The 63,015-nt window shown below is 31.6% G+C and overlaps 2 protein-coding genes and 2 long non-coding RNA genes across 4 annotated transcripts; 2 read left to right on the top strand and 2 right to left on the bottom strand.

The window, feature by feature from the left end:
• Positions 1-7,234: 7,234 nt before the first annotated feature.
• On the bottom strand, positions 7,235-11,941 carry LOC105319461 (uromodulin). Its single transcript, XM_011417011.3, has 9 exons — positions 11,798-11,941; positions 11,457-11,693; positions 10,006-10,170; positions 9,189-9,215; positions 8,874-9,077; positions 7,939-8,112; positions 7,777-7,809; positions 7,462-7,570; positions 7,235-7,377 (listed from the first exon to the last, which is right to left on the bottom strand). Exons 1-9 carry the CDS (start codon positions 11,850-11,852, stop codon positions 7,284-7,286), a joined length of 1,098 nt encoding a protein of 365 aa, XP_011415313.3. The 5' UTR covers positions 11,853-11,941; the 3' UTR covers positions 7,235-7,283.
• Positions 11,942-12,114: 173 nt separating this feature from the next.
• LOC105319471 (von Willebrand factor D and EGF domain-containing protein) lies at positions 12,115-44,110 on the top strand. Its single transcript, XM_066081656.1, has 19 exons — positions 12,115-12,197; positions 12,280-12,501; positions 12,924-13,079; positions 13,184-13,198; positions 13,376-13,656; positions 13,949-14,038; positions 14,323-14,679; positions 14,913-14,998; positions 15,191-15,263; positions 34,611-34,823; positions 37,697-37,902; positions 38,267-38,567; positions 39,602-39,757; positions 39,858-40,038; positions 40,791-40,981; positions 41,144-41,404; positions 42,718-42,832; positions 43,248-43,359; positions 43,780-44,110. Exons 1-19 carry the CDS (start codon positions 12,137-12,139, stop codon positions 43,841-43,843), a joined length of 3,141 nt encoding a protein of 1,046 aa, XP_065937728.1. The 5' UTR covers positions 12,115-12,136; the 3' UTR covers positions 43,844-44,110.
• A 1,586-nt stretch (positions 44,111-45,696) lies between these two features.
• Positions 45,697-57,312, top strand: LOC109617396 (uncharacterized). Its single transcript, XR_010712984.1, has 5 exons — positions 45,697-46,025; positions 52,227-52,475; positions 52,931-55,255; positions 55,587-55,814; positions 56,894-57,312. It is a non-coding gene; the product is annotated as an uncharacterized lncRNA (long non-coding RNA).
• LOC136274564 (uncharacterized) lies at positions 47,708-52,083 on the bottom strand. The gene is made up of 3 exons (XR_010712985.1): positions 50,649-52,083; positions 48,947-48,986; positions 47,708-47,836 (listed from the first exon to the last, which is right to left on the bottom strand). It is a non-coding gene; the product is annotated as an uncharacterized lncRNA (long non-coding RNA).
• Positions 57,313-63,015: the final 5,703 nt, after the last annotated feature.

The following is a 63,015-nucleotide window of genomic DNA, read 5'->3' as shown; positions in this document are numbered from 1 at the left end:
GGCAACGCCAACATCATCTACCAAACCCTTCAAGTAAAACGGTTAAAGTGACTCAATACAGATATTTTAATTTTTGACATAGAATTGGAATTAAGAAAAAAATACGAAATTTCATCATACGGAAGGCTTCACGCTTCACACGTCATCACCTATTAGTTTACAAACACTCATGCAGAAATTGTACATGAAAACAAACCGAGTTGTTTTGAACATTGAATTTAGTGTCCTGTGATTGCTATTACTATATTAAAATAGTTACTGTGGAATTGACACACATAGAAAAAAAATTGAGTTTGAAGCTATTTGGTGTTTGTGATTAAATGCATTTATAGAGAGTGCGTCTTAAAAAATTTCTAAAATACATCAGGGTACAATGAGCGGCCAATAGCTTATGATATATCTCAATTTGCAGTATTTACATCCCTCTGCACTTGCGTGGCTATGAAGCGGAAGGGAAACTCAATTTTTTGTGTTGGCCCAATATTTCTCTTTTAAATTTACTTTTGAACACCGAGATTTTTTTAAGTTCATCTTTTTATATGCTAAAAAAATGTGGAAATCATGTAAAAGTTTAATATTTTTGCTAGATCATTGGTTTGTGTGTATGTGTCTCTTCAAGGTAAAGACATCTGACCTGTTGAAAAGTCTTTCAAAAAGAATTAGGATAGAAAGGATATTGCTAAAAAAGACTGTTTACAATCAAAGGACAAGAAGAAATGCAAAAGAATTGTCAGTAGCCTTTACCCCATAGCTGCGCGATAATGGATTAAATTAAGTAAGTCAAGTGAGTTGTCTATCTTTGACATTTATTGATTATGCATTTTTTCGTAAAGAAAGAAAATTAAGTGCATTATGAAGATGGACAAGTATGTGATATCAGATAATAAAATCAAAACTCGTTATTCATTGCTGACACAGTTTGATCCTAGCTGATGAGTTTTTAAGACCAATATTTACCTAGACCCCCACCTTTCAAGGTACAAAAGTATAATGATTTAAAATTTAAAACTTCCGGGTATCAAGATATATTAGATTCGCTTGATAGAAAAATAAGATAACGCAACTAGTTCTCTAGGAACAAAATCTTTAAAAAGCAACTTTTTACTGGTCATGTGTTCCTTTTATTAAATGTTGTAAATTAGTTTATGTCTATGTGCTTAGATTTTAGTTGGAAACAATAAATAATTAAAACAAGGAACATCTCAGTTTATCTCTTTGAAACGCTGGAATGAATGTGCTTTTAAATAAAGATGATTGATAAGACACAATACATGAAATGGGTTTATAAAGTTAACTCAAATTCCCCAAAAGCACGAATCTTTAATCTGTTATCCAAAGATAAATGAGACGTTAACCTCTCCTTTCAATTGAAAAAAAAAAACAAACTCTTCCTTTCATTTTAAAGTTATGATTGGATTGTAAATACTAAAATGGACTTATTCAATTTTGCTTTTAAGACCCTACAAAAATGCCTTATATTTAATTCAATCATTAAACACATTGTCAGTACAATTTGGAAATGATGTAGTTAAAAAAACTATCTGTGCAAAATTGTTAAAAGACAAATTTTAAATGAATAATGTTTCACTAATTAATCAAATAATTTTATGTAAAAGGTATTAATTTTAAATTTTGCAAAACAAAAGGTGTTATCTATTGTAAGAGACTTTTCGTGAGTTACATATCAAACCCTTTCTTACGAGCTGTTGGTACATTGCGGAACAAACAGAACGGAATGGAACCAGTTAAGAGGCACCAAAGGGGGAACATAATTTTTTTTTAATAATCATGTGAATTGAACCTATCGTAAAAGGAATGTTTTTTTCATGATAGCATCTTTTGTTAAATGACTATTGAATATGATTATTTTCATATGATTAAATAAATGGTTTTGAAACAGCTTGCTATGTAAAAGAAAGAAAAGTTACTGTAAAATGACTTGAAAACTTCAGCAATATCAAATTTATACCCCAACTGCTGATATTTTAACTGTTACAATGTAAATCAAACCCATATTAAGAAAAACGGTTTATATGTAGGATTATGACCTATATATTACAAACATGATTGGGGTTTTTGTGTTTTTAAAGAACAACTTCAAGGTAATAAACTTTAATCAACATGTTTTGCTTCAAACAATTCAAACCTTTACAGGTATCGTTCATTTGAAGAAAAAATCAGCCATAATTGAAATGAAGGAATAATTATTTATCAGTGATATAAAATTCAATTATTAAATCCTGTAAGCTTCCTATCAATGACTGTAAACCAAATGTTATTGACAACAATAGATTTAAACTATGGAATATTCGTATTGCTTTTCTGCTGTTAATATTTATTTCAAATTGTTTTAGTAATTGATTTAATTATTGTATCTTACCTAAACAACAAAAACCTTTTTAATAATGTTCTAAAGATTTTCGACACATAGTCTCACAGAAGACACTTTGAAAATTGAAATTGACAGACAGTCTTGTACAACCTTGACAAGCATATTTCTTTATGACCGTCTGCTTATCTTTGTATAAATACATTTGGACATCTGTAGCAAGGCGATATAATTTGAGTAAATAGAAATGATCATTTTTCAAGTAAAGACAGAATTCATATTACAAAGAAGATATCAAATCTAAAATATTTTTCTTTGAATTAAGCGTCCATAGGTCGAGTGGGTTCCTATACACAAAATATGGACACAAACTTTTTAAATGACACGGAAAACAAAATCAGACATAATTTCTTTCAGATAAATGATGTAGTATTTGAGATTTTAATTATGTACTACACACAGTAATATCGCAAACTTTCTAAATATTTTTATACGTATTCAAAGCATGTGTATGTACAGTTTGTCATACTTATAAAATCTCTACAACAAAGTTTCTTGTAGCCCCATGAAAGCAAATAAGTGAATCATTCAGATTAAGAAGATTACTCATAAATGGAAATTAGTATAATGTATAATTTTTATGTGAAGTTTTTTACTATTTAAGCATTTCTTTTATTGGCATAAGTTCTAATCAGATGTTGCTTTCTTCTATTCATTATTTATATGAACATATTGAATCGGTTGAATTTATTTCCCACGAATTATTTTGTCAAAGAAATGTAAATTACTTAATTGCATTACTACAGTTTATGAATATTTGTAATCAAATTTAAACCCAAGCTTTCTTTACTTAAAATTGAATGCTTTCGTTTAATGACTTTTAACAATAATATTTTTTTTTTCAAAATGCACAGGTAAATCATTCTATACATAAAAACAAAAATTCCATGGCAACCTCAAAATGCGTCTGAGTTCCTTTAAAAGACATATCACAAATTGTTAGACATTTTACATTTGTTTCATAATTTTCAAATTATTTTATTTTCAGGTTGAACACTTAAAAGTTTTGTTGACTGTATATTAAGTGGAGCTTGTAAAATCTTGGAAGTTATGATTGTCCTCTACTTTCAGAGTGTTGCTTTACTGATTATGCAAGGGAAATACATATTTTAATTAATACCATTACCTTGAATGAATTATTGTCAAAAGAATATAACTTAATCATTGAAAAATGGTGTTTAGTTTGTAAAAAAAAATATTTGTCATATTACTGCTTACCACTTTATTTTTCACTTCTTTTGACCATTTTCGTGACTAGTATTTAGATATTAAATTATATTTGTGTATTTCTTTATGACAATTAACTTTACATTTTCATTTTGCATTTAAGCAACATGGTAATCAACAAATATTATGATGTTTATTAGTTTGCTTTTCTATGAATAATCTATTAATAATAAATTAACATGATATTAAACATGGATGTCCATTGAATCCCTGGATTTTAAAATCAAGAGGAAGTTAAAAAAATCTATATACGTTTATCTTAATGAAGCATAACCAATATTCTTTTGTTATTAATTCTTTATGTCAAAGAATAATCTACAATATTTAGTAATCTGACAGATTATTTGCAAAATTGTCTGTCCTAAATTTCAGTTAAGCATCAATTATTTACAATGGACGGTTTTTGCAAGGAGGTATTTGTAACGAGCTGATATAATACCAGGCTTCTGCGTGATGCGTTGTGTATTTTTGTTTTATTGTCCAGGAAGTTCTTTACGCGGGATTAAAGCTGTCAAACGTGGATTCAACCCCTCAAAAATTTTCATTAAACATTCAATATCGATTAAATGAGTAAATATTGAGATCATGACATTTGATATTTTTATCATCCTATGACATTAGGCTTAAAATCAAAATTTGTGGCAAGAAAGAGAAAAATGCGGACGATATTTCTGATATCGACCTCTCCCGCACCCCCCCCCCCAAAAAAAAAAAAACCAGAAGAAAGAACACAATTATCAAAGTCAAAAAGAATGTCTGCTCAGTTAATGTAATTTTGCAGATTTTTGCATATTTTTATCTTACTTTTTCTTTCAAGTAATTGTATAAAACGTCATTATAATAATTGCTTATAATTAATATAATAGACAGTATATGTGTAACAGTTTGATCACCTCTGTCAATCATTTTCTTACATATAAAATGATTATTATTATGACCAGTATTAATACTAGTAGTTCTTAATAAAGGTGCTTTAAGTTAATCATTCAAACCTTTTTGTAAAATTGAATGATAAATAAACATAGTTAGGAATATTAGAATTAGGACTGAAATAATTATTTAATATAAAACAAATTTCGCCCAAATCTCGAATCCATCTAGAACGCCTTTCTTAAATTGTTTTTCAGTTTTCAAAGATTTTATTTATCATTTACATGTGTTAATAGCCAATTAAGATAAAAATCTTATCACAGTATAAAAGTAATGAGGAGTGAATGTTAACTATTAAATCTTTGACCACTTATTTGAAAAGAATGCCATTTATCCAGTTTTTTTTAAAGTGAAAAATATAACTACACTCACAACTCTACGCCTTTTAATAGATGGATTTTCGTCGTCATTAGTAGAATATTTTATCATTTTGAAAAAAAATGTCTTCATAACACATTTTTTCGGTGTTGAAAATGTTCATTATGTGTTAAAAGAGCAGTTTTTTTATTACAAGTATTTGATGATTGTTGTTTCATGATGAGAAATGTATATTTACCAATTTTTAAAGAAGAAAGAAATTATTGTTTAACTATACATCAAAAACATCAATTTTATACTTATTAATAACATTTTTTTTCTTGGAGCTTTACAAGGTGAAACATGAAATAGCATGCATTATTTCTGATATAAAAAAGGATAAACTATGTCTAGTTATCTAAGATATATAAATCACCACGTCAATCAGCCGTTTCAGCTAATTTCATTTTAATATATAGTTTGTCTATAGTTTTCAAATAACTGTTTATTTTTTGAGAATTTCTTTATGCATCTGCATCGTGGAGTGAAATACTTTAATAGGGACAACGTTTTTAAACCAACGGACAGACTTATCTTTTATTGACAAAGATTTATATTAGATTAAATTCACAGAGTAAACAAACGTACACTATTTACAAATACGTGGCCAGGATTAACGTATCAACCTATTTTGGTTTTAGGAAGACCTTATTTTTACGGCGCTTATGTTCACAAATATTTATCAGAAGAATCAAGGTAACAAAAAAGTGTATTTTAATAACGTACTGCATTCAAAGTTTAACCTTTAGAATTCTGATCACCGTTGAACTTATCTTTTGTCATTTTTTAGAAATTTCAACAGTACTATTTTGAATAATGGACTCTTTGTCATCAAAAGAAAGAATGCTCCGTAATTTTTCTGAATATATATGTGTGACAATTTAAGCGTCTTCAACTTCATTATGACTATACTTACTATTTAAATATTTCTAAATTCAGAACTCAATCGCTGACTTTAAATGCTTTTATGTTCATGAATATCTAAATAGTTTACACTCTTTGGATTTTACATAATACAATTATATGTTCAACACTCTATTATGTTCTAAAATCTTGAAATTCAATTGAATGTACATTTATGAAATGGTTGTATAAAATATCAATTAAAACATGCAGACAGAAATTAAACTAACAATTGGCAGGCAATGTAACAAAACCTATTTCCTTAAGGTAAAAAGAAATATACGTAGGATTGTTTCAATGCATGTTACATACTTGATGGTGTTCTATGAACATTTTGTTACGCTTTTATTATATTAAATCAACGGAAAAACAAATGTTAGTGGTTAATTTCTAAACTTAATTCTTTTATTACAATTGTGTTTAGAAATATAATTCTAACAAATCAGCAAATCAGTATTAAATGTTGTTTACACAACTATCAAACAAATGTTTGTTTCACAACTATCAAATTACATGTATATTAAATACAAAAAGAAATAATTTAATATACAATATATTCTCTTTCCAAGCCATATTAACACAGAGGTGGCTATCTATGGTCGGTTAAAAAAAGTTATCTATAGGCCTCAGAAACAATGAAGGGAAGATGGAAGGGTGGACATGTTCGAGATTCGACAAGCCAAATTTAAAAAAGTAGGAAAACCAATTTCGCCAATCCTCAAAATCCTTTTTCGTGTGGTGAGTAAACGATCTTTTTAGAATGCAGATACGTAGGTTTATTTTTTTTTCAGACTCGCTCAGGTTTTTTTCATAGGAATATAACGCTTGTGGTGCCCTTTTAGATAATTGATTGATCAATGCCTATACGATCAAAAAACTTGTTTGTTCTTTTTTTATTATTTTTTTTTGGGGGGGGGGGGGGCTTCCCGGTTCCGACGCATATCCTATGTTATATCAATAGTTTTATATATCTATCAATCCATGACATTAAAGGTCCCGTATTCTCAGTGTACTTAACAAAACTCCACCATGAAGTACGTTAAGTCAATTTGAAAAAGGTTTCAGATTTTAAAACATATTGCAATAGTTGTCATAAAACATTACTCAATACATTTACAATAATGTCAGATAAACTATTTCACAGTGAACAATATCAAGAGAAAAAAGTTTATTTCCTAAACATTTACAAAGTAAAGACATGCAGAAGCATACTAAATGTTAACATATGAAATATCAAATTTTGCACAAACAACTTATTAACAAAATCAAAATTTGAAATATTTATTCAAATAACAAACATTTGCTTAACTAGATATGTAAGAGCTTATTTCATAAAAATAGATGATTGAATATATATATATATATATATATATATATATATATTTATATATTTATATATATATATATATATATATATATATATATATATATATATATATAAGAAAATGGTGTTTTTACTGTGTTTTACTGTGTTTATTTATTTCGGTTTTATTATATCGTCCAAATTGGCATCACTGTTGTCTTTCTCTTTAATGCTTGGCTGTACATTTACTTTAAGCACTGGTCTGAAACTTAAATATATACAGTTATCATTAATTAGTTCATTATCAATAATATATCTTTTTAATATTCAAATTGGGATATAAATTACTTACATATTTTTATGTATCATGAACCCAAGAATGACAAGTAAAGCGAGTACTATCACCATGGCCAGAGATATAAGCACGATCTTTGACGGTTCCTTCCACATGGAATTGGAATCTAAGTACAACAAAGTAACAGTGTAAGGTCCACTTAGGGTATCTTTACGACTTTTTTTATTTACTGATATATTATTCATATTATATAAATGAAAAAAAGTATTAAGGTAATGACAACTACCGATGATTTAAAGAATCTTAGATTTGTAAATAAATAAACAAAACATGCATTTTCATTTAACTAAAAATGTGATTTAGTTTACTCACCATATACATTCTCATGACATTGTCCCGTGTGTCCTGTTTAAAAAAAAGGTTTTGAGTACGTATTGAAAACTGCGTGTATGGTGGTGTGTGTGTGGGGGAGAGAGAGAGAGAGAGAAAGAGAGAGGAGAGAGAAATAGAGAGAGATTGTTGAAATTTAAATACCAAAACAATATCTTTGCGGGCAACTGGGAGTTGAAGATAAATTGTATACAAGGTATGATGAACAATTTCGAACTTGAATGTCGATTTCCATGTCACAAGAACAGGCTCCTGATTTCCCTACTGTTACACAGGCTTTCATATCAACTGTTTTATCAGCTAGAGTTGGTTCCGCTCCTGAGGAATAAGCAAGAATCAAAATATGGATGATTATTTTTGTAAAAGGATGGCTTCTATTATCACCCACAGATTTAGTTTTTTTTTATACAATAGATTTATTCAAAAGAAAATTAACCTAATTGTTGTGACTGTTGTAATGAATTTCTGTCATACACATAGAAGTTCAGCTTTTATCTTCGCTCGATTCAGGTAAACTCTCTTGTCCCCATTCGGTTACACGAGGGCTATTTCTATTTCTTACCACTTTTCAGTCGATACATCAAATTCTAGCTGTAGATTTGATAAAACGATCAACCTGTGTACATATAGGCCACGACTCATGTTCTATCGGAAAGTATATGATAGGACAGTTTCTGAGTTCAAATAACCCATAGTGTGAAACCTTTATACTTTATTTTTCTGTTTGCGTAAATCGTGTACCGTTTGTATCAAAACTCAACGTACACAAAATTGTTTACTTTAGTAAAATGATCTGTGAAGTAAAGACTATAACAATACACTTAACAAATGTCGGTCACTTTAATACAAATATATCTTTAAAAATATAATTCAAGCTGTATTCGAAAAGTAATAACTATAATTCCACTCATGGTTTGTACAGGTATGTTTTGTATGATTCTCAGATTTCTGAGATATAATTATATGCCGGTAAAAACATAAATGTGTGGTGATTACATTTTAGATTTTTTATTTTTTGAAACCATTCTTAAATTGTACCAGCTCTCCATTTTTGAAAGAATTCATCTATCATATAATACCTTTTAGCCAGATCGGTTCCTCAGTTCCACAGCTATGTCTTTCAACACAAGAGCTCGCCATTTTGACGTCAATAGAATTCTTCATCGGTCTATACCAACTGCTCCGCAAGACAGAATCACAGAGTTTTAACGACTGGTCTTTGCAGCTAGTTGATCGATCTCCCGACACAAGGAGGGTCAATCGATTTTTTTCTTCGCATGGATCTGAATTGCACGTTTGGAAAAAAAAGTCAATGTTAAATAAATGAAGAGAAAAGTTATTTGTCTATAGAAAAGAACATTAAAACGAACTGGAGTATAAATTATTAAACTTACCAGGTTTTGAACAAGTTTCATTTTCCCCTGTTCAAATTATAAAATTGAAATGATATGTGATAACAAATGTTTTTTCTGATTACAATGAAACTACATGGTCATGATTTCAATTTTAAAATTTCTCTTTCATTATCTTAATATATAAATTGCCCAACTAAGATATTTCAAACTTTCAGCCAAAAATATCAGGTTATGTTATAAGCAAAATATAGATCCCACAACTTTTTGTAATGCAAGTTGAGAGCTAGTGTCATTTTTTTTACATGTAGATTGCTAAGTTTAAACCAAAAAAAGAGAAGTGTCAAATCAAGACACTGTGAAATTATGGCCATAGTAGACGTCCGGATAGTTACATAATTCAAAATAGGAAAACGAAGTGTTAATCAGTGAAAACAATTTATACAAACACGAACATATGCCATTTGCTTTGTTTACATAATAGAGACTGGGAACTGATAGTAAACGTTTGGCTGGTTATTCGAAATGTCTGAGTAAACGCACGAGGCATCGGGGATGCCCGATTTACTATGGAGATGACCTTTCAACTTGTGGAAATGTAAAAAATCGAAGTAAAGATAAGAGAATTAACAGTGAAAATGAAGTTACATGTATAGGCATACTTAAAACTTTTCTTCCCCCACATGTATTTTGCTTGCTTCTAAGAATATTTTGGATGCGTCTTCCCCCCTTCAATTTCAAAATCGATGCTAGGTGCCTATATACGTAATATGTATTGTACGTAAAAAATGGACAGTTAAAATACATATATTAACACTGCCCATTTCAAAATTCAAGATTAAACAAATGTATTACTTACCAAAGCAGTATGCTATGTCGCAACTGTTTGGTCGAGATAAATTATATAAGAAAAACGTTCCACATTTCAGAATCTGTACAGCGTATAGCTCTTTGCATTTGTCAGCACCAACATGCAGGCAGGCATTCCTCGTTACAATTATTCCGTCCGACGTTGGGTGGGAACCTACAATATGTTCTGAAATCTCTAGATTCTTTTTTCATATGTTCAATCAGTTTTTACCATCTATTCAAGATAGTCAGGTACAAGTCACACAGTTGCTCTGAAATTATATTGTTCAATACATGATCGATCAGTTGATACAACATTATAACAAATGTGTAGAATATCGATGTACATGTATGATTGCGTAATACGTGGATGAAAACAAAATTAACGTACGATGATATTAAAATTTATAACCCCTCCTCCGAAATGTAAACATAAAGTGTTCATGCCACAGTCTTTTTCACGAAAATATACATTGTAGGTCCTTCAGCAATTAACATTTTTTTTTAGCAAATTAATAATTTTTTTAAATATTTTATATTTTTATATTTATCTAATGATTATTGTCTGTTGGTTATATCACACAATTTCATCTTAGAAAGAATGTTAATTATTAGATGTGTATAAATGTGTTTTTTCTTCTTTTTCAATGACAAAATAGTTATGTAAGATTGAAATTCTGGCCGTTCTAATGTAAATAGACCTAGGCTGTTTGTTGCAGATGCAAAAGTAGAGTCGCGACAAAATATACGTCTGCAGGGTGTGCAAAACATTTGCACAATGTAAATAGGATCTTTTTAAATGTTAAAGTATATAAAAATGTTGTTTTTATCAGTCATTCAATAGTAACAAGTACAAGGTATTTTATGTATGTTAAATTATATTTCAGCAGATTCTAGATGTGTCTGCATGTAGTACAGCTTCATTTTCCCGCCTTCGGGGAAAGAAGAAACCTAACTGAAAAGGCTAGTACAATTTTTAAAGATATGGACACATAAAAAATCATAATTTATGATATTGAAATCTTACTATCATATACAATGACGTTACAATCTTATTATCAACTCATAGCATTTCTATAAACTAGAAGTATTCCTATTTCGTTAAAAATGTGGGCTTTTGTGTAATGATGATAGCTCTTAAACTATAGATAATAAAGTGTCAATTTTATGATACTTTTTTTCTGTATAGAATTATTGAATTAGAATTTTGTCATTAAAGATCTTTGTAACGTATTTCTGCTATCAAGGCAGAGTTTTGATTGAATCGCTAGCACAGGTTAGTGAACTAGTGAACATCGGTTTCTTAAATGTTTTAGTGTTTAACTTAGAGATTAGCTGCGCACTGTAAAAATTCAGGTAATTTAAAAGTCGAATATCTTAAATAGATAACCCACATCTATTCCTATTGGAAAAAATCGTTTTAACATTATAAGTATTTCACTAAATGCAAGTGGATATTACCATTGGGAAGATATAAAGGATAATCCGTTCCACAATGAAACATCTCAGCTATTTCCTCTGCCATTTTTCGTGGACTTTTGTCGTCATGACCCAAGACTTTGTACCATTTGTTAGCACCTGTTTCAACATATCTGTCACAAATACTGGTATCTCTGGTGCGTTTGCATGCTGTCCCTCTCCATCCTGCGTTTGGAAGTAGAAAATGGTTTCCATCGTCACAAGGATTAAACGCAGCCCCTGTAAAGACAAAATATTAAATATTTAAATATGTAAGTGTATACATTAAAATAAAGCAAAAGAACAAAAATGTTAATGCTGAAATGAATACTAATAAAATATACCTTTCCTAAGAATTAGAAGAAAATTCAAAGTTGCGAACAGATGGGTTCTCCACATTCTGCAAACATATGCGTTTGAAAGCGTAAGCGCATAATACAACCAGCCTTAATTCGAAGTATAACACGCCTCCTTCTGATAACAAAAATCAATACACCGAAATGCGAAATATTGACAGGCAAGAAATGCAATGTTAACTTTCTTGATTTGTGAAAAACATAACATTTAATAGGTCATCGTCAACTTTTGATAAAATTACCAACCAATCGGAATATATGTACGTAGTACGCAATATATGTATAAATAAGGAAAACACTTTTAGAATCATTGCTTCGAATTTAAAAATGGAGAGAAAAAGGATAATTCAGTCCTTATTATTTTTGCTGCAACTTAATGTCTTGATCGGTATCTCAATGCAGATTAGTCTGAATTTTGTTAGCATAAGAGAATCAAGATGTTTTTTTTTAATGTTTGATTTATATTTTAGCTTTGAAAGATGATCCATGCACAACAGCAAAAAATCTTCCTAATTTTGAACTTCGACTGAAGGCGTTTAAAATTGACCTTGCTAGAGGAGACAGACCAATTTGTGACAGATATTTCATTAAAGAACCCGGAGAATGGTTTCGGACAGTTGACGGAAATGAAATGGTTAACAAGAGAACAACTTTTTTCGAATGCGGTACACAATATAGCATCTACATGCAAGGTAGGCATTCCGTAGAATATGGAGGTTCTCCAAATATTTTTGAAGCAGTTTGAAATACTCCAATTTTCTTAAACATCTTGATATAATTATTGTAATATATCTTTATTTGTGCTGAATCTTCTTTTGATCAATTGAGTCTAAATAATATGTTGAGATATTTAATACATTCATGTTATTTCTTTACACAAAATCACAATGTGATAATATTGCATTTTTGGGTGGTAACTTTAGCTAAAACGCTTACACGTTAAAATATTTTGAAACACGGAGTAACATCGACATAAAATGTTTGTAAAACGACTTATATTTCAAAATGTTTATTATTCATGGATAACATTGTCTTAACATTCACTGTACTGCAAATTTATTTGTACAAGTAATTTTGTCACAATTTGTCACTGTGTTTCTATATTTAATGACAGGAAATGTTCCATCATCCCTGAATAGGGTTGTAAATCGTACAGCTTGTGTCATTCCAAGCTGCACAACAAAATACAACATACAGTTGAAAAAATGCAGCAACTTTACTGTGTACTATCTACCAAGACCTTCCTCGTGTGACCAAGCGTACTGTTTTGGTTAGTACAACATTACCCTTACAAGTGTTTAAATTGGGTTTTAAAAATAACTTGAAAAAATTCTTAAGTACGTCAATAAGCATCTTTTTGTGTTTCTTGTTTAGGTTTTGGAGAAAATGGTATGTTTTTAGCTGTTCCTTCATTAAAACTAAAATAAAAAAATGTAGAAAAATTTGATTAAAATAAGGTTATCCAATCTTTGAATAAGAGCTAAGATATTCTCTCTCTCTCTCTATCTCTCTCTCTCTCTGAAATGATATTATTTATTAAATGAAACATCCTTCAATTCATTTAAGGTATAGCCCCAAATATAACCACAGACAAACCGACGGTTAAGTATGAACTTGTGAAATCTGCAGGAAAAACAGCCGCTGACCTAAGTGAACAGAAACTTGCGTTCAAGTGTCAATTTACACCTGTTGTCGATGGCACAAATATTATCTACTATAAGGTATTTTGGTATGTAAATGACCATACTTCGACAATATTTGCAAGTCAAGCGGTACCAAAAGAGAGACTACCTGAAACATATCTTCGAGGTGAAACTGGACTTGATTCAATAAAATTAAATATTGAGGTAACGATTGTTTTCCTCCATCTTTTTGATAATCATCTCCTTTGATAAATCATGCTTGATTTCATCTTAAATAGAGATATGACATCATGCTTCTTAAATATACCTATAAACAACTTATTGACAATATACTAAGAATACATATTTTAAAAAGGTATTGGTTAATCTGTCATTGAGAATATATATTAGAAGACATAAAATGCCTATACAACAAGATTAGTCAAAATTGTCAGTACATGTACTTAAGCTGATTTTTGTACATTTGTACATATGTGGTTTAATAATTGTTTTAAAGATATCTTGCAAAGTTCGCCTGTACTATCATCCAAAAGGCCCACCTGGTCCCTCCTCTGAAATAAGCGAAAAATTCTTCGCTGGAATAAAGGTATGATCTGAAACTTTAATATCCATATTTAAAAATTTAGAAATTTTGCCAACAAACTACGCAGTGTCAAATCAGATTTCAGTATTTAACATGAAATTATAATCAATCATATTTTTGTACATCTAATTTCATTCACATCAATATAAGTCGATGATTTAAAGTGCCCTGTCTAACATGTTCAGTTAAAATTTGTGTAAGAAATTATTGTCCTTGTTAAATTAATACCTGTACATGTATTGTTTATGTCTGCAATTTAAAAAAAATAATTATGAATTGTCTTATAGCCTCTGAAAAGAACATACGAAATCTCAAGAGGCAACACCACTTCTATTGAGTTTAAAATGACCGTACCGTTTGGATGCATGTATGCAAATCATAATGATCCCGACCCATTGCCCTGCAAGCATACAATATCTCTTACTACTCCTGATTATCTAAAATGCAGTCAAGGAATATATGCTGTCGATATGTGTGGGAAGCTCATTGAGAGTCGAAAGTGGAATGAAACTCAAATAATTTCTATCAAGCATAAGAATGACAACAATTATCGAACAATTCAAACGTTTGAGGTACACACAGAAACGAAAGTGAGGATCTACGGAGAACCATTTTGGGATGGAGTGGAGTTACCAACAGTATTTGTGAGCTCCATCAATCAATATATCTAGAAATGTATCAATCTAACTATTTTCAATGTATTAATCTATCTATCCATCGATCAAACAATTAATTGATAAATCTGATTTTATATTTAAGAACTCCAGGTTTCTTAACCTTTGCGACGTGTTGCAACGTTTAAAAATGGATCAAATCGCAACGGTAAACATGAAAGACGAAATGTTGTAGCTTGACTACATTCCAGGTTTATTTTTAGATAAATGTTATTGAGGGTGATAACAAATGGAAGAACGCAATATGTGAAGCAGTAAGTGATCCTCACATGGCAAGTTTTACTAATAGGTGGGATATTTTTTTTTTGTACTTTTTAAGTGATTGTTTACATTTTATTTACAATATTATATATTTGGAAAAAATTATCATAATGTAATTGAAGACGAAAATTCAAAATAAAATAGTGATGGTTATATTATTATTTATATATATATATATATTTATTAATTTGTATGCATTTATAATATGCTTACTTTTCAGACATTACGATAGTCAAGAACCAGGTACATATACGTTGTACAAAAACAAAGATCCCTCGGGAAATATAAATGAGGTAAATGTAAACATTTATAATGATTTGTATTCAAGGTTAAACTACTCTTACATCTATCTATCGTAAGAATACTTTGTCTGTTCAATTGTCAAAGACAATTTTTCAAACAAAACATAAGCAAATAAAATTAAATTAAAAATAGATTTACCTTCTGGGTCAACTCTGCGTCAATTTCCTTTCCGTTTTTTTTATTGAGGTCTGACAACGTAGCGCTGTGCGTTAAAGCGCCAGCTTCCGAACTATCATTTTTACTTTAAAACTTTCTTCTAGATTTCTTTTTCATACTCTTTTAAAATGATTTTTAAAGAAACAAATATTTAATTATTGCACGAGAAGTAACTATTTTAGCTCGTTCTTATAGTGTATGCATGCAAGTTGCCTGTTATCAGGCAAGATGATCTTAAGATTTAAAAAAAAAAGAAATAATAAATGCATATAAAATATATGACCACTGAAATCCCCTTTACGAAAATAATATAACGAGGGGTTTTGAATATCAACATTTTTCTATAAGCATCAATGTCTATCATTGTAGTTATTTTGTCTGTTTGATATGAAACATTAAAGAAGACCTCTGAATTATTGCACATTCAAATTATGACAAGTTATATCCCAAACCTTTCTATACATGTAATACAAGATCAACTGACCCAGGTTATTTATTCTAAATCTTTGTCTTTTAAAGCTATGCATGTATTTCTCTTAAACCATTACTTAGTTTGCCTGCCAGTTTTTTAGCTCACCTGAGCTGAAAGTTCAAGTGAGCTTTTCTGATCACATTTTGTCCGTCGTCCGTCCGTCCGTCTGTCTGTCTGTCCGTCTGTAAACTTTTCACATTTTTAACTTCTTCTTTAAAACCACTTGGCCAATTTCAACCAAATTTGGCACAAAGCATTTCTATAGAAAGGGTATTAAAAATTGCAAAAATGAAAGACCGATCTCTATTTAAAACGGAGAAAACCTCAAAACTGTAGAAAAAGAGGGGGTGCATTTTAAAAAATCTTCTGCTCAAGAACTACTGAGTCAGATTCAACGTAATTTTGCATAAATAATCCTTATGGAAAGGAAAATATAAATTGCCAAAATTATCGGCAAATTCTGTTTCAAATTTGAGTAATTTACGAAAATAAAAATAAAGAGATAATCGCTGTCAATCAGTTTATTACTTCGGGTTCGGTATTCCATATCGAAAAAGAAAGTTCATTCTATAAGGCAGCCATGTTTGAATGTTGACGCATGACAAACTGGTCAACCTGACAAAGATGATTTTGCTTGTTGTGCAACAGTTTACGTGCGAAGGGATACTCGAAACATGCTAAATATATTTGTGCCGATTTCGTGAAGTGAATTGAGGTTAAATCTTTCAATGCGTTGACATATATTTTCACTCGTGAACGGGGATTTAGTTCATTTATGTTGTTTTGAATTTCGTTTATGCCTTTTTAACTTAAGGGGAAATTTCGCCTGTATTTTGGAATTTTAACATATCGAATCAAATATAGACTTCGTTAAACCAGACAGTTAATTGTTTACCTGCGCAAAAACGCGGCTATGTTAAGGCTGTCCGAAGCTAAATATATATCGAAAAATGATACTATTTTATTGATCGAAAAATACTTTAACCGAGCGAGTTTCTTTAAACTTTTACTTTTGTTACATAAATTAACAGTGACATCCAACACTATATTTGATATATTTTTGTGACGTCATATATTTCTCTTAAGCACGAGTCGTGTGTATTCTAACACAGTAAATAATCTGTAAAAATCGCATCGGCGCAAGTGAATAATGACATTAAATCAAAAATATTTTTATGAAAGATCATTCGATACGTAATGTAGTTTGCAGTTCTTGCTGGGGGTTCATATAAATATTTCGTTTACTTGAAATTTTGTCAAAGCATTCGCACAGCCATCAAAATAAGGCACATTTTTAGCTTTTAGGCTCGATTTACACAAAATCGGGTCAATCAGTAGGTTTCCCCCAGCAAGATTCACATTGGTACTTATTTTCTCTCCTGATTTCACGTAAAATATACTAAGATTGTTTTTATCTTTCACTTGCGCCAAGCCGTTTTTTATATACATATACATTTCACCATTCATTAGATTACACGTAGCAGGGGGAGTCTCAAAACTATTAGTTTATGAATAGTTATTAACCTATTACAAAGCTTTAAAACTGTTGATTTTTTTTATACTCCAGATCGGTGATATTGAATTTAGTATCACTAGTATTACAACAGTGTCTATGTATAGGAACGAAGCGGTTTTATTATGTACAATGAATATCACTTATTACGTTACGATACATTCCCTAAGAAAGATCGAAAGGAATGCAGATCGTGACGTCAACGTTACTATGACGTCATATCTTATGAATTACAGACAAGTGACTTTCTACATATCGCTGTGAACATAATCGGGCAGCCTTAACATAGCCGCGAAGAGCAAAATCTGATGCACTAACAACATATTATATTATAAATACTATACATTCTATTGGTAATTCGGTACGATCTCTACGTTATGGTTGATTATAATGCAACGTGTTTTGTTAAGATGCTCTGCATTTTCAGTCTAAACGGAGATTGTTTTTTCTGCCAGAAATATAGGTATATATATTATGAAAAATAAATTGGGCTCTTTCTTTGTTTTAGTGCATGTTTATTCTGTTTTAATTGTTTACAATTTTTTCTTTACTAACCATATTCAGCTTTGTCAAGTTTCGAATTATAAGCAAGATACAGAGCCTTGCTCACAGAACTGAGGCCATGCTTTTGTTCATTCTGAATAGAAATAACAAGTTTAAAAATCTAAAGTTGAAAGTAATTAACTCTTGTGAGCAAAAAATTGACTCAAACCAAGCAGATCTGTGAGTTCTGTATCTTGCTTGTAATTCTACGATTGACACTGACATTTTGATTTATCACTAGAAATGTCTCTCTAAACGTTAAATAATTGTACAGAAAAATTGAAAGGATGATATGCTCTAACAACTTTTTGGGGCCCCCTCCTAATACGATGAATCTACACCAACTTTGTTGGTTTTTCAGACACAATTAAATTAAAACGACCTCTTTAAAACAGTTTAAAACATTACTGTTACGGGGATAAATGTATTATCGCTATTGTTAAGAAAAAATTACAGCGTAAAATCATCTTGATTTGTAGCCATTTGTTAACGTTGATTTTGAATAAAAATGAAAATAAAGGGTTGACCTTAGTAAAATAGAGCGATATGCCTGTCAATGCATTGCAGTCTAAGGCTCGTGGGGGGGGGGGGGCTAGACTTTATATGAAATCTTGACAAGCAAAAAAAAGAAAGATTTTGAGTACGGCTATGTCTAACTTTGCAAAAAAAGTGGGGGGGGGCGACCCCCCTCTCCTCCACCCAGTTCCGACGCCTATGCATTGATTATTCATCGATCAAGTGAGTAAGGTTATAAAACGTAGCACGAGTTCACGCCTGGTAAACAACAATCGTTTATAATGCAGAAGACCAATGAAATTTTTTAATGTTTTTAATTTGAGCGTCTTGAGGTACAATATTCCTCTTTCACACAGAGGAATTTTTTTTAATAAAATCAATAACTAGCTAGTACAATGTAGTTAAAGATGAATATGTACCAATATGCATATTCTCATATATAATTTGATTGTTTTATAAAGTGAGGGGGCAGAACTAAAATAAAGGGAATTGGGAGTTACGAGTGTACCCCTACCAAAAATTTAGTTTTATATCTTGCATTGGATCTTATTTTTGGTAAAAATGGTATTTCATAAGGGTACAATATCAAAGATTAAGTGTAGGAAAATAAGTGTTAAATTTGGACACAGTTTATTTTCTGGTATTCTTTTTTTGTTTTTCTACCGAGGGGCCCTTGGCACAATATCCTTTGAACACCCATATAAGCCATTGTTGCTCAGGTGAGCGATGTGGCCCCATGGGCCTCTAGTTACGTTATGACGTCATCTATGGTGATAACCTTTGCAAAATTATTTTCATCATGATTTAAAAACTTTTATTTTGGAAGTAAACTATACATAATACCGCATTTAGCATTTAGAAGGAAACAAATGAAATATCGAATTTGTCATCAGTCTTGACGGTTAAATTTAGGCACCGAGGGATGTTTAAAGAAAAAAAAATGTATAAGAAAGCGAGTAGCTTTTGGCTCAAAGAAAGCATGCAGTGGTCTTAAATTCATTAACACTTTTTTCTTTTGTGTCAGAGAGTGGAGCTTTATTTCGATGGGGATGGGGTATTTTATAGTGGAATACACTCTCTATACCTAATCTGTCGGGACCAATAATTGTGATTGACAAAGAATTATTTATGATTTTGGTCAAATTTGGCCCCCATAATTTTTAAAATGATTCAGGTACATTTATTTGTTGTGTCATTTTATTAAAGAGTTGACATGAAATATGTTTTTCGCCTATTTATTTGATTTATATGCACTCACTGGCAGTATATGACGTCAGAAGTGACGCAATTTTTATAATTCAATCAAAGTCAGTCAAAAATGGACATTTTTCTTATTTTTTTCGAATCGGAAATGTAGAGCGACTCTTTGAACAAGAACGAACTTTTTGTCACTTATAAGTATCGGAGACATACATCTTTGATGAAAATATTTTGTTTGTTCAAGCAGTCGCTCAATGTTTCCTTAAAGAAAAACTGCTTCAAAACAAGCCGTTTTATGCTAAAAATGAGAAAATGGCGGGAAAAGGTTAATTTATGATGTCATATTTTTAAATTGTCGGCACTTACATCAAAATGAAAATTATTAAAAAACTTCAAATGTATATTTGTACAAATAAAACAAAGAATTACAGTAAAATGACAATGTTCATTTAAGGGGACCATTTTAGGCTCAAACCATATATAATCCTTTATTATTATGGAACTAAAAGTTGTTTATATTTTGTCAATGTGTTATATTCAAAATTTTTTATATAAAATGCACGTTTTGCAAAGCCGATTTAAATCATTTTTCATGGTTCTCTAAATGCTTATAGGTGCATACATACGAAAGGCCAATTATACTTGTATCATTGTTTATTGCGATCCATTACCAACTTCTTAACAGAGTCCAACCCGTAAATGTAATAAAATCATTTTTGGGAGTTGATTTTATTCAACTCTCCGATGCAGTTACTCTGGCAAACCGAAAGTGAAACAGTGTTTGGACCTAAGCACAAATCATCACCGCTGACATGACTTAGTTCTTGAAAATAAGAGAAAATTTCGATGTAATGTACGCTGAAGCATTGTTTTTCAAGGAAACTTATCTATAAACACTTTGAAAATAGTCAGATTTTATATAATACGAACAATTTAGATATTTTTGTAGTCTCATGTGTTCCTACGCCAGAGTTTAATAAAGTTTCGTTCAATCAGACGCTCGGCTGTCTCCGTAAATCTCCGACAAGCAGAGAGGCTCTCTTGCTTGTCGGATGTTAACGGAGACAGCCGAGCGTCTGGTTGATCGAGACTAAAGTTCGATATCAATAGTGCCTGGATCCATACGATTCTTAGAATTGTTTCGATTACTAATACATAGTTTGAAATCTATCTTTAAATATTACACAACATGATTCATTAAGAATTTCTTGTCGGAAAAATTCATATAAAAATTCATATAATAAAAAAGTGTAATTCAAATGCAGAGTAGAAACTAATTGCCATGCAAGATAAGTTAATTTTGAAATAAATGATAATCGATAAAATCAACTCCCGTCAGTACTTCAGTACTTTGATTATCATTTAATTGTGTGTATTTATAATTTTAAAAAAAACAGTTTGTAACGAAGTAGATTAAAAAAAAATTTAAAACAATCTAAATCCTCATAAAACTATCAAGTTACTTAAGTCTGTAAAGCATGTTTCAAAAATTAAAGCATACAACATTATGTCTTTAAAGCACTGAATATTAGCAAATGTATAAGGTCTCTGTTATCTTTTAAATAAGCAATTGCACGTTATTCAACAGCTTCTAAAATAAACTATTTTCCAAAATTAAGACAACTGCTTTCATATGAAAGTGTGCAATTATTGTATTCAATGCATGTAACTAACTTTGTTTCTTTTAATTTTTAATGACATTTATTCATTTTAATATCCCCTTAATGCTACTGCAAATGGTATTCAAAGTCCAACTTTTATATTTGGAAATGTTGCCTTATATAAACCTGTTGGATATTCTTTTCTCTGTAAACTTTTTAATGACGTCATGATTGCTCTATTACCGCATGCACTTAACGTTTGAAAGTGGCATTATTGTAAACACAAAGCACGCTTAATATACTTATAATACGATTTGTCTTTTCTTAAGCGTAAATATTGGTGAAAAACATCAATATTAAAATATTATATATATATATATATATATATATATATATATATATATATATATATATATATATATATATATATATATATATATATATATATTTATATATATATATATATATCAAATTTAGTAATCAAATCTTCTGAGAAACCGTTCGGGGCAAGGTCATATCACTGTTAACATTTAAACATGCAATTTATTTCTCAATTTGTCAGTTTATTTCATTTAAAGAGACAGTACGGCGCATCTTATAAAAAAAAAATGACTTGAAAAAATTTTCCGATCGGGTTCGGTATTTTTGTACTACTCATGAATGTATAAACTTTCAGAAAATTACAAAGTTCTCAATGAAATAAATCTAATTATTTCATTAAAATTTATAATTACCTATAACCCATCACATATTTATATCGCAACATCTTACGGGGTCAGCTTCTATACTATTACGCATGCGTATTTACTGTAAACAAAACATACGAAGGGCTCGCAAAGATTCTCCTGTACACTTTTGTTGATAAAAATATGTCTTTTCTACTTCTCCTAGGTAATAGTTGTTCAAAGTTTTTAAAATAACCACAATTATTATTTTGTAAGCATGTTTTTTTTTCGTGTTTATCATAGGAGTTGCTACAACCTAAATTCATTTTTGCAAATGAGGCCCCTTCAAGGGTTATTTGACATATTTCTGTTCATTTTAAAATGAACCGAAATTGATAAACCATTTATAAATTATCGAGTGAAGATTTGTTCCGTTTAGAAAGTCCCTTTAACCTCGTCTACCATGGTGACCGTAGTCGGACGAAGATCTTGTATACTAGCGGAAAAAAGAAACTGTGCATTATTTAATATATGAAAAAAAACATTAAAAAATTACAATGAACAATTTTTTTTGTAATACTGTTAACACGTGTATTCGTAACAACGTCTCATAACACAATAATGTCAACGTCGAATAACGTCAATTTCAACACACTCGAAAGTCACTGTTATTTGAAATTGAATTAACAAAATTAATAACGCGTGTGACCACCATTTGCGTTCACGCATGTTTGACAGCGACGCCTCATTGATGCCACTAAAGTGTTCAGAAATGCTTGAAGGATGTTGTTCCAGATGTTGGTTAAAGCCTGGCCTAAGTCAGCCAATGTCACTGGCTGATTTGGTAAACGGCGTAAACGTCTTTCCATTTCATCCCAGACGTGCTCGATCGGCGACAAATCGGGGGAAACAGCTGGCCAACGTAGATCTTTGAGACTCTGCCAGTCATCATTAAAGCTAAACCCATCTGACAAAACGGGTCGTTATAATTTACTAAAAGCTGAGTAATTCAAAACCGAATGAGAATTTTTCATCAAGGAAAATATGAAACGACAACTTCGCGCGGCTCGTTATCAGACCCGAAAAATCGATAAACAAACGAGCGAGATATTAAGAATCAAAGTTGTCGTCTTGAAGAATTGTTTTTCCAGAATAATAGTAAGGTCTTCCTTTCGGAAATGGAAGATCAAAATTCAATGTAATCATCGTTGTGTAATGATTTAAACCGCCCGTATTCAAACATAGTATATGTCATGAAAATCTGTTGAACACGTCTATTTCACGCCATCGATGTGTCAATTATTGATTTATTGCGAAATGAAACAAAACATATTTTACATTGTTTATTTACACAGTTGTTTATTTACATAATTTATTTAAAGAATTAAACTAAAATGGCATTTTTAATATCTATTTAATATGTACATTTTACGAGCTCGTGCGTACAAATTCTTCACTAAACATCATGTGCTCACCAACCATGAAAATGTCCATGCACCCGGACGGTTACAATCCGATTTTGTCAAAAACATTACCATTATCGATGGTTTAAATTTTATAAATACAAACAATAGATAAAGAAAAATTATACTTAATTTCTTTTTCCGCTAGTATAGTTTTCAGCACGTGTCAATTACTGTCAATCAAAGTCCACGTGGTACAAATAAACGATATAAGATTATTCCGGTTTGTACGACCCTTTTTCCGGAAGCTCATAATCGCGGGTAAATTAAGGCAACTCGGAGTTTAATTGCCGTCAAAATTATGGTCAATTTAAAAACTGTTTATTTTTATGAAAACAGTACTAAATATTAATACCAAGTGAATGTGTTCACCAATATATTATTTTTCTACTTCGGAATCGACTCGATCTTTGAAGCTGCCATGCCATGATATCACGTGACAGTTAAAAATAGATCACTTTTTTACCATAAAAAAAATCAAACAGTGTAAAACTACCCAGAAGTTCATTTGAATGTTTGCTACAATAATCCGATCGGCAATTAGTTCATGATTATCATATTCCTGCTAGAATCCTATTGTTTATCGCATAAAATAAATATTGTCAATCTTTATCGGAAACCCTCTCAACTTCTTTAATTTCATTAAAAATACTACGCATTTCTCATTTATAACAACAGAGCACAGGATTCTAGCAGCACTTTTCAAGTAGTTTAGGTCATATACTGTTGATATTAACAAAAGGTATCTGTCATAATATCCGGGGTAGTGTTACACTTTTGCCTTTTTTGTACACACTGACAGAGGAAAGGCTGGTCAAGCCATATAAATGTCGATCTGCTTTCCTTATAACACTCGCTGATAAAACAAAATACCCATGTCTGTATTATCCTGATTATATCCTAACTGACACTCATCTAAATCTTAAGTATCTGTATTAAATAAGTCTTATATCGGCATTGTTTACACTGCATTCTGATGATTTGTCTCCCGATATACGCGACATGATCTTCTCTCTTATACATGCTTTTGACGTCATCAATGATAATTATACGTAATACAGAGATATCGAAGATATATTCAGTTAGAAGAGTTTATAGTGATATTTTACACCTGTAGTTTTTATAATTTAAAACAGAGATAAAGTTAAAATCTACATGTTTCTGAGCAAAATATGACATCATGCTGCTCATTGTGACGTCATATCGATCAGAGGAATTTTACCCAATCGATCGCTGAGAGTTGCCTTATCATACCCGCGATTACGTTAATTAAGTATGTTTAAAGGGATTTTTATTTATTTCAACTATTGCAATCAACGTTATTTCTTATCTCCTAACGATAAATCAAAGTACTGAAGAACTGACGGGAGTTGATTTTGTCGATGTTTATTTATTTTAAAATCAATGATATGTTATTTTGCATGACAAGTACATGTAGTTTCTAATTTGACTTACAGACATTTTTATGATTGAATTTTTGTTCTTTTTCGAAAAGAATGTAGAGAAACCCCCATTTGAATCATGTTAAATAATTTTAAAGATAAAATTAATTAAATCAAACTATGTATCAGTAATAGAAATATATCTCGAAAATTGTATGGATCCAGGCAATATTGAACTTTATTACCTAATCAAAGGGATTTTGTTGTTTTATTACATATCAAATATTTGCGTCTATTTTGAACTGCCGGTCAATAGACTGCGATCTATTAGACCGCCGGTCAATAGACTTCGATCTATTCGACTGCCGGTCAATAGACTGCGATCTATTGGACCGCCGGTCTATAGACTGCGATCTATTGGACCGCCGGTCAATAGACTGCGATCTATTGGACCGGCAACGTATTTCAGAACGCGGGTATGTTAATGTTACATCCTTTCGCTAGTTCTCATGGAATGTATATTCCTTTACATAAACGCTGTTTTTAGTACTTGGTGAAACCAAATTCAATGTTATCAAAATGGAGTATCAAATAATCAATAGTTTTAAAACCTCATATAAGGTAAAAGACTACATGTATTTAAAATCTAATGGGTTGAAGATTCCCCATTCTTTGTGTAAACTAATATTAAATTGAGATGTTGTAATGCATGCAACAGGTTTTGTGCATGTACAAGATGAAAAAAAAAATCTTAGTATATTGCATAATGGCACGAAAACCATCTGCAATATGCAAATTGTAAACCCCGAAAACTAAAAAGGGAATTAGGTAATAAAACAATTATTTAACGCTTGAACAGTCAATAGACCAGAATTTTTTCCCTTGGTGCAGGGAACAGCTCAGTATGATCTATTGCCCTCGACTGTTGGCCTCGGGCAATAGATCATACTGAGCTGTTCCCTGCACCTCGGGAAAAATATTCTGGTCTATTGACTGCTAAAGCATTAAAAAATTGTATACTAGTCTCGTTCAACCAAACGCTTGGCTGACACCGTAAATCTCCGACAAGGAATTACGGAGACAGCGGATCGTCGAGTTGAACGAGACTATATTGAACTCTGGCGTAGGAATACACCCGGCTACAAAAAATATTTAAATATTTCGTACCATTTAAAATCTGACTATTTTCAAGGTATTTATAAATAAGTTTCCTTGAAAAACATGCTTTAGCATACATTACATCGAATTTATCAATTATTTTCAAGAACTAAGTCTTGTCAGCAGCAATGATTTGTGCTGAGGTCCAAACACTGTTTCACTTTCGCTTTGTCTGAGTAACTGCATAGGAGAGTTGATTAAAATCAACTCCCAAAAAGGTAAATTATTCATACATATGTTTTCAGCTGTACTGTCTCTTTAATTTTGAAATATACTACCTTGTTTAATAATTTAAAAATATCAAATTTATGGTTTATTTTGAAGGTGTTTTTGTGCATATTATATGCAAACTCTGATTCCAATATTTTCTCGAAATATCGACTTTTTTAAACGTAGACTTTTTTTTAGGATAATGAACAGTTTGTACATCTAAGCGCAACTACAGTACCGATCGGACTCAACCTAACACGAAAATAAACCCAAACGAAATCCCGGGTCTACTCTCGTGGTTTACTTTGTGTTTACGTTTTGAAAAATTGTGTCCGGTTGTGTGTTTTTTTAGGTCCACTCAGTGTTTACTTTGGGTTTACTCGTGGCTTGCTTTTGTGGTCCTTTTTAAACATTGAAATGTGAATCAGACCCGTCTTTTATCTAATTATCTTACTGCCTGTAATTCTCACCCCTTGTTCCAAATACATTTGTAGCGTCTGCTTCAGAGTCTAATTCTGATCGGGGTTTACTTAGGGTTAAGTCTGGGTTTAATTTTTGTTAGGTTGGGTCCGATCGGTACTGTACTTTTAACAGCTGCAAAGAATTTGCTGAAAGTATATAGGAATTTAGGACATAATGTGTAGATGTGAATATAACCAGGAAATTTCGAATCCATATTTTCGGGAAATTTTGGCTGTTTCAAATTTCGAATTTTGAGTTAAAAACAAACGAATAGATGTTTTGAGGGATAAAGTTTTGATCGGATTAGCTGCCATTACTTGCCATTTATTATGTTAAGCAATGACAAAGATTGGGGATTTGCGGTGTATGTTAAATTTGAGCTCACTTGAACGAAGGTTCTAATGAGTATTCTTGATCACCTTGTGTTTGTCGTTTGTCCGTCTGTATTTCTGTCTTTCTGTCTGTCTTTAAGATTTGTTTTACATTTTAAACTTCCCTAGAACCATTCGGTCAAATTAAACCTTACATGGTACATCCTTATGAAAAGGGATTCTACATTGTTAAATAAAGGGCCAAAACATATTAAGGTGGATCTCTACACCAAATAGGTGTTAGAAATTTTAGTTACATGCATTTGTTTCTAAATTAGGCCTAGAATTCAACAATTTGAAACCTCAAAGTACATTAATCTATTTTTTAGATTTTTTGAAATATCAGTTTTACTCTTTAATACTTCTTACTTTTTTTAAATTTTTTTTTTGATCTGGTATTAACAATATTGGTATCGATTTCTTAATTTACAAACGTCACGAAAAATATGATTTAAAAAGAACAAGTCCATGCTAAATATCTAGATATAAGGTATGTAGTGTTTATAATAACGTTGAAACCTGACAGATTATATTTGACGAATGCTCCATACAGTATATATTCGACTCTTTAACATAAATGTTCAGTAGTTAAATTACCTTTTGCCTCTGAGTATACAAAATTAAAGTAAAATGAACAACAACCATACGCATATCACTTTATGAATAAGATGACTTAGTGATACACATGTACGAGTGGGATTTATGAGAAATATGCTCATATGCACAATTTTGTCGTTTTCCCATTTGAATAGCAAATCTTCGACTGCTATTTCTACTTACATATGTAACTTATTAATTCAAAATGCATTAGTTAATTGCCAAACATATTTCCTTATTTTTCAATTTACTTCCAATGCAGGTATTTTGCTATTTTCTTCGAATGTTTTACATTTGGGCAGTTAGGATCAATTCTAGAGATAGAACTATAGTTTTGCTTATTTACAGTGGTAACAACGTTATTTTTGACAAACCAATCGTGTTAAATAGTTCGTGTAACGTGGGTGATCGTTCGTGTAACGTGCGGGATCGTCCGTGTATCAGGAAAATTGGTTTGCGTTTTTTACCGTGCGTGTTCGTGCGTGATCGTGCGGTTTTCTCGTTTTGTAACTTTTTTACGGAATGCCAGGATTTATTGTTAAGACAAAGACAAGTAGTTTTTGTAAAACAATGTGAATTTAAAACTTTTTTTTGATATAAGAACATTGACAGTTGTGAACATTCATTCTCTTTTTCGTCGTTAAATACATTTTTTTTTATTTCCATAGCTCATTCAATCCTTTGTTCGGTCGAGTTAGTTTTGCTTAATTTTATAATCAGCCTATATCAAGCATCAATTGTGTCTTGACAAATAATTTCAATCATATTAGCAAAAGCGACACGTTGAATGAAAGCGGCCAAGCTTACCCATTTCCCGTTTTAAACTAAACGATAATTCCCAACGTTTTTCTTTCAAATGAGAATACGATACGCATTGTTACCTAGTAGATTGTATACACATTTGTTTGAAATACAATTTATTTAGACACTTTAAAATTTAACATAAATAGAAATAAATCAATTATGTACTGTAAATTATGAAAATATTGGATGTGAAAAATCGAAATTCTATGGAACAAGGTAACAAATTTACCTGTATCCCGCATAATTAAATCGTACATAAGAGAATTAAATTACATAAACAGTCAACTCGTATGTAAATAATTTCGTGTAGTTTATGATTTATCGTCATTCTTATTACACGTAATTTTCTTTAACTTATGAAAGAAGTTAATATTCGTTATGGAGACAAAAAAATTAATTTGTGTGTGAATCCTTTATATTTGTGTATGGATGTTTAAAAGTGTTAAATCGTAAAATACAAAACAGTACATGACTAAAGTACATGCCGCTTTTCAATAACACACAAACATAAAGTAATACAAATTAAAGTAATACGTTTCCTTAATTCTAATCTTAAAAATTAATTTTGATTTTGCGTCTTTAATGGTGTAGAATCGTTCGGGTGTGTGTTTTATCGTTTTTGTTCGTGTATCGTGAAGATTCAGTAAGTTAGTGATCGTCCGTGTATCGTGCGTGATCGTTCGTGTATCGTGCGTGATCGTTCGTGTATCAGAATCGTGAGTGTCGTTTGTCAACAATAACGTTGCTTCCACTGTATATCCATACATATCTAGTTAAAATATCATAATTTGCTTACCTTTATCATCCTTCAGTCACCTATGTTTGATCGTGTGTACAGAGGACATGACAAAAATGTATTTCTAATACCAAAACACATTATATTATTTAGATTCACATTTTCCTTGGCGTTTTTGTGATTTCATTCCTTCTTTTATATATATATATATATATATATATATATATATATATATATATATATATATATATATATATATATATATATATATATATATATCCATTGTTTGGAGGATCCAATTGCATGGTGTAAAGCTGCTTTGTACCGCGACAGAATTTCATTAATTCGGAACAAAATGACGTTTCCAACAGATGTCAGGCACGTTACGATGTAGCGATCCACCTTAAAATGAGGATAATCACGAAACACTGAAGATAGAGTGTGTGTTTTTTCTTTCACCAAAGCTTTTAGATATAGTAAAGATTCTAAATTATTACGATTGTGACCACCATAACAAAATAGGCGCTTTAAGAAGTTTAAAGTTAAATATATAGGGAAATGTTAAAAACTACTTCTCAAGAATAAAAATGGTACAGCTAGTGAGATTTCTGAGCAAGCATTCTGAGATAGTGTAGATTTTAAACTGTTAAAAGCATGACCTCCGGGACAATACTGAGGCCTGGTGAGGTCATCGAAGTTTAACATAGAAATATGTTTGGAAAATATTTAAACGTTTTCGTCTCGTTTTAACTACAGTTTTACAATATATGAGATTACTAACATAACAAGGTAGTGTAAATTCTAGATTGTAAAAATCGTGAGTCGTAGACCAATACTTGGCCTCAGGAGGGGTTGAAAGTTCAACATAAAAGGTTTGAAAATCTCTTCTCAAGAATTACATTTTGTTTTACTTTGCAAGCATCCGCATATCAAGGTCACAGTGCCTTTTTCTCTCTTTTTTAAAATGATATATACAGAATATTCAGAACAGAGTTATCGTTCGTGTTCAACCACGTGTAAAGTGGTTAAAAATATAAACATTGGGTTGCTTAATAAAATCATAGCCATGTTTGATGCTTGTGGTGTGCAATAGCATGTTTTTAAATAAATAATGGGTTTCTGTTTTGCATAAAAACTTTGTATATATCGAGCCATTTTCAAGGAACATTCTGCATAAAATAGTATAGTCTGATTTGCTATTGCATTAAGTAAACCCAGACTTATATTACTAGGTCAGGCGCGGATCGAAAATTAATCCTCAGGGGAGATCTCTACTGAGCATGTTAATTGTCGCAACAACAGACAAAAACTATTTTTGTTTTGTTAGCTCACCTGAGCTGAAAGCTCAAGTGAGCTATTCTGATCACTTTTTGTCCGTCGTCCGTCCGTCTGTCCGTCCGTCTGTCCGTCTGTCTGTCCGTCTGTAAACTTTTTACATTTTGAACTTCTTCTCTAAAACCGCTTATCCAATTTCAACCAAATTTGGCACAAAGCATCCTTATGGGAGGGCGAATATAAATTGCAGAAATAAAAGTCAGATCTGTATTCAAAGCGGAGAAAACCTTGAAACTGTAAAAAAAGGGGGGTGCATTTTAAAAAATCTTCTTCTCAAGAACTACTGATTCCAATTCAACGTTGTTTAGCATAAATTATCCTTATGGGAAGGAAAATATAAATTGCAAAAATTAAGGTCTAATTATGTTTCAAATCTGAGTTATTACGAAAATAATAATAAAGGAAAGGCGTGTTTCAATCAGTTTAATAGCTTCGGATTCGGCATTCGGTAAAATGGGTAGACAAGACTTGGCCTGGGCAAAACAAAAGATTGGCAGTTATTAATCTGCCAATCTCATTAAAATTTCAGGATATTTGATGGACCAGTATATTTGTATTTGCTGTAAATATTGCTGCAAAATAATGCGTATTTGGAATTGACGATTGCCGATCTGCCCCGGCTTTTATTTTGCCACGGCCCAGGTTTGCGTACCCATTTTACCAAGACTCGTATTCCATACATCTAAAACGAGGTTCTTTGTTTAAAGCAGCCATGACATTATACGAAAAAGGGTCGATCTGACTATGATGAATTTGCTTGTTGTGCAACAGTTCGCGAATGAAGGGAGAGTTTTGAAACATGCAAAATGTATTTGTGCCGATTTTGTGAAGTAAATTGAGGCTAAATATTTCAATGCGTTGACAGTTTTCACACATGACGTTGGTGTTAGCTTGTTCTGATTTTCGTTTCGTTTTCATTATTTATGCTTTGTAACCTGGGAACTATCGTCTGTATTTCGTGATTTTTACGTATCAAATCAAACAGAGACTTCGGTAAATCAAACAGTTAACTGTTTACCTGCGCAAATTAAGCAAAATCTGATGTATCAAAAAAGTACTGAAATACAATTCATTCTATCGGTAATTCGGCATTATATTTTGCGTAATGGTATATTAATGCAATAGGTTTTGTTGAGATGCTCGGCATTTTCTCGAGTTTATTCAGTTTAAATAGAGTTTGATATCGCTGTCGGAAATATGTAGGTATATACATGTACATGTATATATATGATTCATTTCGAAAAAATAAATTGTGTTCTTTATTTGTTATAGTGCATGTTTCTTGTGTTTTATATAATTGTTTACAATTTCTATTTACTAACCATATTTGAGTGTTAAGCTTCGAATTATAAGCAAGATACAGAGATTTGCTCACAATTCTATGTTTGTACACAGATCTTAAAAACTAAAGATTAAAAAACTAAAAAAAATTTCAATATTTATTAAGAAAATTTTCAAAGTCTCTTCTTCCAGAAACCAACTTTAACAACTTATTGCATTGTAAACTTAACCTTTTTTAGCTCACCTGAGCCAAAGTCTTCTCAAAAACTATTAGGCCAGGAAAGCTCAAATTTGAGTGGAAGCATCCTCAGATAGTGTAGATTCAAGTTTGTTCAAATCATGGTTCCCGGGGGTAGGGTGGGGCCACAATAGGGGGATCATGTTTTACATAAGAATATATAGAGAAAATCTTTAAAAATCTTCTCAAAAACTATTAGGCCAGAAAAGTTCAAATTGAAATGAAAGCATCCTCAGGTAGTGTAGATTCAAGTTTGTTCAAATCATGATCCCCGGGGGTAGGGTGGGGCCACAATTGGGAGATCAAGTTTTACATAGGAATATATTGAGAAAATCTTTTAAAAATCTTCTTCTCAAAAATATTTGGCCAAGAAATCTCAAATTGGCATGTAACCATCCTTAGGAAGTGTAGATTCAAGTTTGTTCAAATCATGGTCCCTGGGGGTAGGGCGGGGTCACAATGGGGGATGAATTTTTATAGATAGAGAAAATCTTTAAAAGTCTTCTTCTCAAAATTATTAGGCCAGGAAAGCCCAAATTTGAGTGGAAGCATCCCCAGATCGTATAGATTCAAGTTTGTTTAAATAATAGTCAAGGGGTAGGGTGAGGCCACAATGGGGGATGAATTTTTACTTAGGAATATATAGAGAAAATCTTTAAAAATCTTTTTTAGGGTTTAAACTTGTGTAAAGGCATCCTCGGGTAGTGTAAATTCAAGTTTGCAAAATCACAGTCCCTAGTGGTAGGGCGGGACCGTGATGGCGGTTTGAATTTTTACATAGGAATATGAAGAGAAAATCTTTAAAACTATTCTGGGAAAGTGTTCGGTTCAAAACTCAGTACTTAGTGTGAAAGCAAAGGTTATGCAGATTTAAGTCTGATGAAACCATGATTCCCTAGAGAAAAATGGGGCCATGAAATGGGGGAGGGGGGGGTATATAGGAATAGAGACAAATCTTCTTACAGGTACAACAACAAAAGGGGCTTGGTATTTACCAAAAAATAAGAGGTTGATAAAAATTGGCAGATTTTCAATTTTTTTTAGCAAGATCTACTGTACTCAGTTGTCAAGATATTTTGATACTGTAATGCTAATTTGATCAGAATTAAGGCAATTTTTGCTCAGGTGAGCGATGTGGCCCCTGGGCCTCTTGTTACATTTATTTCTAGAACACAAGCTTAGTACAGAAATAAAGTTTTGATTTTAAAACTTTTTCTATGACCCCCAAACTAGTATGTGAATTTTAGATAGCTTCAAAATGATCATGGTTGGTAAAAAATACTGTTTTTTTTGTCTTTGTAAAATTGAAGAAAATTGTATTTTTGTGCGTCAATATGATTCCCCGTAAATTGTAGACCAGGACCAGTAGACCTCTTGTAAGACCAGTTTATCAAGAAAATGTCGCATGTTGAATGATTACTGTTGTTTTGAATGATTACTCTTTTTTTGGAAATGTGTAAATAGATTAACTTGCAAAGTGTTGCCCTGTAATTTTTGGGTTGGATGATAAGCACTGTGATATGACGATTTGTTTTATGAACTGAATAACGCCAATAACAATGACTATGAAAATATGGTTAATAGAGGAGCGTAGAGTGTACATCAAATCTATATAAGTACTTGTTGATGCAGTTATAAGCCAAGTAGTTCCGTTGATCAAAATATGCTAAATGATAACATAAATGTATGTTTAGGGACAGAAAAAAAGAACTATTATAATGATAAATATCTAGCACTTCCATCTTAACAACAATCTGCTATGGAACACAAGACACAAGATAGTTGAAAGGGGAAACAAGTCTATCAGTTAGTGGAACACATCAGTGTAGAGAAACATTTTCTGCTGTCGGTGAACCAGTAGAAAAACCAGTTAATCCATTACTAGATTAATTAATAAAGATGAGTTTACTACATCAGTTCATTGCAACAAATGTAAATTCCTGTAACTTGCATTAGCAATGAAGGATGTGCAGCCATTTTCTTAGTTATGCCATCGATCAGGAATAAATTTTCTTTTTCCAGTAGGCTACCGAATTTCGAAAATAAGAAAACTGTTCTAGTGCACTCTGACAAAATGTCAAGATGTCATTGAGGAAAAATATATTTATCTCAATTCAAAACATTATTGTTTTAGCAATACCCTCATATTCTGATCATGAAGACTGTCAAAGAGATTTGTCAAATTTGACGTCATTTAAATTTACTCTTCGATTTGACTTCATAAACCTGTTTTGATCAGAGTTATGGCCATTGGTGCTGAATGTTATCAATGTGACGCTAAAGCTTTTTGTTAGAGAATGTATTTACATGTTTGGTATAAAACAGAGAGAGCCATTTTCTTAGACCAAGACCTCTGTCCCTAAGGCAATTTAGTTATCAATGCCCATCAAAACAGTCTTACTCGCCTTTTCCATGGGCTTAGTTCACTTGTTAACACACCACGACATGCGAACACATATATCAATATATAGCATGTTTGCCTCTAGCAAATATATAAATTATTTAAATTCGAATTTTATGTTAAAACATTTGAACTATTTTTTACATATAGATTAGTAATACACTAAAATTTTTATATACTTTTATATATTTTATTTTGATTTAATAAAATGTTTTCTTTCTTTATTTCTTCAGATTCAAATGAAAGTAACACCTTGTAATCACGTAAAAAATAAAACCTATGAGCATATGAATCAATGCGCATGTGGAATTGCAGCAAGGTCTTCCTCAGACGTATACATCATTGATAGATGTCCAGAAACGGTCCCTTCCTACTTCGGATTTAAAAGCTGCGTAGAGGATATTTTGAATGTAATGAAAAGGGCCAACAACGAACATGACTATGAAGTAATTCAAACCATTTTATGAATTATAAGAATCAAAAGCACATAATCAGTTATGAACATTCAACCTATGATGATGTTTTTTTCCTTAACAGATCTGATTCACTGGTAGTTAAATGCAGATTGCACCAATTAATTGATATGAGTTTTAAATTCAAACTTAAAATTGAATTTCTTAATAAGAATAAGGTGACTGCAACTACTAAATATCAGATGAAAATTAGGGTTTCGAGTTTGTTTATACCCTGTGTTATATTTATTACATTAAAAAAAACACACAAGTGATAATGGAGAACCTTGACGGTACCTCAATTTATATTCAATACATTCATTATAAAGAAAAGTAATGATATGTCTTTAAAAAGCGTAATGCTATAGGTTCTATATATAAAAGTGCAAATGTGTTGGAATTTTTCAAGGTGGATCACTTCACCAAATAAGTGTAGGAAATTTTTGTTGCATGCATTTATTACAATATACGACCTTAAAGTAAAATTCTCAATTTTTCAGAATTGCTTTTAAATGACAGTCTTACTTCAGATAATGACGTTTTTGCTGATTCGTAGGGATGTAATTTCGTGGATGCGTCGGTTACTGTTTCAGCATCAAAGATAACTCTTTCTAAAATTGTTTGAGGATTTCAATTTGTAGGGGAGGGCTACCCACGTATACCACGAAAATTGAACCACCACGAATTCTAATGATTCCACAGTATATTTATAACTACAGGAATGTCGAGTAATCTATTCTAATAGATTTTTATTCAGTCTGTTTTAAATTCTTAAGAACTGCAAAATTTGATTTTGCCCTGCCATTTTATAACATTGGCATATTTTTGCAATGTATTTAGATTAAAGTGCTCTCAGGATCAGACATTATCTATGTAACTCTTCTTTTACCAACGACTTGTTTGAGAAAAAAATAATGGAAGACTGACCAATATTCGTTTATTCTAACCAACATTAAAGGTCACAACGTGTTTTGCTTTGTTCAAATTCTGATAATGACAATTCCCCAGAAAAAAATAATTGTTTACTAAATATACAAACAACACATGCATGAAACTCTATTCTAATCAGGAGGTGATGATCAATTACCATCACTGAGTCGGGTTATCGGAGGATGCAATGCTGCAGTCGTTCACAAATGCAGTTAATTATATTAGACCGTGTGGAATGTTAAATGACAGGATAAGTAATGAATCTGACCCCAATGTATCAGATTAGCGACAGAAAAGGTTGATATCGAATTTCTGCTGGGGAGGGAAATTTGGGCTTGATCGGTGTTGACAGGTAAGGTAACAAACTGCAAATTTGAAAGTGCATTACACAGTGATAACAATTTAATGCTATGTACAGTGAACAAATGTTTCGGATATCAATCAGGCAAGTCTCTTAAAATGATGTTTAACTTTTAAATGGGAGATGGGGTGGGGGTGGGGGGTGGGGGTGGCGACTTTTAGTTTTAAAGTTAATTGCTTTGGTATTGGCATAATTTATTCTTTAACAATAGTTAGAGCAGTGCTATACATGCATGTCATAAGTATTTTTGTGTGTTTGGTCATCGATTTAATTAATCAAATCTGAACAATCGGTCAGTTGTCATATATATTTTTTCATATGATTATTCCTTAAACATTAAAATTGCATTTAATTTTTAATATCTAAAAGAAATCAATAAAAATTCAATCTTAATCTAAGAAAATGAGAAATAGAGAAATTTTAAAATTTGAGGCCAAAATTTTTCGAAAAGGCCAAATTAAGGGCCAGGCCGAAATTGGAGGCCATGCCACAATTTTGGGCCAGGCCAATTTTAATGCCAAAAGTGAGGCCGCCAGGCCAATGGGGCCAGGCCAGGCCAGGCCAGGCCAGGTTTTAGAGTATGCCAAACCAAACTGCTGGATTAAATAGCGCAAAAAATTTGAAAATTTAACCGATATTTGTTTGTGAATGAGATAAAGGAAGGAAGTTGAAGAATTAAAAGAAATATTGATTTACTTCAAGAATCTTGGTATAAAATATCCTATTTGAGGGATGTCTTTCTTCACTTTACTACCTTCTAATTTTTCGATATAAAATACATTATATAAATGCATTACAAGTATACTCCGTACATTTAGATTAACCTCCAATGCAAGTCTTTTACTGAAAATGGTTAACGTTTATAGCAAGCCAGTAGGATCAATTCAAGAGAGCGAACTACAGTTTTATATTCATCACGCATATAAAGTTTAGATGAACATATTGTATTTTATTACCGTTATACTTTATTACCGTATCGAATGCATGATCGTGCACAACCGATGACATGGGAAAATTGCATTACAAATAAAGCTGTAAAACAGTACATTATTTAGATTTTACGTTTTACCTACTTAAAAGCTGGTACTCAACGTTAGTTTAAAGCTTGATACATAAACAAAATTGACATATTTTCTAAGCGTTTTGGTGATTTCATTACATAACAAGAATTTTATCAACCCGGAACAAAATGGCGTTTCAAACTGATGTCGGACATGTCGTGACGATTTCTCATTCCACCTTGAAGTAAACTTTTATAAGAGCATGCTTCTCTAATGTGTCGAGCCCATGTACCATATAATATTGTTATTATTAAAAATATATAGTGACAATGAGTGACACAAATAATAACACTTAAATGCATAAGTCAATGATTTAGTGAAGCGGGTAAGCTTCTTACATGTTATTGGTTTGTTTTAAATTCAATCATTTTTATCGTATTAACAACTCCTTGCAAAAGGAAATGTGATAACTTTTCTATTATCCTAGGTATAGCGATATGGTACTTTTGTTTTATTTTTACTTCGTACTTTAGATTAATAGCTTCTATAATCTTACATATGTTTTGTTTGCTTAGATTCACTTTCCATCAGGGACTAGTATAGACGTAAGCCTGAAGTATTTTGCTTCTAAGATACGGACCTTAGAACTACATATGCATCCATCTATTGCTGATGAACGCCGGTCCCAAGGACTCTGTGGCACGGTCGGAAAAGATAAACTCTTAGATCCAAATAATGTTGACTTAACCTCAGATCCAAAGAGTTTCGCACTATCATGGAAGTATGTTATTTCACGTCATGTTTCTTTTCAAATATATTGATCACGATTTAATGTACTGGTTATGTAATGTTTTTCAACACATAATGCATTACAAAACTTATGGCAATAAAATAATTCTTAACTTTAAATGATTTAAACTTTTGCATTAAAAACACATTTATTACAGGAAATTTACTAAACTCATTTTAATGATAACTACATCTTAATAATAATTTATATATATTATATTAAAAAGATTAGTCTTGTTATCCTTAACATGCATGACAATATGACAATTTCTAAATGATTTTATTCTTATATCATTTTAAATATCTCTATTGTTTACATGTAATATTTTTTTATGAAGCCCAAATAATTTTTTTAGGGTAGCCGATGCAGACAATATGTTTATGATGTCGTTGGAAAGATTGCAATCCTTTCCAAAGACACAGAAGGCTCCAGATCTTTGCATATGTGAAAAACCATCTCTTTTATCAGGAACCATAAAAAATACTGTAACTTGTACTAACTCAAAGGGAACTCTTATAAGTTGCGAAAAGGATAAGATGAAACCAGTGCAAAAGGATGTTTGTTACGAAAGACATAATCGTCGGAAAAGATCTGCAAAACACTCGTTTACATTCGTACCAAAAATTGTAATAAAACCTAAATGGAAGAGATCAAAGGTTTTCTTTTTTTAGATACACTCAAAACATATAGACACGTATACCGTGTCTTTCTTTCTAGTATCTGAATTATTTTTATTAAAGAAATAGCATTTTTCCTCGATCAAGAATAGGGTTCACCTAAAACAAAACAGTAGAGTAGTTAAAATACACTTTTCCTTGATTTATAGTTTATGTTTTTAGTAAACTCAGGTGACCTATTGCTATCCGTTTTCGTCCGTCGTCGTGCGTCGTGCGTTACATGTGTTACAATGTTACATTTTTAACTTCTTCTTAAAAACTACTAGACTGTTTGTTACCATTTTTGGTGTGAGGCATCTCTATGGTAAGAAGAATCTAAATTGTGAAATTCTTGACTCTGCCGCCCCTCGTGGGGCCAAATATGCAAAAAAAAAGCCAAATTTTCAAAACTCTTCCCTACTCCCACACATGTGAAGAAAAAACTGGTTGCAGGGTTATGATATCCATGAAGCCCTCTACCAACATTGTGAAATTTATGGCCCCTAGGTCAGGAGTTCTGGCTCTTGGGTAGGGCGAATATGGCAATATAGTGTTAATGCATATAAGCTTTTAAAATCCTATTCTCTATTTTCACACATCTGTATGAAAAACTGACTTCATAATTATGTTTAAGGAAGTCCTCTATTAAAATGTTAAACTGGAGTATGGGTTATGACTCTAGGGCAGGGCCAAAATGGATGTATAAGTGTTAATGCATATAATGTTTAAAAATTATCTTCTTCACTCCCACACACCTGAAAGGAAAACTGAATTCATGATTTTGTTGACCAGATCTTGAAGTTTTTTGCCAAAATTATAGGTTTCATAGTTCTTTTTGAAAGATTTCAGACAGGTAGTGGTCGTTGTTACAAATTTTTAATTTTTCTACACTTTAATGAAACCCAATTAAATGAATAAATGAGACTCCAAGTTTTTGTATGGGTTATTTGCTACTCAGGTGACCGTTAAGGCCTATTGGCCCCTTGTTTAAATACATTAAGAAGTGATTCTATGGTGTTTTTTTTACTTAACAGAGAGCTATTTCAGTCAGCAATATTGTTATGACAAAAGCTCAAGCAAAGATCTGGTGTGAAAATTACATGAACAGTTCTCTTGCATTTTTGGCATGCCAAGACATTCCAAACACCAATAGCACAAGAGCTATAGAAATATGTATGCTGGACATTTTAGTAAGTGGTATTTAGTATCAGATTTTAAATGTCTATTTTTTTCATATCTAGAGTATATTAAATATGCATGTTGATGATCATTTTCTCTTACAACAATCAGAGCACAAACTCAACTGTTTTTGCAACTGCTCCAAGGGAAAGTATGAAAGCCAGTTGTTTAAAAGAAATTGCTAGAAACGACACTCTCATGAATGTGACCAAAAATGGTGAAAAATTAGCAGAAAAAATTTTGTCCATCACATGCCCCGGGGAGTGCAGTGGTCACGGGGTTTGTGTAAAAGGTGCTGTTATACCGTTTATATTATCTAATATCAAGGAGCATGGTCACGATTTTCGTCATATTTTCTTTTCTTTTTTATTGTTTTCAATGCTTTATTAATGCATTTTAATGATCAACCGAAATTTGAGTGTAAGCTGTTTACTAATAAGCAAGAAACAGAGTTCATGTTTTTGTTAGGTAAACAAGGCTTGTATTATGTTTTTGTTTACATTGATTCAAAATAACGGTCAAAGTTATTTTCAAAGCTGATTTGTCTATTTGCAAATTCGTTCTAAACATAAGTAAACACTTCCTAGCGTTTGTCCCATTCACTTTAGGTCCAAACCTGAATTTTGCTTTGCAACATGTAAACAAAACTATGCATTGAGCTTGTTTTACATAACAGAGAATAGTAAGTTTTGTATGCTCTACGATTGACTCTCACATCTTAGTTGACTGTTAGAAATGCATTACTGAAGCATTGTAAAAATGTGGATAAAGTCTTACAAAAACTCTTTTAAAAAGTATTGTTCAACTCAAACTTAAACTGAAAACATATAGCATCATTATGCATGTTTGTAAAACAAAATAAACAAAAACTACCAAGTTCACCAGTGATTTCATTCTTTAAAATCAGTTTTAAAACGGCAAAATAACCAAATTAACATGTACATACTAAATAAAATTGTTGTTTTTGATGTATAACTAGACAAAACATTATTGATGCAATCATTTACTGAGATCCTTTCAAACCATTAAACTTATTTTTGCTAGGAGTATGCCAATGTAATGATGGTTTTGGTGGTGGGGATTGTTCTGTTGACATCAATGAACCCCCTCCAGTATATGCTGTCAACTACGAAACAGGAGGATTATGTGATAAATTGTTTTGCAAAGAGGCAATTGTGGATGGTGACCTTTTTCTTGACAGATCTGGACTAACTTGTAAAATGCAACGATTTGAGGTATTGTTGCTGTATTTCTTTAATATTGGAGGGGGGGGGTGGTCCATGAATTCGTGTTCAATCATTTTTCATTATATTGAAAAAAAATATATACCCATGTGACATAGAATGACATTTTTATTACATATTTTTATGTTAGATAAATGTAGCTTATCGTTATAGATGACAATGAACGGAACATCGTTGGAATTAGAGACCTCGTATGTTCCTGGAAGTCACAATACACTTAGCGATATTCGATGTAAATTTCCTCGTTCCATCTCAAAAAGATCAACATTGTCTTCCGTGGGTTTTATTACTGGGTATAAGATAGCAGTGAGCAACAACAATAAAAACTTTAGTGATGCCCATGCTGTATACATCCTAGATTCAACATGCCAGGACACATTGAATGTATCAGGGCAGCTACGATTTGCATTAAAGGTACAGTGGTAGCAACGCACGATTTTGATACATGTACACGAACGATCACGCATGATACACGAAGGAGCACGCACGATACAAAGACGATCACTTATATACTGAATTTTCACGGCACACGAACGGTAACGATAAAACACACAAACGAATGATTCTACACCATTAATTACGCAAAATCAAAATTCATTTTTAAGATTAGAATTAAGGAAACGTATTGCTTTAATTTGAAATACAATATGCTCGTATTTTATCGAAAAGTGGCAGTGCACAGTAACCATGCGCTTTTTTTTACGAGTAAACAATATTATGTATCATTTAAACACAAATTCTTTTGGTCTCCATAAGGAATATTTGCTTATAACAAGTTACAGAAAATTTAGCGTAAAAAACGAAGATAATGCATAAACTACACAAAACTGTTTACATACAAGTTGTTATTTATGTCATCCGATTCCCGTTTGTACGATTTATTTATGCGAGATACAGGTAAATTTGTAACCTTGTTCCAAAGAATTTCGATTTTACACATCCCATATTTTCATAGTTTACGGTAAATAATTAAATTTTATTTATTCTAAATTTTAAAGCGTCTAAATACATAGAATTCCTTCCGAATGTGTATACAATGTGTCAGAAATGAATGCGTATCGTATTCTCATTTGAAAGAAAACTTCGGGGATACTTGTTTCGTTTTTTAAATGGGGAATGGGTAAGCTTGGCCGCTTTCGTTCACTGTATTTCTCCTGCTAGTATGATTAAAATTATGTGTCAAGATACAATAGATGCTTAATATAGGCTTGTTACAAAAGTATGCAAAACTAACTAGACCAAACAAAGGATTGAATGAGTTGCTGAAATACTTACTAAATGTTTTTAACGACGACAGAGAGAATAGTTTAAAAAGATCAGCACTGATATGATACAATCTACATGAATGTAAGCAATTGTCAATGTTCTTCTACAAAAAAAGTTTTCAATTCACATTGTTGCATTGTTTAAATAAAAAACTAGTAGTCGTTGTTTTTAGAATAAATCCTGGCATTCCGTAAAAAATGTTACAAAACAAAAAAAAAACGCACGATAACACACGGTAAAAAATGCGAACTATTTTTTTTCTGATACACGCACAATCCTGCACGTTACACGAACGTAACCCACGTTACACGAAGTATTAACACGATAAGCTTGTGAACAATAACGTTGTTACCACTGTAAGAGGAAATTTAATGTTTAATATTAATATTCTATATGCTCTTTATCAATATTCAATCTTTATTTCCTTATATTGTGCGGACTCTTTTATTATTTTTTAATAGCCTGGCTTCTGTTTCATCCATGGTTCATGTGTCCCTGATGGTGTTCAAAAGAAATGTTACGAGTGCGACATCCGACAAAACAAATTTGAATGGACATATCGAGAGACAGAAAAAGGTATGGCTACATTCTATTTTTTAAATTCAAACAACGTCTTTAACAACCAAATAAGGGTACAATTTATGTATGGAAGACAAACACAGTCAAACATATGGGTCTTTTTTTACCTGATCTGATCTCAAAAATAGTATACAGACGTGTCTAATGATGTTAAACATATTCCCTTATTTACAGTATATGTATGGCAATACGGACCAAATTCAGAAGAATCAATTATGCAGCTTACTAGGTTTATGTTATTTAGCCCAGTAGATACCAACCTTTATCTAGAACCTTTCGATATTTGCACTTGCAGTTGATAATAGTTATTTTCAAATTACAAAGTGAACATTATTTTTTTAAACATATTCGCCGCCCCCCCCCCTTTCCATCTAAAGTTATATATTACCTTAAAGACACTTTTATTTTTTAGGCTGTACAAAAGAGGAGAATTCTCATTTGTGGGTAATTGGAGTGGTGCTTGCCGTTTTACTTTTGATCTTGATTGGATTGGTGTTCTTTTATATCTTAAAGAAAAAACACAGGTAGGTTTCGTTTAGATCCCACATTAGAACTATCACTGGGTTATTGCAATGAGGTTAAATGGATATGGAGTTGGTACCTTTCAGTCATGCAAAATTTTCCCCATCAAAATGAGGTGAAATGTTTCCGATATTCTATTTTCCTGATTTTTGGATATGGCATTGGATTTCTTTTGAATAAAAACACATCTTTTATCTTTTTAAGATTTCAGCTATCTCTCATATTTTCGATTTTTATTATTTATAACGAATAATGCATTTAGATATTATAAAAACACAATACCATAAGTAAGATACGGAACCCTTTTGGTTTCCATGTGTTCTAATTTTCCTAAATTAAATGCTGAGAAATATCATTCAGATATTTTTGTAAAATATCACTTATGACTGGTCATTATCACATTTCTTTGGTTCTGATTTCAGGATTGTCCAGGACAGCTTCGGGATGACAAATCCGCAAAGACAAGCTTCAAAGTATTCCAAGTGAATGACATAACATTAATAACTGACAAAAAAACATATATAGAAATATGTCTATTCTGTGAGCTTCATGCTACTCTTTTTCATCAATTTAACGAAATTTTAATGGAGTTAATAATATACCAAATCGTTTTAAAACATGATTATCTGTTCAATCACGCTTGTTTTATTTAGTGGTCTAGTTTTAATTATATTGTCCAACACAGAAATTGATTCCAGTACATTTAATGTTATACAGATTTTATTTCTGAAATTAAATGATTTGTTTTCATCGTATTCATGGAAAAATTAAATCTTAACTTAAAGTGATCGTTTGTTTTGTATCGGTGTCTGTTAATTTTACAAAAGAGTCTGTTTAATTCATATTTGAGTTGCAACTAACCTTCACCTCAATAAAAAAAATGTTTAAATAACAGGGGTATATGTAAACAAAAGCATAAAACTATGCTAAAAATACATAGATATAATAATCTTACTCTCCTCACACGTGGAGGAAAAAAGATTTTGCATTGATTTGCCTCGCAAGAATATCTTAACTATCAAATTACTCTGAAATACACAGACATGTTAGGTAAACCATGATTCACTACAATTTAGCATTTCTATCCGGTTAACATAATTTGGTCGCGGGGCGCGGGGATTATCAAACGAGACGCAAAAAGAAGGCATGTTTAAAATGTGCGCCGAACTTAAATTTTGCTGCTTTAGAAGCCGATTATAAAAATGCAAAATTCTCGATTATCTGTAATTCTAATGTAAATTTGAAACATTATTAACGAGATTAAGACATGAATATTATATCAATAATCAGTTGTCAGTTTTAATCTATAAAAATATAATGGGACAAAAGTCACAATATTATTAAAATGCATTATTACAACGCAATTTCTCGTTTGGTGAACGCAAAAAATAAGATCGAATGTTCATTACATATACGATTTGCTTTCGCTTTGTCGGGGATGAGTAGAGAATGTTTTAATTCCTCTAAATTTAATCACTGAAAATAACAAACTACATGAACAAATGATAACATTCACTTAGCACTCCTCAGTTTTCGACAATCAAGTCCCGTCCACATTACAGATTTATAATTTCAAGTAAAGAATCAAACAAAAAGGTTAGTTTTTTTGTTAAAGTCAACGTTACACGGTTGCAATTGTGGAACAACACCCAAATACACAATTTTCAAGCATCTATCCTACTAAATAGAGATAAAAGCTCCCTTTTTATTATTCATTAATGATGGGTTTTTTTTTATCTTCTGCATATTGTTTTTGCAGTGTGTATAATCATGTAAGTTATAAACCTTTCCCTTTTCTTGTTGTAGAAGATATAAAGAATGGTACTCTTGATAAGCTAGAAAGGTAGTTAAACAATGGGTAGTTGAAACTAAAACCACGGAAAGATAAGAACATAAACTTTACAACATTCTTATAAAGCGTTTGGTAACATTAACATAAAGTGTGAACCTTCGTTCTGACGCGAGTTGTAAAAGAACTTAACAAAGTAGGTATGTAAAGACTTGCAATTGAATAACCTTCTGTACTTAATTACCCCCTCTGTCGTTGTGCATTTATATGCGTCTTTTATACGACTAGTTTTTTAGTACACTGGTATTGAAAAAATTAATAGTTGTACATGTGAATGTGTCATATCATTCAATGTTTTAACAACATCTATTTGCATAAGAATGAAATAATGAATATTAAGAAATGCTCATTTATTAAATCAAAAATTCTATTTATAACTATTTAAAGTACCAATGCATAAATTTCGTCTCTTGTTTAAACACACCATGAACCATTTTGAATTAAAGTTCTTTGTATGGGACAATACATTTAAATACAGTCGTCATTGCTAACAAGGAAGTGAAGCTAAACTGCGTAAAAAAGAGAAACATTTATTCTCATCATATCTCGGGTTCAAAATGAATTTTGAAACAGCCTGCTTCTTATTAACATTTTTCGCAACCATATGTTCCCAGTCTTTGTATGACACTAACCACCAGCAGCTTAGCGTTTTGAATAGAGGAAACAGCGGCGATGTTTTTCAATCATTACTTGATGAAACAGAGGACATCTTAAAGGAGACGATGTCTAAAATGCAAAGATGTGTTCACTTGGAAGAATTACGTTCAGTTGCTTACGAGGGTTTGCTAAAGATGTATAGCAAAGGACAATTTCCAAATGGTAAGATATATTAAAAGTGAATAATGTAAGTGCTCCATGATAATAGATACATGTAAGAGTAAATAAATGCATTTAACCTGTTGGATGTTTTTCATAGTTTCAGTACAGTGTTCGTAGTCTCGTTGTAGTCTATGTTTTAGATGTTCGTGACTTTAAAGGCATTTACTTCACCATAAAAAAAGTAAAATATATGCAGATTGATAAAGTATGCACATTAAAAGTCCAACATTCTTTATGTATGTAGACTCTTTTGTGGAAACCATTATTTTCTCATCAATTCATGGGTGTATTCTGATTGCAGTAGCTCAGATGTGAATGCCTCTGAATGTTTTGTTTACCTCTCGTCGAATCATTGTGTAAAATGCAAAATCAAAAATCTATTTTTCCAGTGACTAGTTAAAAATTAATTTACTAATATTTATACTCTTAGACTGAAATATAACTTTTTTAAAATGTTTGCCTTCACATGACTTATAGTATGTCCCAGGTCATTGTTTACGTCACATTTGGATGATTTTGATAAAAAAAAATCCACGTACTGTGAAAGAACTGCTCTTGAAATCGATGAAAGGTAAACTCTCTGAGATATCTTCATTCATTTGATATATTATCACTTTTACTACAAAAAAAATCACAGGAAGGAAAAACAGATTTCTTATTGAAAACTAAAATTTTAAATGTTGACATTGTTCTTCATTCGAAAGTCACTCGGAATATCTCCCACAATTTTTGAAGGTTATCATCGGGGTACTGTGTTTAATTTTAAAAAAAACACCATAGACTCCTTTATTTTTAGCCTGTATTAAAACCTGATAGTCTAAATGGGAGTTTCAAATAAAATCTTGAAAATTTATCATACTTTTGAATGAACATCGTGTGAGCCCTGAGGTATTGATAATTTTCTTGTTATTAAACAGAATGTTAATAGGGGAAATCTTTGAACAGAGAATATGGATGTAACCATCAAGTCGGGATGGGTTTAAGATAGGAATGGAACCCTTATCCAAGCATCTTTTATAGATGCGATGGATGAGGGTCATTTTCCGAATTAGCCGTAAGGCTACGAGGGTTTAAATGGAATATCGTGTGACACTTAGGCCCGTGTACCTTGTTTTAAAGTTTTTAAATAAAAAGTATTCACACCTGAGTGGTTCTCACACCTTGCTATATATACCCAATGCTGACCAGTGTCCGAGTCTATTTAAAGAATAAATTTAAAATTTCGTGTAATCAATTATTTCCAAATTTGTTGTCAAGCGGTGGGACTCAAACGACTTCATTTATTAATGTATTTAGATACAGTTGTTGATGGGAGGGTATTTAAACCCTCGTAGCCTTACGGCTCATTCGGAAAAGGACCCTCATCCATCGCATCTAAAAAAGATGCTTGGATAAGGGTTCCATTTTCCCTCATTGAGCCTCCAGGCTTTACTCTGGTTTAAATGGAATCTTTAAAAAAAATTTTGACAACAAATTTAGAAAATAAGTCACTGCACCGAAAAAATTAAAATAAAACCAAACATAGAAAAGATCAACACAACATTTATTCAACATACAAATATAAGCAATCATAAAGATACAATAATTATATTCAGAATATAATTACTTATATATATATATATATATATATATATATATATATATATATATATATATATATATATATATATATATATATATGTAATTTTTTCACTTTTCACTCAAGAATGTCCACACAAATGTCCGTGATCAAATATCAACACTTCCTGGGAAAATCATCACAGGGGTCACATCACCATCGGATCTGCTTAATCCGTTGAGGTCGAGGTAGTCTGAAGAACAGTGTCAGAAAAAGGATTTGATAATTCTCTCCTATAAAATGTATAAAATGTTTTTGCATTAGTCCAATTAGCAGTTTCAAGAATTTCCTTGAGCTGAACACCACCAGCAAATGCTGCTGAGGTTGAAGCACTTCTATAGGAATGAGCAGAAAATTTTTTATCATCAATACCGGATCTTTCTAAAACTTCTTTTAACCATCTAGCCACAGTGCATGTGGAAACTTCTTTGAAATAAATAATTTATTTGATTTCCGTTTTTCTTGTGTAATTTTTAAATATTCTTTCAAAGTGTGTAACACACAACAACTTTTATCTGGAAAAGAGCTGATCTTCACTTGTTGTATATCATGACCTGGTCTTGAATTTTTTGCAACTCATCAATTGTGAACACAACGTATTCACCGTGATTAGCCATTTGATTAATTTTTAAAGATACTAGAGTTTGAACTCTTTGTGCTGTTGTTAAAGCTATCAATGAAACTGTTTTTAATGTCAGAGTTTTTATATCCAAATTTTCTAATGGATATAATGATTTCAGATAATCAAGAACTTTACCAACATCCCATGTCATAGTATATTTAGGTTTGGGTCTCTTAACAATAAAAACTCCTCTCATAAATCTAATAATCATTGGATCTTCCGCAAATGAAAAATTACTACATACTGCTAAAGTCTGAACAATAGCTGCTTTATGTGCATTAATTGTATAATAAGAAAAATCATTTTCAGCTAAACCAGAAAGATAATTTATGATCTGGTCACAAGATGGTCGCATGGGATTAACTTTTCTCTGATTACACCAAATGACCCACTTATTCCAAATAAAATCATACTTTTTGTTTGTACTGGGTCTCCAGGAGTTTGTGATATATTTGATAGAGTTTTTTGATAATCCTTTACTTTTGAGTTTAGACCTGACACATGACATGCGAAAAGAAACAGTTTCCTTTTGTTTAAGGGATGTAATTGATTGTTGTGAGCTAGTCGCAGTAAGTCGGGAATTACTGGAAGTCGAGTAGGATTCCCTATTAACATTTCTAGTAGTTTTGGATACCAAGATTGAGTTCCCCATTTTGGCACAATCAGAATGGCTTGCCTCACCTTGTCTTCTTCCAACTTCTGAAGAACTTTTCCGATCAGACTGAAAGGAGGAAATATATAAGGTTTAAACTTAGTCCAGGAAATAGAAAATGCATCAGATGTGATTGCTAATGGATGTGGAAACCATGACACATAATTATCTATTTGTTTATTCAATCTGGAGGCAAAAAGATCTATGTCAGGATAAAATAATGCTTCACAGATATTCTCAAAAATAATTTCGTTTAATTTTCACTCTGTTGAATCACTAAATGATCTTGATAAATAATCTGCAGTAATATTGTTTTTTCCCGCTATGTGAACTGCTGAAACAATAATATTTCTTTCATCACACCACAGAAAAATAATTTCTTTTGCAATCTCAAGTAAAGATATTACAGAACCACCTTGATTATTTATGTAACTAACAGCTGAACTATTGTCAGATCTAATGCAAATGTGGTTATTACTCATCTTAGGACATAAACTTTGTAATGCAAATTTAACAGCTAATATTTCTAAAACATTTATGGAGATTCATTCTCAGACCATATTCCACTTGTATGAACTCCTTTTAAATTTGCACCCAACCAGCATTAGATGCATCTGTTTCTAAATATACATCAATTCTTGGATATCTTATCCATTTACCATTTTTCTCTTTAATATTATTTTTCCACCATAAGATTTCTGCTATTGATTCTTCACTCAATAAAATATGTCCCTCATAATCATTATTGGAGATTGTTAAAGCTCGGACTTTGTAACTATCTAAATATCTAAAATGTAGTGCTCCTAAATTAATTGCATTCAATGATGACGTGAAAAGACCAATGAGTTTTGCAACTTCCCTTATTGAATGTATTTTCCTGTTTCTTAATACTGATTCACATTTTGAAATTATTTTTTCAATCTTTTCATCAGGTAAATGAACCTTAAATTGAACAGAATAAATAATGTGTCCCAAATAACGAATTCTTGTTGATGGTGTTAACACAGATTTTTCCATATTTACACTAAATCCCAGATCATTCAACAATTTCACCAAAAATTCTGCATTAGATTTGCATGCATCAAAACTATTGGCTTCAATAAGAGAACCATCTATATAGTAAAAGGAAGAAATTCCTTGTTGTCGAAGATAAGCAAATACAGGTTTCATAATTTTTGTAAAAACTCTGGGTGCTGAAGCTAATCCAAATATTAGAGCATTACAATGATATAATATTCCATTCCAAATAAATTTCAAATACTTTCTATGATTTTTATTCACAGGTACTGACAAATAAGCATCTTTAAGATCAATGCTCACAAAAAATGAATTTCTTCTCACTGATGATAATACTGAGTCTAAAGTTTCCATTTTGAAATGGTGATACTGAATAAATTCATTTAATTTTTTGAGGTTTATGACAGGTCTGTATTTACCGTTCTTCTTTTCAACAATAAATATGTTTGAAATAAATTGTCCTGATTCATAATTTGAAACACTAATTGCTTTTTTAGACAACAAGTCCAATACCTCATTCTCAATAATCTCAAATTGTTCCTTATTAAAATTTATTGGCGTTGGTACTTTTCTCTGAAAAGGTTTACTCTCAAATTCTATGCTATATCCCATTATAGACTTTAATATCCAAGGATCTCTGGTTATTTCTTTCCATTTGACTAAATGGTTCGCTAAACCACATTCAGTAAAGGAAGGGTTCTTAAATTTACTTACATTTAGTACCCTTGGTAGCCTTTTCTTGGGGCTGCTCCCCTAAAGCCTCTTGAGCGGCTGGAACGTCCTAAACCCCTGTAGGTACTGGCCCTTCCTCTGAACCTCCCTCGGAAGTTTTTTGGAACACTGATATTTCTGAAATTTGATGAACTCTGGCCAGAAAGAAGTTGTTTGTTAATTTTCGATGCATCTGTTATTTCTTTCATTCTCTTAGTAACATCTGAAGGGAATAATGATTTCTCCTCAATCGGAGTTGAAGCCGAACAAAGTTGTTGGAATTTTTTATGCACATACGAGCGCAGAATGTATCTGCGTTTTACATTTGTCTCATACATTGCATTGCATGCAAGCGTTATAGCATCAGACACATACTTTTTTGCCTGCTTCATATCAAATTTGTTTTTCTTAAACATTTCTGCCAAATTAATCATAGGAACAATTGCTAAACCCAGATATTTTGTGCTTCTTGAATTGTTTTATCTCTCTGCTGAACATTAACATATAAATTGTTCCATATTTCTGAAATTTATGAGTGGTGGAACTAAATTTTTGCAGTTTTCGGGAACTTTTATTTCGTCAAGATATTTTGTTACATCTGCTTTCTGAGTGCAGTCCATTTTAATGAACATTGCCAAATTTTCCGACACTGGAGGACAAAATTTTGTCTCGTCTTCAAAAACCTTGGGCATTGGAAACTCACAACTCTCGTCATCAAATATGACCTCTGGGTCATTATCTATCGAAAAAAGATCACTCTGATCCATACCATTTAAATCATCTGAAAACGGAAAAATGTCCTCTACCGATTCCGTATTTATTGCGGAAGTGTACGCTTCCGGTTCATCAGTACTACTTTGCGTACTACTTCGCTTTAACGGTTCTGATAACATAGAATAGATTTGAGACAGGTTAAAGTCTACCTTTTATTGTTTCTTGGGCACGGGAACATCGTCCTGTTTTCTTTTATTTGAAACATTTTCTCTTTTCGTTGGACCTTTTCCTTTTTTGTTCTTTCCCGCTCCTTTACCAGGCCCATTATTGGTAGTGCCCCCGATGGATCCCGATGGAGCCACGGCACTACGGGTATTTGGTCTGTCCGTCTGACGTGTTTCCAAGACTTCGTCTTCAGAAGCGAATAGCTGAACATTATCAGCATTTTGTTTTTCGTCAGAACTAGAATCTGATAAATTTCTAGGCATTGTTAACTCGTAACAATCAGTGAAATGATTCAGTCAGCACGACGTACTGACACAGCACACGGGGCCTTTAACACGAAAGACTCGGACACTGGTCAGCATTGGGTATATATAGCAAGGTGTGAGAACCACTCAGGTGTGAATACTTTTTATTTAAAAACTTTAAAACAAGGTACACGGGTCTAAGTGTGACACGATATTCCATTTAAACCAGAGTAAAGCCTGGAGGTTCAATGAGGGAAAATATACTGTAGAGACTCTAGACCAACCAATAATGAAGTCAGACTCATTCAAAATCACAAATTATATCTAGTGAGCCTTTAAATGTTTGTAGCTTAAAGCCTTTTTTGCAAATAATTTTAGTTTTAAATGTGTTATTCAGATACAACAATAGATGAAATATGTACTCGATACCCAGATTTAATAATCAAAAGTCCAGAGGATTGTCACAGATATTACAACTGCTCTGGAGAGGATCCTGCACTTAGCAGCTGGATTCCCATGTACAACTTCTGGCCCTCTAAGTATAAACACGAGTGCCATTATCCATTCATGTTTTCTGACGAAACTCTTCAGTGTGAAAATTATACTAGCACAAATTGCGGGACAAGATATTTACCAGTTTGGGAATGTAAGTTTATAAATAAGACAATGCTTTTGAATTTGCTTAGATATTGTATTGCCTGTGGTTATTCAGTGCTTTAAAAATTGTTCATGGTAATACTATCCTTCATTTGTTTTTTTGTTTTTTTTGCCTATCTGTGTTTTATGAAAGGATATCTTGCCGGATTTGTTCCATGTTATGAAATATATAATTGTATCAGATGAAGGTTTTAAATAACTTGATATCCCTCGTTTTAAAGGGCGATACTTTAGGGTGCAAAACAAACTCTCACAATGCATTCCCTGCAAAGTAAGGGTTTATTTTATGATTAATACACATCCATTTAGAGGCTTTTCAGTGGGTTATCTTTTAAACAGCGAATAACCATTGATATTGGTTAGCCAATATGATTTTCTCTTTTATTATTATTGATAATTTGAATATCACAAAACATGTATAATAATTGATTATATTGTTTACAGGCCGATACTTTAGGTTACAATGTAAACTCTCGCATTGCATTCCCTGTGAAGTCAGGTATCCAAAATGCGAGGACAAAGAAGACGGTTTATGGCCACAACCTGAGAGAGGATTTTCACCCCAGTACATGATTTGCAAGGACAACAGAACAATAGAAACAGAATATTGCCCTGTAGACAATGTATGGAACGTTCAATCCTTCCCTTATATGGGACAATGTGTACATCTTTTTGCTATTCCGAATGATTACAACTCAAACGGCTACCTTCCATCATGCAACGGTAAAGCGGATGGAAACTACCAATACCGAGAGCGATGTGATGCTTACTATCAATGTGACAATGGAATTGCTTCTGCAGTGAAATGTCCCAATGGCACGGTGTTTGATTCTGCTAATAAAATATGTGCAGTAGGTGGAAAATGCTCTAAGTGAAGAACAAGGAACTCTCTGGGAGTAGCTTATTAAGATCTGGATGGGCGTGGATATTTTATTATGTATTGATTTCATTGAAATGATAATATCTGAAGTAAAATGCCAAAAAAACTTCAAGTATTCAAACTTTTAAGTTTAAATACATGGATGCGAGATTTTTATGTCTAAATGATAGTTTAACAAAACGTCATATCTATGAATGTAGGCAGAATTGATATGCAATATGTCTCTTTAATGTTTAGGTTTCATTTCTAAGTCGTTTATTGTCATTTATAAATTATGATATGACTTAATATGTAACGTATAAATTAGTAATAAGAAAAAATTGCCACATGCAACATTGCATTCCATGTTAACTCTTGACATTTCCTACTTGAAATGAAATCACCATATATTGAAAAGAATATGATTGACAGATATAAAAACGTTGTCTTGCATGATAAAAGACATACTGGTAGATGATTAATAGCCATGTACATTTAATTCTAGTATTTTTAAAATAACTCAATAAACAATTGAATATCTTTTTAAAAAAAAACGTAAAAAAAATAAAGACAAATTTGGAAACTATGAATTTCCTTAAGAGGGCTGGATGGTTGTATCAAATATAAGAAGCTGCCACAGAAAGGAGAGAGTCCTCTTTAGAGTACTAGTATATTGTTTTTTAGATTTTAATAATTAGATTATGTAAATATTTAGTTTTCAATACAAGAGATTTTCTTAGTCGAATTATTACATTTGTATTTCCCTACAAGTTACATCATGATGTTTTCTTGACTTGCATGGAATACTGATGATGGATACATTTTGTGCTGAATAAAACTGGCATTGCAGAAAAAAACAAGAGATAATCACAAAAGTTTTCCTTAAGATCATATATAACAGTTGTATGCGGCATTACCCCTCCTATGGTCGTCTAGTTCAGGTTCGTGTTTTGCATAGATTTAAGCCATTATTCGCTCATGATGTTCCTTCTTATTTAGTGTATGTTTGCCTATGTATGCTATTATTTATTTTTTATTTCTGTTGCTGTAAACCAAGATATAGTTACCTGTGCCCCCGATAAGCTATACAGGTGGTTAGACAATGGGTTCTAACCCACTGAGATACAAAAACATATTAAACTCCACAGCATTCTTATATAATGTTTGATTGTATTGATTCAAGTTTAAACTTTCGGTCTGACGCAATTCCAAGTTGTAAAAACGTATACAAAGAAAGTATGAAAAGACTTGCTATCGATTAATCTTTTATACTTAAATACACTATCCGTCGAGATGCATTTACAGAAATATATGCGCCTTTTTAAGACTATTTTCTAGATCAGTGATATTGAAAAATTTGAGGGTTATTGTTTTGACTGTGTCATTTTGTTATTAATTTTCAGACAACATCAATTGTATCAAAATGAAATTATGAATATAAGGAAATGCTTGTCTATTAAATCTTATATTTATAGCATGCATATATTTCGTTTCTTATGTAAATACAACACCATTTTGAATTAAAGTTCTTTGCATAAGTCAACACATTTAAGTATACCTGTACCACTTCACGATTGTCGTCATTGCTATCAACGAAGTGAATTTAAACTGCAAAAAGAGGAAGACATACTTTCATATCGGTTTGAAAATGAATTTTAAAACTGTCTGCTTCCTATTTACATATTTGACGAGCGTCTGTTCTCAGTTTTTGTATGAAACTAATTACCAGCAGCACAACATTTTGAATAGCAGAAGCAGGGACGTTGTTTTTCTCTCGGTACTTGATAAAACAGAAGATCTTTTAAAAGAGACAATGTCTAAAATGCAAAGGTGTGTAGACTTAGATGAACAGCGTGCAGTTGCTTACGAGGTCTTGCTAAAGATGTGTAACACAGGACAATTTCTAAATGGTAAGTTTTTAATGTTTTAAAGTATATATCAAAAATGCATTAATGATAGAAATAGGCAGAGAAAATTAAGATCATTTAATTGCATTATTTAAAGTTAACTAATTAAATAAGGCCGGAACATACCGTTATAACTCGAACCAACGACCCAGGAAGTTAGAACAAATTGAACACCAACCCTTTTTTCGTAGAAGTCAATTCATACTGATTTGAAATGTTGTCCCCAATTGGCGTCTATATGCGTATTTCAATAGGCTGTTAGTGAGCCTTTCAAAGCGTGTCGTTTACTGCCTTTTCAAGTTATTTTACTTTTAATTCATTATTTTTTACTTAGATAGGACAATAGATGAAATATGTACTCAATACCAAGATTTGATAATCAGAAGTCCAGTGGATTGTCACAGATATTACAACTGTTCTGGAGAGGATACGACACTTAGCTTTTGGCCCTCTAAGTATAAACACGAGTGCCACTATCCATTGATGTTTTCTGACGAAACTCTTCAGTGTGAACATTATACTAAAACAAACTGTGGGACTAGATATTCACCAACATGGGAATGTAAGTATACAATGTTTTTTTTAATTTGCATACATGTCTTATTGCGTTACTTTAAAATTATTCCTTGAAGATATTCAATGCGTCAAAATTGTTCTTTGTGTCTAAATGGTTTGCATTCTTTTTATTTCATTTGTCATGTGTTGTTTAGTATGGTGGCATATCTCTGCCTCTTTTGTGCAAGTAATTTTCTATCAAATATGTTGACATGCAAGATAGTTACATAAAAATCTTGAAAAAATCTAAAATATTGCCCAAAGTGACATTTAAGATGCTACCTATTTATGTCGACATGCAACCTATTTATGTTACCATGCAAGATAAATATGCTGACATGTTACTTTTTTATATCAACATACAAATTACTTATCTTCACATGCTACTTATTTATGTCAACATGCGTGTTGACATGCGAGAAACATGTAAATATGTTGACATGCAACTTTTAAGTTGCATATCAACATAACTTAAATGCATGCTGACATAAATATGTTGAATTGCATATCAACATATTTATCTTGCAAGTTAACATACATATGTTGCATGTTGACATAAATAAGTTGCATGCCAACATACGTATCTCACATATTAAAATAATAAAGTTGCATGTCGACATAAATAAGTAGCATCTAGTATCTTGCATGTCAAATAATGTTGGCGATATTTGAGATTTTTTGAGATTTTTTATATCTATTTGATTGCAATTTTCGTGCATGTAAACATAGATATGTTGCATGTTGAAATAACTATCTTGAATGTCAACATATTTAGCTTGCATGTCTACATATTTGATACACAAAAATAACTTGCACACAAGGGGCAGAAATATGCCATTATAATTAAAGGTCGATACTTAATACATGTAGTTTGCGAAGCAAACTAGTACATTGCATTCCGTGTGAGGTAAGGGGTTTTTATGATTAGCATACAATGTACATGTATTAGGAGGAAGGTTTTTCAGCAGGTTAATTTTTAAACAACAAATGGCTTTTTATATCGTTTACCCAATGTGAATTTTCTATTATTGTTGATACTGTAATAATTACCTGAATATATATCGTAATTGAATATATTATTTATAGGTCGATACTATAGGCATCAAAATAAATTCTCAAATTCCCATCCCTGTGAATTAAGGTATCCAAAATGTGAGGACAAAGAAAACGGTCTCTGGCCACAACCTGAAAAAAGATTTTCCCCCTATTACATGATTTGTAAGGACAATAGAACAATAGAAACAGGATACTGCCCAAAAGACAATGTATGGAACGTTCAATCTTTCCCTTATATGGGACAATGTGTACATCTTTTTGCTATTCCGAATGATGACAATTCACAAGGCTACCTCCCATCATGCAACGGTAAAGCGGATGGAAATTACCAATACCAAGAGCGATGTGATGCTTACTATCAATGTGACAATGGAATTGCTTCTGCAGTGAAATGTCCCAATGGCACGGTGTTTGATTCTGCTAATAAAATATGTGCAATAGGTGGAAAATGCTTGAAGTGAAGAACAAGGAATTCTCTGGGAGTAGCTTATTAAGATCTGGATGGGCGTAGATATTTTATTATGTATTAATTTCATTGAAATGATAAGATCTGTAGTACGTAAAATGCAAAAAACTTTAAGTATTCAAACTTTTAAGTTAAAATACATGTATATAAGATTTTTATGTCTAAATGATAGTTTATCAAAACGTCATATCTAGGAATTTAGGCAGAATTGATATGCAATATGTCTCTTTAAATTGGTAATGTTTCTTGAAACTAAGAAGGGCAATGTATAGGTTTCATTTCTAAGTCGTTTATTTTGATTTTAATTTTATAAATTATGATATGACTTAATATGTAACGTATAAATTGGTAATAAGAAAAAATGCCACATGCAACATAGCATTCCATGTTAACTCTTGACATTTCCTACTTGAAATGAAATCACCATACATTGAATAGAATTTGATTGAAAGATATAAAATCGTAGTCTTGCATGATAAAAGACATACTGGTATATGATTAATAGCCATGTATATTTAATTCTAGTATTTTTAAACATGAGTCAATAAACAATTGAATATCGTTTTAAAAAAAAAAAACAAATTGGATTAAAGACAAATTAGAATTATTGAAATTTTGAAACTGTTGATTTCCTTAAGTGGGCTCAAATATGAGAAGCCACCACAGAAAGGAGAGAGTCCTCTTTAAAATACTAGTATAGGAGAATATTCAATTTTACGCATTCTTATTTTTTTTTTTGGTGTGATGTTATTATGATATTCTACTGCCCCCCCCCCTTCATCCATAGTTGATTGTTTTTAGATTTTAACATTTGGATTATATAAGTATTTAGTTTTCAATACTATAGATTTTCTTATTCGAATTAGTACATTTGTATTTCCCTACAAGTTGCATCATGAATATGCTTTTTCTCGACTTGCATTGAATATTGATGATGGATACATTTTGTACTGAATAAAACTGGCATTACAGAAAAAAACAAAAAAAACAAGACATAATCACAAAAGTTTTCCATAAGATCATATATTACAGTTTTATGTGGCATTATCCCTCCTATGGTCGTCTAGTTCAGGTTCGTGTTTTGCATAGATTTAAGCCATTATTCGCTCATGATGTTCCTTCTGATTTAATGTATGTTTGCCTATGTGTACGTGCAATTATTTTTTTTTTTGATTTCTGTTGCTGTAAACCAAGATATAGTTACTTGTGCCCCAGATAAGCTGAATAGGTAGTTAGACAATGGGTTCTAACCCACTGAGAGACAAAAACATATGAAACTCCACAGCATTCTTATATAATGTTTGGTTGTATTGATTCAAGTTTAAACTTTCGGTCTGGCGCAATTCCAAGTTGTAAAAACGTATACAAAGAAAGTATGAAAAGACTTGCTATCGAATAATCTTTTATACTTAAATACACTCTCCGTCGAGATGCATTTACAGAAAAGTATGCGCCTTTTTAAGACCATTTTCTACCACAGTGATATTGAAAAATTTGAGGGTTATTGTTTTGACTGTGTCATATTGTTATAAATTTTCAGATAACATCTAATTGTATCATAATGAAATTATGAATATAAGGAAATGCTTGTCTATTAAATCTTATATTTATAACATGCATATATTTCGTTTCTCATGTAAATACGACACCATTTTGAATTAAAGTTCTTTGCATAAGTCAATACATTTAAGTATACCTGTACCACTTCACGATTGTCGTCATTGCTATCAACGAAGTGAATTTAAACTGCAAAAAGAGGGAGACATAGTTTCATATCGGTTTGAAAATGAATTTTAAAACTGTCTGTTTCTTATTTAAATATTTGACGAGCGTCTGTTCTCAGTTTTTGTATGAAACTAATTACCAGCAGCACAACATTTTGAATAGAAGAAGCAGGGACGTTGTTTTTCTCTCGGTACTTGATAAAACAGAAGATCTTTTAAGAGAGACAATGTCTAAAATGCAAAGGTGTGTAGACTTAAGTGAAGTGCGTGTAGTTGCTTACGAGGGCTTGCTAAAGATGTGTAGCACAGGACAATTTCTAAATGGTAAGTTTTTAATTTTTTAAAGAATATATTAAAACTGCTTTAATGATTGAAATAGGCAGAGAAAATTAAGATCATTTAATTGCATTATTTAAAGTTCACTAATTAAATAAGACCGGTACATACCGTTGTAACTCGAACCAACGACCCATGAAGTTAGAACAAATTGAGAACCCAGGTTTTTATCGTATAAGTTAATTCATACTGATTTGAAATGTTGTCCACAATTGGCGTCTATAGGCGTATTTCAATAGGTTGTGAGTGAGCCTTTAAATACGTGTCGTTTACTGCCTTTTCAAGTTATTTTACGTTTAATTCATTAATTTTTACTTAGATAGGACAATAGATGAAATATGTATTCGATACCCAGATTTGATAACCAGAAGTCCAGAGGATTGTCACAGATATTACAACTGTTCTGGAGAGGATACGACACTTAGCTTTTGGCCCTTTAAGTATAAACACGAGTGTCATTATCCATTGATGTTTTCTGACGAAACTCTTAAGTGTGAACATTATACTGAATCAAACTGTGGGACTAGATATTCACTAACATGGGAATGTAAGTATACAATGTTTTTTTAATTTGCATACATGTCTTATTGCGTTACTTTAAAATTATTCCTTGAAGATATTCAATGCGTTAAAGTTGTTCTTTGTGTCTGAATGGTTTGCTTCTCTTTTTATTTCATTTGTCATATGTTGATTAGTATGGTGGCATATCTCTGCTCTTTTGTGCAAGTTATTTACTATCAAATATTTTGACATGCAAGATAGTTACCTAAAAATCTTGAAAAAATCTAAAATATTGCCCAAAGTGACTTTCAAGATGCTACTTATTTATGTCGACATGCAACCTATTTATGTTACCATGCAAGATAAATAAACTGACATGCAACTTATTTATATCAGCATACAACTTACTTATGTTTACATATGCATGCTACTTATTTATGTCAACATGCATGTTGACATGCGAGATACATGTAAATATGTTGACATACAACTTTAAAGATGCATATGAACATAACTAAAATGTATGTTGACATAGATATGTGGAATTGCATGTCAACATATTTATCTTGCAAGTTAACATACATAAGTTGCATGTTGACATAAATAAGTTGCATGCCAACATACGTATCTCGCATGTTAAAATAATAAAGTTGCATGTCGACATAAATAAGTAGCATCTAGTATCTTGCATGTCAAATAATGTTGGCGATATTTGAGATTTTTTGAGATTTTTTATATCTATTTGATTGCAATTTTCGTGCATGTAAACATAGATATGTTGCATGTTGAAATAACTATCTTGAATGTCAACATATTTAGCTTGCATGTCTACATATTTGATACACAAAAATAACTTGCACACAAGGGGCAGAAATATGCCATTATACTTAAAGGTCGATACTTAATACATGTAGTTTGCGAAGCAAACTAGTACATTGCATTCCGTGTGAGGTAAGGGGTTTTTATGGTTAGCATACATGTATTAAGAGGAAGGTTTTTCAGCGGGTTGATTTTGAAACAACAAATGGCTTTTAATATCGTTTACCCAATGTGAATTTTCTATTATTGTTGATACTGTAATAATTACCTGAATATATATCGTTATTGAATATGTTATTTATAGGTCGATACTTTAGGCTAAGTAAATTCTCTAGTTCCTCTCCCTGTGAATTAAGGTATCCAAAATGTGAAGTCAAGGAAAACGGTATCTGGCCACAACCTGAAAAAAGATTCTCCCCCTATTACATGATTTGTAAGGACAACAGAACTATAGAAACAGGACGATGCCCAGGCGACAAAGTATGGGGGCCTACAGCCTTTCCTTATAAAGGACAATGTGTAGGTATTTTTGCTGTTCCAAAAGATTATAATCCAAACGGTTTACTTCCATCATGCAACGGAGAAACGAATGGAAATTACCAATATAAAGAGCGATGCGATGGATATTATAAATGCGACAATGGAATTGCTTTTGCAGTGAAATGTCCGAATGGCATGCTGTTTGATTCTGCTAATAAAACCTGTGCAGTTGGAGGAATATGCATCTATTGATGAACAAGGAATACTTTGGGAGTGGCTTATTGAGCTTTTCATTGGCGTGGACTTGTAATGTATAAATTTCATCATGATTTAATGATCCGTATTGAAATACATTAAAAACTAGTATTTAAACTAAAAATCTAAAATAAATAGAGTTTTAATTTCTTTATGCCAAAAACAAAATATCTTAAATTTAACAATTTAGGTAATTTGTTGAACACCAAGCCTCCTTGAATTGGCAGTAATACATTAAAACTTAAATAAGAACATGTTTTGATTAAATTTCAAATGCCGTTTATTTTGATTTAGAAATGTACATGTGATCTGACTTAAAAGCGCTGGGTTGTTCTGGCCATTTATACACTATATCAATCTCCTTAAAAAGAAAAGTTCTGTATAAATATAAAGCAAATATAAAGCAAAGCAAGAAAAATATGATTTGTTTATTATTATTTAAAATGCTAGGTTTTTGCTACAAACATCATATCTAAAATGTAAAGTATGACATTGCACTACAGTGTTACACCTCACACCCCTTACCTGAAAAAAAATCACCATGTATTGAATAGAATATGATTAAATATTTTTGAAAACCGTAGTTTTACATGAAAAAAGACATATTAGTAGTTAACAAATGACCAAGATCATTAAATACTAGTACTATAAATAGATTATTCAATTAAAAATTGAAAATATTTTAAACGGCAGAATAAAAACATAATTATTAGAAGCCAATGTTTTCCCTTAAACGTAAAACGACTTCTGATTCATTTTTGAGTATGTTGTATTACGAACATTTTATTCGTCCCTTCACCGATTAGTTTATCGTTTTAAGGTATTAACATTTGAACTTCTTTTTTTTGGTATTACTCTACAAGTTATATCATGAATAAGTTCTTCTTGACTTGCAGAGAATTCCGGCAATAGATACATGCACTAGCTATTTTATTAGTATACATCAACACCTCTCTCTGTAGGAGTTTTAAATATGTTATAAAATTTGGTATCTATATTGTATTGTGAACGAGTAAGCTTATCAATGTAAGTGTGTTAATTTTAAAGAACCTGATTAAAAATTTGTTATTTGTTTTGTATATGCTTTAGTCACATATTTTTGCATGAAGTTTTTTTTTAAAACACACCGGGTACTTAAATACGAAACAGACAAGCTTAAAACAAAATCAGCAGCCTCTTTTGCAAAATCAACAAACACCAATGCAAAACAAACGATCACAGATGCAAAAAAATATAAAGGAAAAAATATGACCAGGAAATTGTTTTCATCAATGCACGTAATCCTATAGAAAAATTATTGTAGTAGATGATTAGGCCATACATGTACGACCAAAATCTGCGCGGGAAGAACAGATAAACTATCCGGTCAATTTACTTTATATTTTGCACAATGATTACTCATACGTTGACCTTTTACTGAAAAAAATAAAAGAAATTGCATTTTTGAAACATTCTTCCCAAAGATTCCTTTATAATGTTTATTATATATTAACAGGGTTTTGGTGTAAATTGAGAAGAGGATTCAAAGACACACGCTCTATTTTCATGGTTTTGCCCTTTGTTTCCACAAT

Source organism: Magallana gigas, chromosome 4 (genome assembly GCF_963853765.1).
Source record: "Magallana gigas chromosome 4, xbMagGiga1.1, whole genome shotgun sequence".
NCBI classification, from domain to species: Eukaryota; Metazoa; Mollusca; class Bivalvia; order Ostreida; family Ostreidae; genus Magallana; species Magallana gigas.
This window is presented reverse-complemented; position numbering and strand designations above follow the sequence as displayed.

Excerpts from the sequence above, each read along its gene's own strand:
- LOC105319461 (XM_011417011.3), bottom strand. The coding sequence starts at position 11,852 with ATGTGGAGAACCCATCTGTTCGCAACTTTGAATTTTCTTCTAATTCTT. Across the intron at positions 9,078-9,188 it reads TGAAACTTGTTCAAAACCTG|ATCCATGCGAAGAAAAAAAT; the intron begins GTAAGTTTAATA and ends CGTGCAATTCAG. Across the intron at positions 7,571-7,776 it reads ATGTCATGAGAATGTATATG|ATTCCAATTCCATGTGGAAG; the intron begins GTGAGTAAACTA and ends TGTTGTACTTAG.
- LOC105319471 (XM_066081656.1), top strand. The coding sequence starts at position 12,137 with ATGGAGAGAAAAAGGATAATTCAGTCCTTATTATTTTTGCTGCAACTT. Across the intron at positions 14,039-14,322 it reads AATTCTTCGCTGGAATAAAG|CCTCTGAAAAGAACATACGA; the intron begins GTATGATCTGAA and ends ATTGTCTTATAG. Across the intron at positions 37,903-38,266 it reads AGTTTCGCACTATCATGGAA|GGTAGCCGATGCAGACAATA; the intron begins GTATGTTATTTC and ends TAATTTTTTTAG.